Source organism: Mesoplodon bidens, assembly GCF_964165515.1.
Source record: "Mesoplodon bidens genome assembly, chromosome: 13".
Classification (NCBI taxonomy): Eukaryota; Metazoa; Chordata; class Mammalia; order Artiodactyla; family Ziphiidae; genus Mesoplodon; species Mesoplodon bidens.
The window spans coordinates 5,773,613-5,844,588 of NC_138169.1; the positions used below are offsets into that span (position 1 = coordinate 5,773,613).

The following is a 70,976-nucleotide window of genomic DNA, read 5'->3' on the forward strand; positions in this document are numbered from 1 at the left end:
GGAAGATCCCACATGCCACGGAGCAACTACTACTGAGCCTGCACTCTAGAGCCACAACTACTGAGTGCCACAACTACTGAGCCTGCACTCTAGAGCCCATGAGCTACAACTACTAAGCCCGCGAGCCGCAACTACTGAAGCCCATGCTAGAGCCCGTGCTCTGCAACAAGAGAAGCCACCGCAATGAGAAGCCCGCGCACCACAACGAAGAGCAGCCCCTGCTCGCCACAACTAGAGAAAGCCCGTGCGCAGCAACGAAGACCCAACGCAGCCAAAAATAAATAAATAAAATGAATAAATTTATTCACACACACACACACACACACACACACACCCATATTATCTTACCATTTTCATTGGCCAGAAGTCCAGGCACTGCTTAGCTGGTTCACAGCTCATGGTCTCACAATGCTCCATCAAGGTCCAGGAGGTCCAGGGGAAGTCCCTGGTGGTCCAGTGGTTAGGACTGAGCTTCCAGTGCAGGGGGCACAGGTTCAATCCCTGGTCAGGAAACTAAGATCCCGCATGCCACGTGGCGCAGCAAAAAAAAAAGGTGGAGGTCCAGCTGTGTTCTATCTGGAGGCCTGATTCGAGAAGGCTCTCCTTCCCAGCTCTCTCAGATTGCTGGCAGAATTCACTTCCTGTGGCCATAGAATACATGGTAGCTTGCTTTTTTAAAGCCAGAAATTTCTGCTACTTGGAGTCTCTGACTTCAGGGAAGGCCTGGAACTTCTTTTAAAGGACTCACGTCATTATTTCAGGCCCACCTGGATAGACTTCCTTTTGATTAATGCAAAGTCAACTGATTATGGACCTTAACCGCATCTGCAAAATCTCTTCACCTTTGCCATATCCTATTGGTTAGACTGAGGTCACAGGTCCCACTCACATCAAGAGGAGTGGGTGCTAAGGGTGGGAATTATGGGGCCATTGTAGGGTGTGTCCACTACAGGCGGGACACGTCAGCCCAGACTGGCACAGCAGGACAGGTTTCCCGGGGACAGGGGATGTGAGTCCGTTTCAGGCGTGGTGGTTTGAGGAGTGAAGAACTTCAGGCAGGTGAGACAGGGTTTGACCTGAGCGATTCCGGTGCCCTTGTTTATAGTGATTTCTGTCTCTGGCCTCACTGCAGCCTCTCCCAGCCATAGCAGGTGGTTGTTTCTTATCATCCCACGTCTTGAGTGAGGAAACTGAGGCACAGAGAGGGAAAGTGATTGGTCTAAAGTCAAGAGATGGGAGGGGTGGGGAGAGAAGGGGGAAGACGGGAAGAGGGGGAGGGGAAAGGGGGAGGGGAGGAGGAGAGAGGAGGAAGGAGAGGGGAGGGGAGGGGAGCAGGGGCCCCAGGTGTGGGCAGGAGGAAGAGTGGCAGTGCGTCAGCCCCCCAGGAGGGCTGAGCCCACCTGCCCACACTAGAGGCCTCCGAGGGGGGCAGCTAAATGTTAATCCAGAGTCTCACAGACTTTTAAAGGCAAACATAAGATTTCAGAGCTTTACTTTGCAGAGTTTAGGTTATGGAAAAACAGAGCACATTTCTCCCCAGCCCACCCCTATTTTCTTAACCTGGAAATCCATTCTAAGTCACCAGGACCCAGCTTGTTTCCCAAGCAACCTGAGATTCTGTCGAGCTGGGGAGGGGCCCAGGAGCAGGGAGCGAGACACAGGTGAGAGGGAGTCTCTCCTAGAGAAGGAAGGAACCCGGGAGGAAAGAAGAGAAGGGCTGACACCTAAGAAAAGATGAAAAGAAACGGAGGGGCTGGCTGCTACCTCTGCTTCTCCTCTTTTTTTTTTGGCCGTGCCCACCCGGCTTGGGAGATTTTCGTTCCCCGGCCAGGGATCCAACCCGCTCCCCCGGCAGTGGAAGCGCTGAGTCTTCCTCGGAGTCTTAACCACTGGACCACCAGGGGAGTCCCTGCCTCTGCTTCTTTTTTTTTTATTTTATTTTATTTTTTATTTTTTATTTTTTTGCTTTATAACAAATTTAATCAGTTATACATATACATATGCTCCCATATCCCCTCCCTTTTGCGTCTCCCTCCCGCCCTCCCTATCCCACCCCTCCAGGCGGTCACAAAGCACCGAGCTGATCTCCCTGTGCTATGCGCTTGCCTCTGCTTCTTAAATCAAAGCCACAGGTTCCTCCAGGACCCACCTCCCTCACCCTCAGTCCCGCTTACTGGAAGGAGCCAGCTCCACGCCTGCCGGGGAGTCATGTGACCCAGGCTTAGCCAATCAGCATAGTCTCTCCTCCTGGCCACAGTGATTGGCTCAGGTTTGGGCACATGATCCAAAGAGTCCAATGAGCTTCAACATGGGAACTCATGTTGGAACTGCTAGGGGAAAAAAATGTTTCTCCCCTCGCAGCCCTGTGAGGACGTATCCTGGAGCCGTAAGTATTCACCTTGCTCTCCTGAGAGGAGAAGCCATCTGAGAATGTGATCAACACAGAGGAGGGCAGAGCTGATATGGGGGCAGAGAACATGGGTGACATCACTGAGCCCCTGGATCCTGCCACACTTGAAGCTAGTCGTAGCACTTGAGTTTTCAGAATAAAACTGAGCCAATAATACCCTTTTTTCACCTGAGCCAGTTGGGGTCGGGGTTTCTGTTACATGTAGCCAGGAAAATCCTGAGTCATGATTGAAAAATGCAAGCGGACACCAAAAGGAATGAGACCATGCTCAGCAGGTAAATGGTGAGCAGGAATGATGAGACCAGCAAGCTCGAAGCCCAGAAAATGAAAACTGGGTCCAAGCTGTCCCTTCTCCTCTCCCCAAAACCTAGCCTGACTCGTGATTTACAGTTCGAGCCGGGGAAAGAAAGAGTAGGAGGAAGCACAGGGAGGGCGTCCCAAGATGAAAAAGTTTGGAAATCGTTCCAGAGCATAATGAATTGACTTAACAACGGTTTCTCCCCTGGAAGTCACCTAATGAAATTATGAGACCATCCACTTACTGCCGTGATGGCCAAGGGCACGCTCCAAGATGATCAGCCGTGACAAGGAGCCAGCACTTAGCCCACAGTGCATTTTAAACATCATCTAAACGGGCCTTTTCTTTTCCATTTATGACAGCCTTCAAGGCTTGGGGACATGATGGCAGCAGGCTTTTAGAATGAGTTTGTGCTGATGTAAACGGCAACTCGGCTCATCAACGCCAGCTTGGGCTTCCCGGCGGAATCCGACAGGCTCCCCATCACCTTGGCTGTGTGTTCAACACCTATTTGCTTAATGAACCGGAACCGTTCTTGTGTTCTGTGCACGAGTGGTGCTCGGGGTGACAGGGTGGCGCTGGGGGAGGGCGGGGGCGGCAGGGAGGGTCTGGATCGGGCGCCGGGTGGATGGAAGACTTTTCCAGAAGTCAGCTTGCCCGTTTTCTCCTTCCCTACTCTCTTCTGTCACCCGTGGGAGGCGACCAGGGGCACAGAACCTCGCAGCCCCGGCCAGGCCGCGCTGCAGGTCCTAAGGCTCCCTGGAGCTGCTGCTGGGACACGGGTGGTGGGAACGGGAAGGACAGGAGCAGGGAGCAAGGCTCAGTGCAGCTGGCCGGCAGGGGCCGGGGTTTTGAAGAGCGATGCTGGGGCCAAGGCACTCCACGGGAGAGCTGGCTCCGCGGGCGATGGAGTGGGCTGTTGTTCCAGCCCATCTGTCTCTCGCTAATGAAGTTGTCCAGCGCGGCTTATTAATAACGACGTGTGGGCTCAGCCGGCCTGGGACGTCTTGCCAGAACTAAAGCGCATGGCGAGTAAGCCTTAACGACTCCTCAGGCACAGTCAATATGAAGTGGCTTCCAAGCACCCGGCCGAAGGAGAGGGCCGGGGGTCCCGGGCCTGACCTGAGCCCTGGGAAGGAGGCTGGCAGGCCGGTCACACGGGGAGGATGAGCCCCGCCTGGGGGCAGTCAGCAACCAGGGGTCCCTACTGTTCACTCTCCCGGCTCGCGGCTCACGCCTTCCTGACCACCACTCTTGCCTCTTCCTGCCCTACAGCACCTGGCGGAGTTTGCAAAGCCAGGTAGGCAGAATAATCCCATTCCCACACCCAGAAGGATGCCCACATCCCAATTCCTGGAACCTGTGAAAATGTTAGGTTATGTGGCCAGGGGCATTTAAGGCTGCAGACGGAATTAAGCTTGCTAATCAGTAGATGTTAAAATAGGGGATTATCCTGGATTCTTTGAGTGAGGCCTTTGATTGAGGGTAATCACAGAGGTCCTTGTACGTGGAAGAGGGAGGCAGGGGTGTCAGATGCTGCAGCCTTTGAGGATGAGGGATGAGCCACCAGCCGAGGGAGGCGCCTCCAGAAGCTGGAAAGCAAGGAACGGGCGTCCCCTAGAGCCCTCAGAAGGAACACCACTGCTGGCGCTCTGATTTTAGCCCAGCGAGACCTGCGTCACACTTCCGACCCTCAGAACTATAATAAATTCATGCTGGTTTAAGTTTGTGGTAATTTGTTACAGCAGCAGCAGGAAACTAATACAGGCATACTTGGGAGACATGGCCGGTTCTGTCCCGACCACCGCAATAGAGTCACACGAAGTTTTTGGTTTCCCAGCGCGAATAAAGGTTTATACTATACTGTAGTCTATTAACTATGCGATGGCATTATATCTAAAACAAAAATGTACGTACCTTAACTAAAAAATACTTCATGGCTAAAAACTTCTGTCTGAGCCTTCAGTGAGTTGTCATCTTTTTGCAGGTGGAGGGTTTGAAATATTGCGAGAATTGCCAAAATGTGACACAAGGACATGAAGTGAGCAAACAGCACCAACAGATTTGCACAGGGTTGTCACAAACCTTCAACTGGTAAAAAAAAAAAAAACCCAAAACACAATATCTGCGAAGCACAATAAAGCAAAGTGCAATAAAATGAGGTCTGCCTGTACACAAAGGTAACAGGCCCGGTTTAAAAACACTCAGCTGTCCAGCCTCCCCCGCAGGGAGAGGTGGCCTGCGGCCAGTTCTGGCCTCTGAGGCATAAGCAGGTGTGCACTGGGTGGGCTTTCCAGAAAAGCCATTGTTTTGCTGATACAAACGGGGCATGCTGAGGAGGGACAGGCTCTTTGCTTCTCACCCGGCCCTGGTCACGTCCTCCTTCCTGCCTGGGACGCGGGCAGGGCGCTGGAGGTGAGCAGCCCCACGCGAGCACGGTGGAGCCCAGGGCACAGGAGCCAGGCACCTATCGCCCCTACACCCGCCCTACAGCGGCCTCTAACCTGCCATGATGCGAGAAAAATGAGCCCTGCCGGGGGGGAGCCCAGATGCTGCAACACAGAGCCAGGCACAACCCAAGGGGCACCCAGCTCCTGCAATGATGAGAAAGTGCTGTCCAGAACCCCGGTGGCCCTGAGCCCTGGGGGAGCCCAGGGTGAGGAAAGTCCTCATCCTCTGGGGGGTGGCTTCACACTGAGAAGCGCTCTGGGGCCATTCGGTCACCAGGCACGGCCGCTAACTAGCAGGGACCCAGGACATGCCCCCACCACCTGGGCCAAACATCTCCCAGTGGGTTGCAGCTCCTGGCTGGCCCATCAGCACCAGCTTTAGGCCCTCAGATCCAGCCCCGGCTTCAGAGAAAACACGCAGCACGCCACTCGCACGGGTGTGTGCACATATACGTATATGTTTACTGTATTAAATGCCTCATAGCACCTGCCCCGTTTTTTTTATGAAGTTTGAAATAGTTTATTAAACATTGTGTGTCTGCCTTTAAGTTGGCAGAGACCTATCCAATCTCTTACAATACCCAGTTTATACTTGACATTCACACTTGACAAGAAACAATCCATCGTTTAGGCATGACAGACATTGCTGGCCAATCCTGATGCATTTTTTTTCAGCTGAGATTTGGCTTCAGAGTCCTCCTGAATGGGACACTCTGCCTATCACCAGTTTATCAGAGCTGCCACCTGAGGGGAAACCTCTTTACTATCCCGGGATAGAATCACTGTTCCGGACTTTACTCTGCATTTAAAATGTGGTCATAAATTAACTCCAGTAAACTCAGTGCTACCCCTTTTCTATAATCCACGAGAAAAAGGGTTCAAGAAAGCTGTTCACTGTACTCGGTTTCAAAAAATACAAAAATGAACATTACGATGACAGGAGTGTGTTAAGAGGCTGAACTGAACAGTACATTCAAAAGTACATACAGCTGCTGGCAACGTGCAGGTCCCGGCGCCCTGTGCAGTGAGGCCACGTCCTCTGAGGCCCAGCGGCGCTGCCTCAGCAGGACCCGGGGCCTGGGGGCTCGTCCGCATCCCTGAGCGACACTCCCCACGGCGTGGACATCACCCACGCCTTCAAACACCCACACCATACACTTAGTTAACATTAAAAAAATTTCAAACCACTCAAAGCCCGTGAAATTAAGAGATCCTATTAAAACGTGAAACCCACTCGTTCTCCAAAGGGAACTGGAACTCTATCTGCTGGGGAGCACCGGTGGCTGGGTGTGACACACGGGTCCCCCAGGAGCTGCCCAGATTCCGCCCGTGACAGACAGACAGCAGGAGAGCAGTCGGCCCGGGGTCCTGAGAATCTGCCGTGAGATGCTGTGAAGTCACCCTGGGACGGGCCCCGTGACAGGTAATGTGCCACAGCAGACAGGTGGGCCCTGAAGGGTGGCGGCCAGAGCCAGGAGACCAAAACAAAGGGAAGAAAGAGATCTGGGCCTTAAGAGAGGGAAATGGGACCACAGTACAAGGCTGCAGGCCAGTCACTGCCCTGGGGTGAGCCGTCACCAGGATGCCTGCGGGCCCTGGATGGGGACCAGGCATCGGCCATGCCGGTGCACGCACAGGAGACCCCAGCTCCTCCCTGCGAGTGTGCAAAGACATACACTCTCCAGACCGCCACACACACAGCCCCTGAAGGTCAGGGTCCCCCTGCGGCGGGTGGAAGACTCAGGGACCCACCAGATGGAACTGCAGAACACAGCATCGCTCTTCCCCAGGCCTACGGACTTGGTGCAAACTCCTTCTCGAAGAGCCGTAGGTTTCTAAGTCATTTCTTTCTTTTTTTTTTAATTAATTAATTAATTTATTCATTTATTTATTTTTGGCTGCGTTGGGTCTTCGTTGCTGCACCCGGGCTTTCCCTAGTTGCGGCGAGCGGGCTTCTCATTGCGGTGGCTTCTCTCGTCGCAGGGCACGGGGTCTAGAGCGCAGGCTTCAGTAGTTGTGGTGCACGGGCTTCGTTGCTCCGCGGCATGTGGGATCCTCCCGGACCGGGGCACGAACCCGTGTCCCCTGCGCTGGCAGGCGGATCGCTAACCACTGCGCCACCAGGGAAGCCCCTCTGAGTAACTTCTTGAACGCAAAGAAGTGACAATACAGACGTGTGTGGCTCAGGGACGTGCCAGCTGGCCTGGCTCAGAAGTCCTGCAGCTCGGGGACGTCCCGGTACAAATCCAGGGTCTCAGGGTTCGAGAAGGTTCTGCAGTGCTCCACGGTTTTCCCAGCGATGATCTGCTTCACGGCCATTTCCACTTTCTTGCCGTTGCGGGTGTACTGCCGGGGGAGGGGAGGAAGCAGACAGAAAGAGCGTTTAGACCCGAAGGGGAAAGAAGTCCCTCAGCTCTGACATCTGGGCACATCCAAGCCGAAACGACCACTGTGACCCGGGGCGACGAGAGCGAGCGATGCTCGGTGGGTGACCGTGAGCAAGTTCCTTAACCTGGGTTTGTCCCCTGGAACATCAACTGGGGCCCAGAGCACCACCCCGAGGCTGTGGGCGAGCTGGTGACTTAAGGCGCACACAGCTCTCGGACGTGCCTCGCTGTTACACTGCCTCTTCCTTGCTTACATTTACTTTCTTACACTGTATTCTATTAGAAAGGCTAGCTTATTTCAGGAGTGGGCTGGCTTCCTGTGACTGTCCCTGACCACCGGAAAGTGAGCTTCGTCCAAGAGCCTCGCCAAACTTCCGGCAAATCTTCCCCCAGAACCGTCATCTGAATGAGATGGGGCACTGCTTTTCCCATAGTCGGACTCTGTCCAAATGCTCAAAGGCCCCTCTAGAATTCGTAGCACGCGTTTCATCTTTAACCCCAATGGTCCTTTGGCGGCTGTGCTGGCGTGTTTAGGGACCAGGAAAATTCTGGAACAAACAGAGAGCCCTTTAATAAAGCCGCCGGTGCCCTGATCTCTCCTCGCACTGGCACTTTTTTTTTTTATCCTGAGATGTAATTAAAATTCATTCATTGAAAACCTCAGTCTACGTGTGAACTAATTAAGGATCTGAGCACCGGCTTCTGAGGGACCACCTGTCACTGGGGTGTCTCAGCCCCTCGCCCTGAAATGCAAGCGTCTCGCGTGCTTTCTGTGCTTTAAAGCCCCAAGAACAGCCTGCATCCGCTGACAAAACAGACAAGGCGTCGTTTTAGAAGAAATCCTTCTCCTGCTTCCTGGTGAGAAGGGCTGGGGGTGGAGCAGAAGGTCCCTGGACTCCTGCTCGGCCCCCTCCCTAGCCCCCGACCCAAGAGATAAGGCACAGCCTCCCGTCAGGATGGGCCAGCACGTCAGCTGTGACGGGTGACAAAGACCTGCTGAGATCAGGGCACTCGTGGCCGCCGGGCCCTCCAGCCTGGCAGGGCCTCAGATGCCCGTTCGTGTTCCCCTTGGTGTGACCAGACCCCCGGCCCTGACCTTGGCCGTGTCCAGCCCCGAGTCCCCGTGGCTGGGACGGACCCACCCCACCCCCAGCCTGGTGGCACAGGGCGAATCCTCTCCGAAGCGCTCCATTAGTTCGGACCACAGGGATCTGAGAACACGAGGGTGCTTGAAAAAGCCCCAGGGACCCTTGAAACGACTTCACAGGCCAAGCGGACGGAGGAGGAGAGAGCTGAACTGTGTGCCTGGAAGTCAGGGGACGAGAGCCAGGCTGAGGGCGGAAAGAAAGACAGGCTGGGATGTTCCTCACCTTCCAGCAAACCGCTCCACTCTTCTTTTGAGCAGATACAGTTTGCGAATCACCATTTCGGCAGCAAAGGACACAGATTCGTTCTATCAAAGGACTATCACATTCTAGTTCCCCAAACTGTTCCACATCCAGACAGAACTGATCCACTGAAGGGAAGCCTAAGAACCTCACCAGGGAAAAGGCAGTGAGTGTCACTGACTCAAGAAGTCCCTTCTCTCCCTGAGAGCCACTGAAGAGAACTTCAAGAGAACTCCCAGGCCACGAGGCCCTTCCTACGCATAACCAAAGTGGAAAGGAAACGTGTGGACGGTATAAAAAGCCCTGGTTCTGACTGCACCTCATATGCCCGCCCCTGCTTGGGGAGCGACATCCAGACTCTCCTTCCCCTGGTGGCCCAGTTAATCCGTTCCCCTCCCCGCCTCTGTGAACGGCTACTCTGCAGGCTTGGCTCAGCTGTGCACTGACACTGTGTGCACACACACGTGTATACACAGAGGTCTTCTCGGCTGACAGAGGCCTTCGTTTTGTAAGCGACACAAGTTAAAGCCGTGATCCGATCTGAGTGCACCTCCTCCCCCACTGAGAACCTAAACAAAGTATTGTTGGGGGGGCAGCTTTCTGGAGCTGTGCCTCTAAATAGATTCAAATCTTCTTTCTGCAGGCAGAACTTAAAGTTAAAAGGCAACAGCAACGGCAACCCAGCGACTCTTTAAAAAGTTAAAATTAATTTTTGCATTAATAATTTGAGCACACGCTAAAACCACACAGGGGAAAAGCCAGTTGGACATGCCAGGCTGGGCCTGCTTGCCCTCTGAAGACTGGTATTTAGCAGAAGTTGCTTTACATGCAATTTAGGAAGAGTTAAAAAAAAAAAAGAAAAAGAGAGAGGGAGATGGCAGAAAAGAAAACAGGATGGGGTTGCCAGGCAACGGGGACCAACTATATATAAAGCATGAGCAAGCGTCTAGATGAGAGCTCCGGAAGCATGCGGGCTCTTGCGGGGCCGTACCGGGATGCCCTGGGTCTCCAGGATGAGGCTGGGCACGTGCCGGGCAGACAGGCCCAGGCGGATGGCGCTGCAGATCCTCTTCACCAGGTCGGGCTGGAAGGTGTGGCCGGAAGCCATCTTCAGGAAGAGGATCACCCTCTCCTGCCCGTCCTTGTTGTACTGGGGGACACACAGGCTGTCCAGGACCTCCTTGAAGGCCTCCACTGCGGAGACAGGGCCAGGGCCTCGCTCTCACACCACCCCACCTTGATGGGGACTGCCGTGGCTCCCCGGCCCCCCTGGCCAGAGCCCCGGGGAACAGGCAGGACACACATCACCAGCAGAGTCAGAGAGCTGTAGCTTGCGCTGGAAGGGCTGACGTCTCACAAGGAGCCGGGAACCCACCTTACTTACTCAATTACAAATTTAAAAATAAGAAAAGGAATCAAGTGCCGTGACGAGGGTACTCCACTGGTGGAAGAAAGGCTGGAATCACATGGATCAAGATTCCACCCCGATTACACAACCCGGACATGACTTTGGGACTCTGTCATCCGCATGAGCCCGCCTCCCTGGGAGGCTGACTTCGTGGCCCCAGTGGGACATTTTGAAGGCTCACAGGTGACTCTACTGTGCATCCATAAGGCCCACTGTCTTATCTGGTGTCCTGGATGGTGCTGTGTGCCTGTCAGCAATCACACAACCTCTCTGTGTGTCTTTCTTCACCCATAAAGAGTAGACACAGCTGACCAACCTGACGGAGCTCACCGTGAGGATGAGATGGAATGGAATGGGGACGGGCCACGGGACCTTAAGAATCCTGTCCTGAGGTTTTCTGAGCTACAAGCAGTGTGGACGAGGCATGTTCTAGAAAGAAGGACACCCTCATACATGTCTATTCTCATGCCCGGAGGCAAAGGGGCAAGAGTTATGCCAAAAGGTGGGATCTTTGGGAAGCAGGTCCCCGCTGAGACACTCCTTGTGTCGCTCCTGGATGACCTGAGAATAACGCCGGGACAGAGAGGAATGCTCACCGATGTTATAGATTTCTGAGCTGCCGAATCGCACTCCGTTGGGGTTGAGTGTACTGTCGCTGGAGAGAGAGACGAGGTCGTGGACACGTGGCGGCTCCGGAGTGAGGCCCGCCACAGGGGCCCCAGGGACAGTCACCCCCTTTCCACGACAACGTGCCGTCAGCACTGGCGCCTCCCCAGGTCCTAATCCCAACCACCCCCTTTCTCCCTCTAAACTCAAAGCTAGCTATCAAGGGGGTCCCTTGTGTGGGGACATCGGCCACCTCCCTGCCCCTCCCCCCAACAGGTGCCCCCTCCCGAGTGCGGGCACCCCTCCCCCCTTCACTCCGGGAAGGGCCATAGCGACGGCAGACAAGACATGGGGGGCACGTCGGCCACAGGCCTCCCACCCCAAAGCCCCCCGACCCACCACTGCAGGGCACAGAAATGTGGGTCAGGCCCAGACCCACCCCTGGGAAGCTGAGACAGGAAGAAGCCAGGAAGGGCCCCAAATGGGGCAGCCAACCCACCCCGCAGGCCGAGCAGATGGAAGGGTCCAGGACACGGGAAGCGCCCCCTTCTCCCCGCCCAGATGCCTCGGGAAGCGGGGTCCCAGGGAAGAGAAGCCAAGTCCGCAGCCCTCACCTTCGGCCCAGCATGACGACGCCCCTGGTCTTGGGGTTGATTCTGCAGTAGTCGCCGTGCACCCAGACACCTGCCGGGGGGGCGCAGAGGGACTCGGTCACCCCAAGGGGACAGGATCCTGATCGGCTGCCTGGACAGACGCCCTCGGAAGGCATGACACCAAGGTAACTCTCGTCAACAGACACACCCGAGACCCAGAAGCAGGTGTGACGTGGGGCTGGGGGCGGAAGTGAAGCGGACAGCTCCCACCCCCAAGGGCACGCCCTCTAGTGGGGTCCGCCCCACACCCAGGTCTGAGACGCGGCAGCGCGCAAGAAACGCCTCTCCCGCAGGTACCAACGAGGGCTGCGGGAATTCACGGGGCCTGAGAGCAACCCCAGCAGTGAAGATGGGAACGGGGGACTGGGGAGATCAATGGAGCTTGGAGGGGGGCCTCTGAATGGAGGGTGGGAAAGTACAAGCCCCGCCCTGGGAAGAGAGGGTGGTCTGGGGTGGCTGAGGGAGCAGGTCTGGAGGGGTTGGGGTCTACCTTGTAACAGAATAAACAGAAGGAGCATGTCCAGGTGGGAGGCTACTGCAACAGTCCCAGTAGCCTAAGCCTGAACTAAGGCACCAGCCATGGGGACAGAGGCTTAACGAGCAGGTAAAACCCAGGGCACGTGGAGGGCAGAGAAAGAGGGAAGAATCAGGTGACACTGACACCACGCGCCCTGAGCCACCCCGACGTGGCCTGCAGCATGCAGCTGGGCCCTTGGGCTGGTGACATTCATGGGGAGGCCCCCATCCTGGATGCAGCAGCAGCAGATCCAAGGGATCAGGCCCCAGCTTTGGACACATCCTCCACCCGACACGGAGCAGCAGAGAGAAGCCACGCCTCACAGGGGAACTGCCGGGAGGCCTCCTCCCTTGGCGGGTCCCACAAATAGAGGAGGCGCCCGGTGGGGAGGGAGCAGTCAAGAGCACAGCTCTGCCGGCTCTGCGCAACTCGGAACTCATTTGCCTGGCCTCCTGGAATAAGCCCCAGAGCCCCTGCGAGCCAGCGAGGGGAAAATGGCAGACCAAGCCAGCGCAGGGTCCTCACGGACGCCATCTCTTCCTCCCCAGTTCTTGACACACGTTCCAACTGTGAGAGCTAATAACCCAGTCGGCCTGTGACTCTGAGCGGCTACTCCTCCAATGACTACATACTCCGTTGAGGCCCTCATCCCAACAAGTGGCTACAAGCCACGACCAAGGCTTCTCCGGAGATGAAGCCCAGGTCCCCCGCCTGCAGAAAGCGTGCAGTGCTTGGGAGGCCATGGAAGAGAAGGAAAGGCCTCATGAGCTCATTTATTCTGAGCAAAGAGGACGGGAGGCCTCGAGGGCCTTCCTCCCTCCTCCCCAAGCTAAAAAATAAAACCTTTTCTTTTTTTTCCCCACGAGGTATATTATTCTTTTTGATGCAGCTTTAAAGGAATTGTTTTCTTGCTTCCTCTTTCTGATGGTTCATTAGTGTACAGGAAAACAACACATTTCTGTATCTTAATCTTGTGTCCTACAACTTTACTAAATTCATGTATTAGTTCCAATAGCTTTCGGGTGGAGACTTTAGGGTTTTCTATGTATAGCATCACGTCACCTGCAAACAGTGACAGTTTTACTTCTTCCCTTCCAATATGGATGCATCTTATTTCTTTTTCTTGTCTGATTGCTGTGGCTGAAACCTCTCCTTTCTAATTGGATATTTAAAGGGTTCCCCTACACAAACGGGTAGAAAAGTCATTCCTAGGCTTGCAAATGACATGCCAAAGTTTTGCAGAAGCACATGTGTATGGCTACTCAGAAAACCAGGCTTATAAATGGTGGTCCCAGGAGACAGCAAGCTGCAGACAAAGCAGCAGGGCCTGTCCCACCCACCTCCTGGCAATCCTTTTTCATTTTGGAACTTGGGTGCCAAGATCGACACACAGTCTGGCTTATATGGAGTCAGACCTCCCATGAGTCTGATCCTTACTGAAGCCCTGGAAATGCAAAGAAAAAGGAAGATGCAAATCTCCTGGAAGAAGTTTTCATTTGTGAAAATGAAATGACATGCTTCAACCTCTTGCAAAACCAAAGCTGAGGGGATGAATCCACAAGTGGCTGGAGGCTCTGCTGCCCGGTTGCCACGTCAGAGAAATTAAGGGTTTCCTTCTAGGTTTCCATGCCCCTGGGCCTGCGGTTCAAACTCTCTTGTTTTCATGGCAGGTGATTTTGCTTCACTCTGATTCTCCTCCTGCTCTCCCATTTCAGTGATGGGACCCGTGAACAAATACACCAGGATGGATGGGCAAACCCAGCCTTTCTCCTGCTTTTAATTCCTGGAGGTCTACTGCCTAAAATCTTTTTAGAGTGAGCATGTATACCTGTACATTAAAAAAAAAAAAAAAGGCCCAGCTTTCCATGTACATAAATGTAAATATAAATAAGCAACACATTGCACATACACGCTTCTCTTGTTGAAGGACCTATGACCACTGGACCTGTTTTGCTAACGAGGGCCAATGGAAGCTTTGGCTGCTCCATCTCATCAAGCTCAAAATCTTGATGGCGCATGGGCAGGCCTGGTCTCCTATTTGGAATTTATCATCTTCAGTCACCTGTACCCATCATACTTCCATTTTTGCCTTGACTACCAGGAAACTCAGAGCTGAAATCACTGCTTTGAAGAATCAGAATGATTTAAATCTTTCTAAAGTCTGCTTTTAATTTCCTTTTAAATTTTTATTAGGTTTTTAAAAATAATTAAAAGTCACAAAGAAAATCAAAATGGCTCATATCATTCACACACATACATGCATACATTTCCTTTTAAAAACTCACAGAGAAGGGATACAATGCCCTCGGTTCTGAACTCCTAGTTGTCACTTAATAAATTCTTGGATACTTTTCCATATCGGCACCTTGTCAGTTTACATTTTCACCTGGCCTGATTTTTCAGGGTAGTGATGTCTGTAAGTCGGATGCCTGTTGCAGAAAGGAAGACCTTGCTTCCTATTGTTGTTTTATTTTATCATCGAGCCATGTCCTGTACAGTCCAAGAATCTCTCAGTGCTGGGCCTGGAGAATTTCAGCCTGTGTCCACCCTGACCATGACCAACAGCTTCAGATCCCATTATCTCATCTGCCCTTATTTCTCCGTATTTATTCGTATGTCACACCTACTTCCAGAAAGTACTTGAGGAAGCTACCTATAAAGCCAACTATATGATGGGATTATTGAAAGAATCAGAAACTCTGCACTGGGGTGAGAGGACTGCTACAACAAAGCAATGATGGCAGCTCTGAGTTTCCTGGCAGCCAAGGCAAAAATGGAAAATGTAACAGGTCACCAAGTATTTGTTTTCTCCAAGAAGGAATATCAGAGCTTTGGAAATAAAGACTTTTTCTGAAATTAATCCTGAAAGACATTTATCATGCGAACCCTTGCATATATAACAAAAGGTGACAGAAAAGAGTTTTCAAAGAGATGTCATTTCTTAGACGGATCTTCAAGCTGAGGTTCTAATCCGTTCCTAGGACAGGAGCCCTGACTCCTCTTCAAGGTCATTTGAGGAACCTCTCTCTCTCTCTAGTCCGCTTTAGTCTGTCTGAACAGCTACACACTGGCAGGACCCAAGGTGGGGCTTAAATGCAGCAGGCATCCAACGGAGGCCAGGCCACATGGCGGGGAGGGATGCTCCCGCTACCCTCATATGCGACGTGCTATGCCAGGTATGATGGCTTTTACGTGGGACATTACACGGGAACACACAAGGCCGAGTAGAGAAACGGGACGGACCCGTGGCATCTTCTACCCCTGATGGTCACCTGCCACTTTCTGATTCACCACATGTGGTTTATGCAAAACAGAATTACCTTTCTAGAGGTTGAAGAGAGCAAGTACTTAGGTGTACATAACTCTGGAGCAGAAGGCTTGCTACATTATGAAACACAGCTGCAGTCACTCGAGGCTGCTTATGAAATAAGGTAAGGAGGCAGGAATCAGAGCTTTAAATAAAGAGACTTTCCAGCTCTGGGGCAAGACACCACTCCGAAGATGAACGGAGGGTGGCAGCCTGAGTGAGGGATGGCCTGGAATCAATCATCCCGCTGCAAAAGCTCTCTTCTCCCATCACCTCCATGAGGACTGGATGATGGGGTGTGAGACAGAGGAAACCCCAGCCAGACACCTCTCGCACACGCATCTCTCCCCGACAGGCAGACGAGCCTGGGTAAGCGAGTGGGCCTCCTGCCCCCTCGAGGGCAAACCAGCGGGTCGTGCCGGCGGCCAGGAGCAGGGCTCCAGGCCAAGGGGCTCGGGGCACAGAGGGTGGTTAACAGTCATCTAAACCCAGATTAGGGTTTCGTAAGATGGCTTCAAGCTGACAGTGACAAGATACTGATCAAAAATTCATCATCGCCCCTCTGGCGGAATGAGCTGTGAGCAGCCTCACCGGGCTTTGGGGTGGAGGGGGGCGGCAGCGGGCAGGCGCATCCAGAATTAGACACCGAAGGCCCAGCCCGGGCGGGAGTCTGGGCAGCTCCACCTGCATCCCGACCCACCTGGGAATTTGGAGAAATACGCCTTCCGGTACTTGCTCCCGTTCTCGTCGTTCCAGAAGTGCGTGGGCTGACAGGGGAGCGGCTTGGTACACACCAGTTCACCGCTCTCCCCCCAGACTGCCTTTCCTGACCGGGGAGGAATGAAAGCTAAACTGAGCACACGCCACAGCCAAACGCCCCGGCTCTCTTTCTCTCCTTCTCTCTTTTTTTAAGCTATGAGCTATCCCAGAGTATTTCAGACATATCCAAAGCCATGCAGCCGGCCCCACCCACATGCCCATCAGCCCGGCATTACCGAAAGCCACGCTAACGTTCCCCACCACACTCCCCCCGCTCTCGCTCTTGACTTCAATCCTGTACCGTTCCCTTATGTGGATTAATAATTTTACCACATCTACGTGCACCTGAATAACACGTCATTTTGCGTGTTTCTAAACGCTGCACAAATGGTATCGCGCTGCCCCTCGGGTCCTGCACCTTGCTCTGGGTCCTCATCAGGGTCAGGGCACGAGGCTGCTGAGGCAGTGGGGTGGCCTCAGCAGCGTCCCCAAAGTTTGCATGCCTGCCTGGTGTTCCAAGCACGTGGCCCTCCGTCTGTGCTGCAGGCCAACACCTACTCCTCAGCCGGACGGGCTGCAGGAGGCCGGGGAGCCCGGCGGGTGTTCAGCCAGGCTCGGGGGCCATCAGTCTGTGAGCAGTGGCAGGGGCCAGCCCCTCAGACAGGGCGGTTTTGGAGAACTGGCCCCAAGCAAAGTTACACATCCAAGCGTATCTAAGTTACCACTCACACCTCGTCCCAGAGAGAGAAAGGGTTTGGAGCCGTCACCTTCCTCGTTCCACACCTCCACGGCCATGCCCAGGTTCCGGGCCTGAATCTCCCCTCTGTACACAGGAATGGAAGGATTCTGGCCCACGAAGCAAGATATGATGTCGGTGCCACCTGCAAACAAAAGGAGATTCAAGATTCGCAAGACCGGGACTTCCCCAGCGGTCCAGTGGTTAGGGCTCCGGGCTTTCACTGCCGAGGGCCTGGGTTCGATCTCTGGTTGGGGAAGTAGGATCCCACAAGCCACACAGCACAGCCAAAAAAAAAAAAAAATTTCAGAAGACCGAGACAAACTGTCCATGTTTTTTATTAATGAACAATAAAGGAGAAAGACCCCGGAGGACAAATATATACTACTCTTTCTCCAGATAAATACTGAAAAACTCCCAGAGAGCTGAGCTTCTCTTCAGGGAGGGAGCGGGGAGGTGACTTAGAAACTGGACTGAACCTCCCGTGTCTGGGTGATTTATCGTTTTGACCAGGGCTACGCGCTGAAGGAGAAACCAAATAAATGACCTCTTGTGGCCGCACGGAAATCCTAGACTCAGGTTCACGAAAGTGGAAGCTTCGCCCCATCAGACCCGTCTGCAGGAACTGCCGCAGCAGACGGGTCACGTGCAGAGTCTCTTTGCTGTGGTTTATGTTCACTTAATCATCGGAGAAGCAGAAACCCTGTGGTCCCTGGAGTGCGCGTCTCCCGCACGAGAGCACGTGCTGGATGCGAAACACTCCGTTTCAGGGAGGGGCTCGAAAGAGAGTCGGACCCCGGGTGCCATCAAGAGGGAGTGGCATTAACGCCTGGACCTGGGCCCAGCCGGTGACAACTGCCCCCTCACACGTGCCCGCGGTGCGGGATGCTCTGTGGGCACAGGGACATGCACGGGGCCCACTGGGGCACACAGCGGCTGGAGACGGCAGCCCAGGGAGGAAAGCGGGGGGAGGCCGTGGGCAGGGGGCATACACGGAGCCCCGACTTGGTCCCTTCCTAGACTCGGCGATCCGGACACTGGTGTCCGTGCTCCCCTTTACACCTGTTTGTCCACCTAAAAAGACAGCCTTGTGATTTAAGAAGTGTCTTCTCTCCGGTCACGCTCTGCGTATATGAACGGGGTGGGGCAGGGCGATCGAAACCCACATAAAGTGTTTCGATGCTTCAACACCTGGCAGGATTAATTCCGGGCGGAATCGAAGCGTGCAGACCTGCCCCCCTCCTCCAGACACCTCGAGGTGCCGGCTGGCGCGTCCCATGAAGATGGGAGAGTCGCGTTCACGGCCGTGACCAGCAAGCTCCGGGCAGTCTCGCGCCCCAAGGAAGCACAGCACTGGGAGCAGAAGTGCTGCTTCAGCTGCTTCTGGATTGGAGCTGGGGCGCTCGGGACAGCGGCAGGTGGACAGGCCGAGAGCCTAACACACGTGGCTGCCCCGAGATGGGCTGGGCCGGCCCGGCAGACAGCCCCACGCCCATCCGACCGCAGCACCCCTGCCCACCAGGCGGGCTCTGGGGAGGACCAGGGGATGCGCTGGGCGGGCGGGATGCTCTGCTCTGAGGCGGCAGGAGCAGGTTTGAACCCCACTCTGCACCCAGCTAGTGGGTGGCCTCAGGCCAGTCACTTGGCACGTGCGAACCTTGTTTTCTCTTTTGTAAAGAAAATAGAATCTACCAGGATGAGTTGTTTAGGATCTAAGGTTATGATCAGAGTGCGGTGTGTATGTATGTTCTCCACGCCCGGCAAAGGTTCAGGAATGGCTGAGTCAGTGTTTGTAGCCTCTCCCTAGAACATAACTACCGAGAATAAGGAACATCGACCGTGCAAACGTGCATGCCCTGCTGACTGTTCACGCAGATAAATTCAAGCCGGTGGACTTGCTGGGTCACAGGGGAAGCACGCTTAAGGGCCAAGCCTGGTCCCCGAGTCCTCTGGTTCTTCCAGAACCTTCTCCACGGCACAGGCACATGGCGGGGGTCATACCTGAGATGGAGCCCAGGAGGACGCTGCTCTTGATGCATCTGTAGACATAGTCGTAGCTCTGGGCTTTCAGTGGTGAGCCGGTGGACAGGATCGTGTGCAGCGTCTGGAGACTGTGAGTTTCCACTAGAGCCAGAATCACTGAGAGATTAGAGCCAAACCCGACACCCTCTGCCTGGCTTGCAGGAACCAGGTAACAGAGTGGATGTGATTTCCGCGACTGGTGAGACAGGGAACGGACGCCCTGGGAGGCACACTTACCTGGCTTCACGTCTTTCTCTTCCAGCACTGACAGCCACTTCGCACCCGTTCCAAGGATGGTGATGCTGAAGTTAAGAAGACACCAGAAACTCGTCAAGGCTCCTGCATAGTCCAAGCACCAAAGCTTTCTCAAAGGAGTGACCCATTTCGGACAAGATGGCAAAATCCAAGACATGTCATTTTTCTGGGTTGAATGAATGCTTAATATGTAGTTGAAAGCCAGTTCCAACACCTGCGCTACTCTGAGGCCAGCACTGACACGTCTGCAGGGCACCCGGGCTCCCTTTAACCTTTGACTCTACTTAAAACAACTGTCTGCACATAAACCCACCATCTTCCCAACTGCAGGATGTTTTCTCTCGGGGGGACCAAAGGAGGCCACAGAATCGAGACCCCGCAAATTCTGAGCGCTCGCGATCGTTTTCCAGGGGAGTGGAGAGGGCCGTGGGAGCTTCTGTCAGGACAGGGGCCATGCCTGGAATTCCTGACCCATCCCCCCTTTTAAATAAGCTCACATTTTTATGAAACTTAGGAAACCACTCTTCTTCTCTTTTTGAACGTTTAAAATCTAGTCCTTTGTCCCCGAGTTTGCACTGAGAACAACACGTTATGCTGAGTAGAAATCATTGTGTTTTCAAGGGGAGAGTGTTACTTCATGTTCTGTTTCCTTCCAGGAAAGCTCTACCTTCCTAACTAATGGCTGTTTTCCCCTGGGGGCTGAAGGAGGCCATAAAATCCAGGTCCCTCCTCCCCGCTCTGGGCGGCAAAACCCATCCCTTCACACCTGGCTGGCGAGATTCATTCCCGGGAGACAGCCATGTGCTGTCTGATGCTTGACGGAGCTCAGAGGCACAGACACACAGAACCAGGGCCGGCTGGGCTGGGAGGGGCAGGATCCACGGCTCAGAACTACTGTCTTTCCTGCCTCCTGTCCCTTTCTTCTCTTCACTTCTCTGGGACACCCTGCCACCACTAAAACCGCAGACGCCTCCTGGGTCGCTGTGTCCTGGTGAAGGCTGTTTTGGGAGCTGGGAGGTCGTGGGGATCAGGAAACGTACACAATCCCCACCCCCTCCTCACTTATTCCATAAACTCAGGTAGTCTGATTAGCTAATTCCAGATAACCTCTGAGAATTAAGGCGTCACCCGTATTTCAACAGGAGACCAGGGACCCATCACACGCTGACAGACAGCAGTGATGGCCTCAGCCACAGGTACAGAGACCTCCAGCCACCAACCACACAGAGCAGCATGCGGATTTCTGCTCATCCCCCATCCGCCCCCTCTCCCCAAGTAGCAGGTGTCTGTCTGCAAACCGTGCCCTCAGCGATGTGTAAAGACTGCCACGGCGTCCCCGGGGCTGGGCCCCAGGCCTGCTTGTGTGAAGGAACGGCCAGGCCTCCCCGTCTGTCTCCAGGGCTTGGGTAAGGCGGTTTAAAAAACACAGAGTTCATGAAGCGCGGGCGCCCGTGCCTGTGTGCTCGGCGCTGTGTGTTTTTCGCGAGTGCTGCTGGGAAGCACCCCACAAAGAATGAGGCAGCTCCCTGGCTTGCCCCAGCCCGGAGCCCTGCAAGGAGCCGCCTGCAGACGCAGCTCCTCCAAGGCTCCGCCAGCCTGAGCCCCGGTCTCCCCGGTCTGCCCTCGACCCCACAGTTCACGGGGGGATCATGTAGCGCCACCAAGTTCAACGCCCCAAAGGGGTGTCACGTCACGCGGAAGACACCCGTCCTGCGGCACAGCCCCGAAATCCCTGGGGGACCCTGCCCTCCCCCCTCATCCAGCTCCACCGCCCGAATCGACTGCCCACATCCGGCCGCGAGGGCCTCCTCCCAGCCTCCGCACCACCCCCATCTCGGTCCCCTTGGGGCCTCGGCACGCGCCGCTCCCCTGGCCTGGAACATGCGTCCCGCAGTCCTAAACGTGAACTGCCTGCCCAGTTGCAAACCTGGACGAAGACCCCAGAGCTCTGCCCCGACCCCAACCAGAATGTTCCCCGGCCCAGCCCTGGAGAGCCCAGCAACACACCCCAAACAAAGGGACAATCCGTCCTTTAACCTTGTTCACGTCTGCAAAAGAACTGCCCAGTTATGAAACGTGTTAGTAAGCCTGTGGGCTGACACGATGACAGTCAACGAAGATTTCGTCCCTAAGTGCATCAACGTTACTCTAAACATGAGAGGCCCTTAAATCGCACTGCGAGGCCCCTGCCCGCCCCGCCAGCGCTGAAGCGTCGCTCCTCCTGCCACGAACCCACAGGATTTTAGGTGAAAGCACGTCTGACTTGGTGTCACTTCAGCGTCGGGAGGTGGCAAAGCTGGAGTGAAGGCGTCCCGCCCCGTCTAACCCGCCCCCTCTCCTGTCACCCGCGTGGGCGCCCCTCACAGGCCAGCGAGTGGCACCTGCCTCGCTGACCTCAGCAGATGAGCCCCCCCAGCCGGGTGAAGGGCCAGGCCCGAGGGGCCCTGAGGACGGCCAAGGCCACGGCTCAGCTGGCGTCCGGGGCACAGGCCAAACCGGGATGTAAGGCGGAGACCCAGCACGTGCGCTCTACACAGACCCAGACCACAGGGCTGCGAACGCAGTCACACACGCACGCTTGCACACACACCTGCACACAGTCACATGCATGCATACACACACTCATCCACAGGCATGGGTGTTCTCACACCCACGTGTGCACATCCTCTCACACACCCACTTTCCTGTGCACATGTGTATGTGCACATGCATATACACATGTGCACACACGCACACCTGCACACATTCACAGACATGCTGCTCACAGTCTCGTGCACCTGTGCACATGCACACACACACTCACACGTTCACACTCAGGTGCATATACACTCACACTTGTGCACGTACACACACTCAAAGCTGGGTCTGCCTGGGCCCTCCATCCTTCAACTCCATTAGCGCTAAGCCCCGGGGATGTACCTTTCTCCCTCCATCCCTCCTCCCATGGCACAGGCATACACGTCCAGAGTGTCTCCTCCTGAGCGCGGCTCACAGGTACTCAGGGCAGAGATCTTCCCAGGGATTTGGTTAACCTTTCACTGGCAACAAGCTCATTAGGAAATAAATTTCTTCGCTAATATTGCGAGACAAATGTCAGGATTTAAATATCACCTGGGCCAAAGTTACACTTAAAATATTAATGCCCAAGGATTTAAGAACATTAGCGGTTCCTCCTGTTTCCCCAATGTAAATGGACTCAAAGGTAAAGTAATTAGAACATTTCAGAGCGAGGCTGACTTCTGGGCCACAGGAGCTCTGCCAGCTTCCGTGTTCTCGTTCCTGGAAGCACGATCATTAGGCCAACGGTGACCACCAGCCGCAGTGGCGAGAATGCATCAGCTGGCTATGATTAATTCCTCAGCAAAGAAAGTGCCAGTGGAACAGGGTCTTCTGACACTTTCTGGCAATGACGAGGAGGAGGGACTGGGGGAGACGAGGGGCCACTTCCCCCTTCCCCTGACACTGCCCCTTAGCTGGCCGCTGCCTCTGTCATCAGGATGCCCGCTTGTCATCTATGAACAGGACTGCGGGGAGGCGGGGATGCCCATCTGCAGCACTGGCAGCGGGGCATCTGGAAGCACGCTGCTGAGTCTGGGGAGACCCTGGAGGCGCTGGCCAGCCCTGAGGGCTCGCAGAAAGGCGGGTGGGAAGGCCAAACGCTGGGAACGCCCCAGAAGCAGACCTGCCCTCCCCTGGCTGAGCATCTCCACACCATCCCCCGAACAGGTATGTACGTTCAGCCTGGGTCATTCTCTATCACCCTTGCGGCCGTGGGCCCCGTGTGAAACAATGCTCTCATCAGCCCGCAGTCTGCCTCTCTTCTGGGTCGCTGCTCTGCAAGTTCTTAGAATCCAGAGTTACAAAAAAAAAGACCACGTTCCCTCTCCCGGTGCCCGAGGTTTCAGAGCTCACCCCTGGGCCTCGGGGGGCGGGGCAGCCCCCTCCTCACTACATGGATCTCTGTGGTCGGTTCCTGTCAGGGGCGCCCGCCCCTTCCCACCCTCCTTGACAGCTTCACCTACTCCTGGCACCTCCACACCCTCACACAGCCACCCCCGCCAAGAGGGGGACATCGAGGGTGGCAAAGCATTCCAGAGACAGCAGCCAGGTCCTCAGAGCGGCCGCCCTGTGTCTGAGCATCCCGGGTACCTACCCGATCCTGTCGACCAGGTCCCAGAGCACATTGGGGGTGGGCACCAGCGGGGAGCCGTCATATAGGACCACGGCCGCCCCCGTGGCGAGAGCAGACACCATCCAGTTCCACATCATCCAGCCGACCTGGAGCGGACGGAAGGGAACACGTGTCAACCCAGCGCCGGGCTGGCTCCCCTCAGCCCCGTCACGCAGCCTCTCACATCCCTAGAAAACCACCCGATGCTGAGCCAAAGTAGCCAAGAACTGCCCGGCCCAAATGCACGACGCTCTGCCCAGCAATTCCCCAGTCAACAGTTTACAGTAAGGGACTTCCCTGGTGGCGCAGAGGTTAAGAATCCGCCTGCCAATGCAGGGGACCCGGGTTCAATCTCTGGTCTGAGAAGATTCCACGTGCCACGGAGCAACTAAGCCCGTGCATCACAACTACTGAGCCCGTGTGCCACAACTACTGAGCCCGCATGCCACAACTACTGAAGCCCACGCAGCTAGAGCCCAGGCTTTGCAACAAGAGAAGCCACCGTAATGAGAAGCCCACGCACCGCAGCAAAGAGTAGACCCCGCTCGCCGCAACTAGAGAAAGCCCGCGCGCAGCAACGAAGACCCAAGGAAGCCAAAATAAAAATTAAAATTAAAAGAGTTTATGGCAGGGATCAACGCACACGTGTGCACTAAGACATGTCGGAGAATGTTTCCCGCAGCCTCACTGGTGACAACAAGGGACCGAAGGCAACAGAGGTGCCCGCTGCGCGGTCACGTGGTGCACACATGCAGGGAACCCTGGGCGCTGGAGCAGGCCACCCAGGTCGGACGTGGGAAACAGCGCCTGGCACCCAGCAAGCACTCAGGAGTCGGCCACTGTGCAGCCATCTAAAAGAACGAGGCCTGGCTTTGTGCAGAACAGTCTCGAAGACAGACCGTAAAGTGGCAGAGCCAGCCCGGCAGAGGGTGTGCAGCGCCCCATTCGTATACAGAACCCCCAGCCCCACCCCTGGGCCTGCAAAGGGGCCCGAGGGGCAGGGGAGTGAGCAGGGTGGACGTGGCGGCCACTGGGCCCTGGAAGACGCCAACCTCTCACCAAGTTCCCATGTGCTGCATGAAATGCTTACCACGTGCAAGTAGAGCATTTTTTTTCTTTTAATTAAAAAAAATTTCACAGCCAAAGAGTGTGCTCATAGCCTCACTGACAAGGGCACTCCCATCCACGCTGGGAGAATTTGTAGGCGATTCCAGCCTAAAGCAATATAGCAACAGAACAAGGAAGCAGGAATCTCTGTCCAGAGGGCAAAACAACCCAATTCCACCCCGTAAGCAAGGACGGCAGGAGGATGCCCATCCATGAGCCTGGAGCAGATGCGGCCCAGTGTCCCGGGTCACCCGGTGTCCCCAGGTCAGAATCCTGCCATCGGGGACCAGGCGGCCACGTGAGGTGGCACCCAAGTGGCAGTTAAGAATCCCCAGACAGGTCACAACAGTGTGAGTGACGCGGGTAAGAGCGCGATGACCAACCTATGCTCCCCCTTTGGCACCATGGAAACGGCAAAGGGAACCAGGGGTCACACAAAAACCTCCATTTAGTTGAGTTGCCTTTTTTTTTTTTTTTAAGGGTTTTAACATCCTAAGTTGAGTTTCTTCTAATAAGGAATCTTTTTTACTTTTCTTTTTTTTTTGGCCTCACAGCACGTCTTGTGGGATCTTAGTTCCCCAACCAGGGATTGAACCCGGGCCCTCGGCTGTGAAGGTGTTGAGTCCTAACCACTGGACCACCAGGGAGTTCCCAAGGAATTATTGTACTAGGCAGCAGTGGCCACCTCTCCTGGCCACCTCTCTGTCCAGCTGTTAAAGTGAGTCAGCAAGTGACAGCATAGGCCTGGCTGGGGCCGGCTGGGGGCACCCGAGGCTGCTGCTGGCACCTGGCGGCCTCCACCGAAAAATGCAACAGCCCCATCCTTCGTGGGCAGGATGTTTCCCAGAAAAGTGAGCTGCTTCTGAGAGAACTGCTCTGGATCCTGGAGTCCTTCCCTTGTCCGCTTGGTGCAAACCCTGTGTTTCTGAATCACCGTGTCCCAGGGAGGCAGCTGAGTTGGAGGTCAGCGTAGCTGTAGCGGCCCCGGGGGTGGGGTTGTGCAATTCAAAACGCTGCTCCTAACGCCCCAGGGCTGGGCTTCCTGTGTGAAAAGGCCGGAGCCTGGCGGGGACCCAGCACCACTCACTGTTCCACGATGGGGGAGGGGGATGGAAGGAAAGCCTGCAGCTGAAAGAAACCCAAATCATTTGGCCCAAAGCCCTGGATTTACAGCTGGGCACCCGGGGAGATGAGGCGACCTGCCCCTGGTCGCACGTCAACCCTCCCTCCTGTGTCTGTGTCGGGTCCTGGGGCTCTGGCACAGGGACGCAGCAGGGCCTGGGCCTCGACCTCCCAGGTTAGGAAGATGCCTCAGCATTCTGCTTCCTTGAAAACTCAGAATGGAATTGTCATCCAGGAAAGGGAGCTAAATCACTCTGGAGCCTCTGGATATTTGCGGTCTTGGAAAAAGCTGATTTTGAGTTTTCTTCCCTTGGGACAAAGAGCACTTCCTTCGGCTTGATGACCTTTCACCTTCCAGGCTTCAGCAGCGTTGGGAACAGCTCCAGCGCCTTGAGCTCAAGCTCTGGTTTGGTGACACCCACTCCACGCTAAGCCACGGGAAGGGCTGGAAGCGGGACCACCTCCGTCCTGGGGGCAGGACCGCGGGCCTCCCGTAGGCGCTGCAGTACAGCAGCAGCTCTCGGCTGCGTGCGCAGCCACCCGCAGGCCCCGCCTGGTCTCACGCCTGGATCCCCAGCCATGGAAGTAACTGCTCAAGCCGCCCTGCGCGCCCTTCCTCTGGCTGCTGTAAACAACGGCCACAAACCCAGTGGCCTAAATGCACTGTCTGAGAGTTCTGAAGGTCGGGTGTCCAAAATCAGGTGTCAGCGGGGCTGGGAGTTCCTTCTGGAGGCTCCAGGGGAGGGTCTTTCGTTGCCTTTTCCAGCTTCCAGGGGCCCCCGCGCTCCTGGGCTCGTGGTCCCACCGCGCTCTGGCCTCTGCTCTGTCGTCCGCCCCCTCTGGCTCCACCGCTCCTGCCTCCCTCTTGTAAGGGCCCTGGTGATCACCCTGGGCCCTGGATAACGCAGGACACTCTCCTGGTCTCCGGAGCCGCAGCCGAATCACATCTGCAGAGCCCCTTCGCCGCATCAGGTGACATGCACAGGCTCCGGGAGTGAGGACATGGGCGCCTTTGGGGCCGTTATTCTGCCTCTCAGCACGCCACCCCACGGCCTTCCAGTAAATTCCTTTTCCGCCTCAACTGGTCAGAGTCCCTTTACTATTGCACACGACTAAGAACTGACCATCCTCGTGGCATCTCTGGTAAGTTCCTGTCCCCCTGGCTGAGCCACAGATTTCCATCATGTGACACTCCTCCCCACCGCTACAGGCTCAAGAGACTGAATTAACAGTCTCCTCGGGGGCTTCCCTGATGGTGCAGTGGTTGAGAGTCCACCTGCCGAGGCAGAGGACACGGGTTCGTGCCCCGGTCCGGGAAGATCCCACATGCCGCGGAGCGGCTGGGCCCGTGAGCCATGGCCGCTGGACCTGCGCGTCCGGAGCCTGTGCTCTGCAATGGGAGAGGCCACAATGGTGAGAGGCCCGCATACCGCAAAAAAACCCGAAAACAAACAAGCAAAAAAACAGTCTCCTCGGTTTCTCTAGATTTCCCCAGGGCTCCCAGCAGCAACCGTGGTCAACACAGGGGGACGGGCCAAGCTGGTGCTCAACCTTGGTGCCAAGATTCAAGTGGGCAGCTGCCAGGAGGGAGAGAAAGAGTGAGAGTGAAGGATCCCGCAGAAGGGGCTGCTCGTGCACGCGGCCAGGGGTCTGGCGCATGCAGCCCGGGGTCTGGTGCACACTGCCTGCGGCTCGAGCTGCGCTTCTGGCTACTGACATGTGCAGAGGTGGAGAGGCAAAAAGAAGAGTAACGATAAAGGCCTCCCTACCTGAAGGAACCAAAGCCCGTCGTGGGAGGGTGCGGAGCAGGGGGAGGGCGCCCGTCTCAGCACAGCACCGCACTCACCGTGGTGTAGTACAGGATGATGTCACTGCTGCTCATGTTGCCGTGAAGAATGTGCTCCTTCAGGTGCTGGATGAGGGTTCCCTGGGGAGAAGCGGGGGAATGCCGTGTGAACCGGGCTGCTTCCTCCGAGGGCACAGAGGCACGCGCAGCCCAGACGCTCGGCCCTGGGGCAGGAGGGGTCAAGGAACAGGCAGAGCTCTGAGCACCCTCACCGTGACGAGCAATGCTCTGGTCCCTCTGCCACCTGACCCCTAAGGCTCGCCGGGGACACGAGAGGAAACCCTGACCCGACCCTGCCGGCCTGCAGGCTCCGGGCGCCAGGTGATCAGGAGCACAGGGGACCCACCAACCTCAGGCAGAGGGGAATGAAGACCACGGAGTGGAGAGCCACAAAGATGAGGGTAAAAGGCTGGGTGCAGGGACACCTGCCCCTCCAGACCAGGGCACTACAGGCCAGCCCTGCTCCCTCGTGGTGGACGGGGAAGACTGGATGCCTGAGCAAGACTGTCCCCGGGGTGCACAGCCGTTGCTGGGTCTGCAGCTCTGAGAGCCTCGGATCAGAGCTCAGGGACTCCTTGGCCGAGGGGTAGCTCGAGACCCTGCTTTCAGCTCAAACGCCCCGTCAGACCCCTCTCTCCCAACCCCGACATGTGATCTATTATTTTTTATTTTAATGTTCACTGGGCAGTATATTCACTTGGACCGAAACTCGAAAGCATACACCATGACAAGCCCCCCACCCACTTCTGCAACCAGTAACCATAGACGTTTCCCGTGTACATTTCCAGGTATGTTTCTTGCCTATCTGCATGTATTTATTTATGCTGGTTTTTTATTTGGATGCACTGTCCTGCAGTTTGCTTTTTCCATTTATCAATAGAGGGAGCTTCCCTCACGGTTTTTTGTACAGCTGTATAGTATTCCACTGCCCAGACCCCACTTGTTCCAAATGACTCTGTGTCGTCTGTGGCTCGCAGGGAGGACAGGAGGCTTCCCAGCCCCAAGGACAATGCAGACAGCAGAGCAGGGGACCCTGAACCAGCTGTTTCATCGCTCGGTTTTCCCATCCTTTCAATGGATCTCACACAAGATCCTGAGGCTAGATGAGGGACGCGGCCCCTCCGAAGCCCCTGAAAAGGCCAACCACTGCACTCAGTCTGGCCACAGATGGGAGCCGCCAGCTGACGGCAACGGTGGCCCTGGTTGTTTAAGAACTATCGGGACCCACATATTAAAACCAGCCTTGATGACCCTCATTGTACCCAAGGGAAACAAAAAACAAGCCAGGGCTTCCCTGGTGGCGCAGTGGTTGAGAGTCCGTCTGCCGATGTGGGGGACGCGGGTTCGTGCCCCGGTCCGGGAAGATCCCACATGCCGCGGGGCGGCTGGGCCTGTGAGCCATGGCCGCTGAGCCTGCGCGTCCGGAGCCTGTGCTCCGCAACGGGAGAGGCCACAACAGTGAGAGGCATGTGTACCGCAGGAAAAAAAAAAAAAAACACAAGCCAGTAGGAGGAGAAGATCGCTTTCAAAGCTCAACAGAAACAATCCTACCCAACAAATTCTCTAACTCAAGAGCCAGCGCTCCTATTCCCGAATCTGTCCTGATGGCACCCCGTCACCAGGCCCGCAGCGGGGACGCCTGCCCTGGGGATGGACCACACGGGGGTCGGAGAGACAGTGGTAGACAGGCTGCCGGGAGGGAGAGCCCGTTCTGAGGGCTCCCCGAGGCCACCCTGGGTCTGCACGCGGGAGCCCAGAGCCCGGTGGCGTCACCGTGTGTGCACTGTAGGGTCAGGGACAGCACACCCGCGCCCACCCAGGACAGTCACAGCCTTCCTCGGAAAGTCCCTCAACACACACTGCTCGCACTCAGAGCAGGCGGGTGACCACGTGGGGACAACAAACATTTCAGGAACCCTTTCGATGAACGCTAAGTGTTCACGTGGCAAATCCACAGAAAGGACTGGGAGCTCCTGGATTATGGGAACCCGTGGCAGATCCCCCTCGATTTCCCTTTTCACTTAGATTGGCCTCTAAACTGCATCTTCGCCAGTACGGTCTGCCTCCATAAGCCTGGCCCGTTCATAACCCGCCACGTACTCACCCGCTCAGCACCCTCACCCTCTTGATGGCACAAAACTCTCCTTGGCTTCCCTCTGTATGAACCTTAATGAGTCGCGTCAATAGCTCGTCCCTTAATTTCTAAATATTTATGGCAAGTCTGAATGCTTTCCCCGAGCGTCAGGAAGTATAAGCAGCATGGTTTCTGGATCTCAAGCAAGAAGAGTAATATAAAAGAAGGAAGAGGGAGGCTGTTTTCTGGGCTCTTCTGTGGGCTTAGAAACCACAAAACAGCAAACGAGGATCCCAACCTCCCAACCCAGCCCTGACCCTGCTGCCATGCCAGCCCCAGGGGCACTGTCGGCAGTCCCCCGGCGCTGCTTTCAAGTTTCCTCTTGAGATAACTCTTGAAAACAGGCAAGATGCTTAGTCACTTCTCTGGAGATGCAAGAGCCCAGCGAAGCCAGAATTAATATAATTTTTCCTGACTTTTCCATATTCTAAATATACCAAGCACAATGATTTTATGAGCAAACTACATTTTATCTAATACATTTTTATGTTCCACTCCTAAAAAAGGGACATTCGCTAGGCAAAGAGCACTAAAAATAAAAGTACAGTCGGGCATTTCAGTTTTTCCTAAAATGTGCTGTCTTCCCACACACACACCCCCAACGCCCTCGCCCGCAAGGCCTCTAAAAACACTCATCTCTGTGGCCGGATATCGGGCCTCCGACCAGGCACACCAGGGGTCCCCCTCCAGGCAAAACACGATGCCAGCAGCTACACCTTAGGCTCTGAACATGCCCGACTCAGCGCGATAAAACAGGATGGTGAGCAACAAGAACTCCCTCCTACAAAGAGGCCACTGGGCTCGGTCAGCGCTGCTTCCAGAAATCAAGCCTTTGGCCCCCGATGTCCCCTCCCTCCCGCTCCGTGGTTCCGGAGTCGCCCACCGTCTGTGAACAGGCTCATGTGTATCTGGCGGTTATAATTCCTAACCTGCCATCGGATCTTCCTTGGATCCAAATGCAGGTAATGACAAAATTGTATTAACCTCTTTCCACGTTCTGATGAAAACACTGTGTCAAGAGCTGTATTAAGGCGTTAGAGTGATTCTACGGCAGGGGTTCAAACAGCTTCTAGATGTTCTAGCAGAGAACAGCTGTACAAGCTAAATGAGCTGGGATAAGAGAAATTTTATATTTCACGTTCAAATACCGCCATCTGGCCGAGCGATAGCTAGAAGGCTGTTAGACAACGTGAGGTTTCTCCACTCAGATAATCCTCGGGCCTCCAAGAGGGGAGGAGGTTAAAACGAGGCCGATAGGGTGGGCGCTCGTCCACCGCGATGGATGTCCTTAGGAAGAGAGGAAAATTAGACCCCAAAGAGACGCTGGGAACGTGCGTGTAGAGAGGAAAGAGCATGTGAGGACACAGCGAGAAGGCAGCCGCCTGCGAGCCGATGACAGAGGCTCAGAGGGAACCAACCCTGCCCACACCCCGGCCTTGGACACCCAGCCTCCAGAGCCACAAGGAAGTAAATCTTCGTTGTTTAAGACCCCCCAGCCCGTGCTATTTTGCTACGGCAGCGTGAGCTGACTCACAGCACAGTAAGTCTTCCCTCGGTTAACCACACTTTATAACATAACCCGGAGGCTTTCAAACTTTTTGACCCCAGCCCACGGTCAGACAGAAGTTTGGCGACGCCGCCCAGCACGTGCACCGTCCGTACCCGCGCTTACATGACAGCTTTGAGAAAACACACCAACACCTCTTAGGACCCTTGATGCGCTGGTATTTTCTCTTCTCACCTAACCTGTTTCCTTCTGTTTAAAATGCCGGCAGATGGCCAAAAAACACATGAAAAGATGTTCACCATCACTAATCAGAGAAATGCAAATCAAAGCTACAACGAGGTATCACCTCACATGGTCATAATGGCCATCACCACAAAATCTACAAACAATAAATGCTGGAGAGGGCGTGGAGAAAAGGGAACCCTCCTGCACTGTTGGTGGGAATGTAAATTGATACAGCCACTATGGAGAACAGTATGGAGGTTCCTTAAAAAACTACAAACAGAACTACCATATGACCCAGCAATCCCACTCCTGGGCATATACCGTGAGAAAACCATAATTCAAAAAGAGTCATGGACCACAATGTTCATTGCAGCTCTATTTACAATAGCCAGGACATGGAAGCAGCCTAAATGCCATCGATAGACGAATGGATAAAGAAGATGTGGTACATATATACAATAGAATATTACTAGGCCATAAAAAGGAATGAATTGGGTCATTTGTGGAGATGCGGATGGACCTAGAGACTGTCCTACAGAGTGAAGTAAGGCAGAAAGAGAAAAACAAACATCGTATATTAACATATGTGGAATCTAGAAAAATAGTATAGATGACCTTGTTCGCAAAGCAGAAACAGAGAGACAGACATAGAGAACAAATGTATGGACACCAAAGGGGAAAGGGGGGCAGCGGGTGGGAGGAATTGGGAGATTGGGACTGACACACATACACTATTGATACTATGTATAAAATACATAACTGATGAGAATCTACTGTAGAGCACAGGGAACTCTACTCAGTGCACTGTGGTGACCTAAACGGGAAGGAAATCCAAAAGAGAGGGGATATGCGTATAACGGATTCACTTTGCTGTACAGCAGAAACTAACACAACATTGTAAAGCAACTCTACTCCAAGAAAATTAATTTAAAAATAAATAAGTAAAATAAAATGCGGGCAGGGCCCATCTGTCAGACTCACAATACCCTAAGGGGTCATGACGTGCAGCGTGACTGTCACCGGCTCGCCCGGCGCAGGCCCTGCCCTGGTGGCGCTGTGGCGTCCCGGTACCCCATGGCGACGGGGCCACAGCAGCTGGGGCAGCAGCCCCCCACCGCCCGGCTCGAGGCCGGATCTCGGCGCAGCACCCCACCTGGAGAGCGGGGGCGGGGTGCGCCCTAGCCAGCAGGAAGCCCCCAGGCAGGGACGGCGTGCAGACCTACCCCGGCCGAGTGCACCATGCACTTGGGCGCTCCGGTCGTGCCCGACGAGAACATGATGAAGAGCGGGTGGCTGGAGGGCAGCTGCTCGAACTCCATCTGCGGGGCCTGTGCGCCTCGCCCGGTGGCCAGGAAGTCCTCCAGGAACACGCTGCGGGCAAAGAGGCGCGGGAGACAAACGGTGAAGGTTCTAGAACGCCGGGCGGGGCAGGGGTGCGGAAATCGGTCGCATCCTCCCGTTCACCCCCCTCCACGTCTACCTGGGGGGCGACCTAGATTCCAGGAACCTGCCTTGTCTGGAAGCTTCCCAAGAGAGAAGGGAGAAGTCGGGGCTCACGGATTCATGCTAATTGAATAAAAAGTGACTGAGTGAAAATTTCCGGTTGCTTTTTCTTAATATTTATTTATTTATTTCGGCTGCTCTGGGTCTTAGTTGCGGCAGGCATGCGGGATTTAGTTCCCCGACCAGGAATCAAACCCGGGCCCCCTGCATTAGGAGCTCGGAGTCTTACCCACTGGACCACCAGGGAAGTCCCGAAAATTTCCGCTTGCTGTATTAGCACCGTTGATGGGACCAAGGGCTGTCTCTCCAGAGAATCTAAGCGCTTTAATAAACACTGTGGAGAAGGATCCCTTGCAATTAACACATTGGCTGTTTGTATGCAAACTCTGCGGAGGAGGGGGTCTGAAGTGATGCTCAAGTCCCCGGAGCCCAGGCGCTACTAACTGTTTGCTACTAGCTGTCTGATCAGCAGATGCCTGGTTTCCCCAGGTTCCCCAAAGGCAAGCTAGAGTCCAGGGTGTCTGAATCCTTCCCTTTCCCCCCAGGAGAAGGGAGGGGAGGAGGTGCCAGGTTGTGTAAGCTCTTCTGACACCTGAAGGGCACAGCCAGAAAGTGGTGCCAAGGTCCCAACTCGAGAGTTTCTGTGACAGAAAACCTGCAGGGCAATTGTTCTCACTATTTTCCTGTATCCTGAGGTTTACAATGGCCAGATGCAAATATCTGTCCAGGAACAAATAAAATTAAGCCCAGCTATCGCCTCCAGCCTGAACAGCCTGCCCCTACCCTGCCCCCAAAGCGGCCGTAAAGCGCCACTGCATGTCACCAAGAACCGCCGAAGGGGCTGTTTTCTGAGCAGAAACAGGGTAGCGGAAGCCACAAAGCCACCTTGGGAGAGAGGCGGTTTCTCTATTTTGAGATCGGCGGAAACATCGAATCCAAAACCCCGGCCCTGTTCCTCCACTGGTTTAGAAGGGAGAAGAAAGGGGAAAAATCGAAACTACTGTTTTGTCAAATGGAACTTTCTTTCAAGGAAAGGGGAGAAGTCAGTTAAACTTGGCCTGCGGCAAACTGCCAAGGAGAATTACTCTGAAATACAAACGGATGCACATGAAAAAGTGAAGAAGTGTGCTGTCTTGCATGGAAAGGCACCCTGAAAGATGAGGATGTGGGACTTCCCTGGTGGTCCAGTGGGTAAGACTCCGCACTCCCAATGCAGGGGGCCTGCGTTCGATCCCTGGTCGGGGAACTAGATCCTGCATGCGTGCCGCAACTAAAAGATCCCAAATGCCTCAACGAAGATCCCACACGCTGCATCTAAGACCCAGCGCAGCCAAAATAAATAAATAAATACATAAAAATAAATCTTTAAACAAAAAAGATGAGGATGTCTCCTGGGGGAGGTGCGGCCATTTGAAATGGGCACCCCAAATAATTCTGAGCGGTAAACAAGCAGACCCTTCCTCTCCAGAGTGTCAGGAAGATTATTCACTGTGGAACCTTCCAGCGAATGAAAACCCCATTCCGCCTCCACCTCCCATCCAAATCCCATTTACACAAAGGGCCCAATCGAATCGGATGCTCCACATGGAGAAAAACGTTTTCTTCCCATCGGTCTATAAATCACAGTAAATAGCGATTACTTTTGTTGCTTCCTCTAAAAAGGAAAAACCCAAAGGGCAGTCCCCCCACAGAGGCGCAGAGGCGCTTTCGGTTTATCTGCGGCACCCAGCAATCAAAGGCTGGAGAGCGCCGGGGGCCTGCTTCCCGGGGGGACCGGGGCTGCGGAGCTCTCCGCACAGCCTGAAGCTAAACGAGGTGGTTCATGTTGCTTCTGGATGCGCTCACTTTCTATCAATCATCAATAAACACATCGAGAAAAATAAAAGCCGGGCCACCGCGGGGCCAGCAAACCGTCCTGTTTTCCTCCTGGCCTTTGTGCACACGGCCCCGTCAGTCAAACCAGGGGAGCTATATTCACGGCAGGGGTGTAATTTATCAAGGTCGGCAGGGTTCCCACAGTCTAGGGGACAGTCCAAGCGCCCAGGCCTGCCTGAAAGGACCTGCACATCCCGACCCGGATGCTCCAGAGGACACAGCCCACTCTGGCCTGCAGCTCTCACCTGCTCATAATGACAGACGACGTTACTGAGAGCTAACTTCATGCACACTGCTAAGCCTGCGAGGAAGGTACTGTTACCCCCATTTTACAGATGGGGAAAACAAGGGACAGAGAGGTTGATCACTGGCCCGGAGCCACACAGCTGAGATCTGACCCAAGCAGTGTGGCTCGAGACCATGGCCTTAAAGGAACAGTCACTTTGCTGCAGCTCCCTTCAGCCTCTGGAAGCCTGGTACTGCAGCTGTCCCCAGACCCTGCTCACCTCTCAAGGTCCCTCAGGTGTCACCCCCCCCCCAGGCCCCACAGAGAAGCAACCACGCCCTTCTCTCACCTCCTGGGCACTTCCTGTCCCCAGCTCAGTGAGCACGGCTGTGTCTACTGGGCCCAGCGGTCACAGCTCCCCCTTCCTGCAGGCGTGTCTTGTCCCCCCAGCTCGACTGTAAACGTGGGGGACAGCACATGAGCTCTAGCCCCCTCCATGCCCCCCGGAGGGCGCCTGCACAGCGCCGCTCAGCCACGCGTCCACCCCGTCTGTCTGAGTAGCAAGGCCTCCTCGCCGCCTCCCTCCCACCACGGCACACACAGGATCCCCACCTGCGGCTCTGCCGCTGCTTCTCATGAGGCCTGAGGCCACTCAGAGACTCCTGCCTGCAGCCCAGATGCGAGGCTAAAGGGACAGGTTTACCTGCACAGGTAAACACACCTGATCTCAGAACTTGCTCCTCTATGATGGCTTACAAAGAGATGAAAGGTGTATAACAAGAACTTTGGGAAGAATATCAACTTGGACCAAACCATAATCCATTTTCTTAACTGTTCAGAATTAAGGTGCTCACCATTCTATTCCACGTCAAGGCCTGTGGTCTATTAGCTTATAAATGTCAGAAAAGCAAAGGAAGATGCCATTAGCAATGGCAACAAAAAATAGGTTGTAAAATGAAAAAAAAATACATACATATTATGTATGTGTATACCTTTGTGTGGATGCATGTGTGTATATACACATGCATACAAATAAACATACATATGAACCACATACACAGAGGTGTATGTGTGTCTGCACATATGCACATCCTCACACATATGCACCTGTGGATACACATTAGTCACCGTTCAGAACTGCTGTGGCCAATCCGGGGAGCCAGCCAGGCCCCATCCAATCCCACCACTTCCAAGGGACACAAGACAGGAAGAGTTAGGATGCCTGGGACAGTCTCTGTTCTGACACTAAGTTACCACATGGCCCCAAGGGATTCCTCCTGGGGCCCTCGGGTCCCCATCTACAGAATGACGATTTTTAACTAAGACATCTTGCACCTCTAAAACACTCCAACCCCAAGTGCAAAGATCCACAGAACCTGCAGCCCGGTGGGACTTTGAGTGGGTTTCACATGCAACCAGTGATCAGCATGCGGCTGGCTTACCTGTTTGGAATCTTGGAAATGTCTATCTTCTCTCTGGAGGAAACGTAAGGAATCACCACCACTTTTTTCAGGTCTGCTAGTCCTGAAAACAGCGGGGAGGAGAAAACACAAGCTTACAGGACACAACATACCTAGTTGCTAATCTTTTTCTTTTTTTGCTAAAATGGAACACAACCTAGGACTGAGACTACTCCATTTTTGCAGGGCTCTTGGGACGCCTGGGGGGCTCTCACCCCTGCACCGTGCCCCCCACGCCAGCCCACGCACCTTTAACGACCTGCTGCAGCTTGTCCATGTGGTCGTGCTCTTTGCCATTGTACACGACGGCCTCCACAGAAAAGATGAGCTTTGGCTGAATCTGAGAAAACCGGTCCAGAACGCCCTAGAGTGGAAGGAAAGCGTCGTCATTGTTCATCCAGAAGGCAAAATCCTCCAGCAGCCAACGGGACGGCTGCATCTCCAGGGAAAGAAAAAGCAGCGTGCCCAGTGCACTAGCCACATCCCTGCATCCCCGTCATCCAGAGGCCAAGAAAGACAGCCAAGCAAACGGGACATGCACCTGAGACAGGATCATCACTTCAAAGAAAGCATCGGTACAAAGAAACACCGGACGGACTTACAGACATACACTGAGTCTATCAAATGGGAAAACACAGGGTGAGTATCTGCACGACCACAGAGATCCCCCATTTTACAGCAAGAGCCTCCCAACACAGCTCCTCTGGCACATGTAAGTGAAGACTCACCTTCCCAGAAGGCAGCTCTGTATGCAAAGTGGTGCCACATTTAGGCCCTCCTTTAATCTTCAATCAAAGAGGTACCTGAATCCTCCGAATGATATTTCTTGCCAAGCAAATGTATGAACTCACAAATGTGTACACTCGTAAACAAGCCCCATGAGAAAAAGCAGGCTCTCCACACCCAGCTGTCTGTCTCTCCACACACGGAATCACCGTCCCGCCAAGCACCCACCTCTCCCTGAGAGAAGGCACACCCCCCGTGCACACGCGGAACTTGTTTTGGGAACTGCTGTGAACTGCCGCACGCAACCTCATGATGCATTGATACAACCTGCGTGTGACACCGAGGGTGACGGGTACAGGCCCTCTCGGATGGACTCCCCTCCCGCTCCCCTCTCAGCCTGCCAAGTGCAGACCGTGGTGGAGCCATTTCCATCCACAGGAACAGCATCTGGAAGGCATCACCCAGATGGCACTCCTAATCCCTCAGTCCAATGCAGCGGCTCAAGGTCAATGCCTGGGCTACTCCAAGGGTACCAGCAGTGATGCCAGAGCCTCCGTGTGAGGACCTGATGGGCAGGGTCTCCACCCTGGCTGCAGGTTAGAGCCACCTGTGGCGTGACGATTAATTAAACTCATTAGGTAACTAATGAGCTGGCCTGGAGTGGGCCCGGCACTGCTTCTCAGAGCTCCCAGGAGTCAGCAAAGCACATGCCTAAGACAAGGGGAGGCCAGGGCCCCTCAGAGGGGTCCTGGCGACAACAGCATCACTCGGGGCCCCAGACCTACTGAACTGGAAGGTCTGGAGTTGGCCCAGCAATCTGTGTTTTCACAAGTGCTTCGGGTGATTCTAATGCACAATAAAATTTGACTCTCTGGGCTAAAGATTCAAGGACTGATTCTATTTTCAATGCCTTCAGATTTTCAAGACCAGAAGCTGAATTAACAGAGAAGAGCTGCGGGCTGAGAAGAGGAAGAAGCATTTGTTTATTCCATCTACTGTGCCAGGCAAGCAAACAGAGTTCTTTCTCCTTGGAACATATAATCTATTGGGGTGGGGGAGTAGCAAAGCAATTATAAATGTCTTTGTTTCCAGTTTCTAATTGTTTTCAGTGAACTATACCCATGGTTTAGGTAGCCAGGAAAATGAAAAGAAGGAAGGCAAGAAGGGAGGGAGGGAGGGGGGAAAGGGAGGAATTAAAGCCATAAGGGAAGTGGGGAGCAGCCACATAGCACAGGGAGATCAGCTCGGTGCTTTGTGACCACCTGGAGGGGTGGGATAGGGAGGGTGGGAGGGAGACGCAAAAGGGAGGGGATATGGGAACATATGTATATGTATAACTGATTAAATTTGTTATAAAGCAAAAAATTTAAAAAAATTAAAAAAAAATTTAAAAAAAGCCATAAGGGAAAATTAATGATGGACTTGATCAATAAAACCAAAATCTTTTTTCCAAAAAGATCAATAAAATAAGCCTCTTGACAAATCTGACCAAGAAGACAGGTATTTCTAGCTAACACTTACATAGTATTTACTACGTATCAGGCACTGTCCTAGGCACTTTACTAATATTCACTCACTTAATGCTCTGACATAGAATTATTATTCCCATATTCCAGATGGATAAACTGAGGCATACAACCATACAAAATCGGAAACCACACTTTACTACAGAAAGAGGGAATAATAAGTGACAAAGCACTATGTTCAATTTTGTTAATAAATTCATGAAAGCCAGATGAAGTGGATGATTCCCCAAGAAGACGTAAATTTATCAAAAATGATTCAAGGGGCTTCCCTGGTGGCGCAGTGGTTGAGAGTCTGCCTGCCGATGCAGGGGACACGGGTTTGTGCCCCGGTCCGGGAGGATCCCACATGCCGCGGAGCGGCTGGGCCCGTGAGCCACGGCCACTGGGCCTGCGCGTCCGGAGCCTGTGCTCCGCAACGGGAGAGGCCACAACGGTGAGAGGCCCGCGTACCGCAAAAAAAAAAAAAAAAAAAAAAAAAAAAACAGGACCTGGAGGTCTTGGTGAGACTGGCAGGTTGGGGACCCAAAGAACAAGCAGACCCCGCACGTGGAGATGCCCACGAGCCCAATGGGCGTGGGAAATCCAAGCAGATGGGGGGGGAGACGTGGGAGAGTTGGAGGATGGGGCACGCGGTGAGCAGAGGGGCAGGGGCAGGGCACACGCAGAGCCACGGGGCTTCAAGAGAAGTGAGCGATGCTCCCCAGCATCCTCGAGCACAGGCCGTGTCCCCACCCCTCCCTGGAGCAGCCTGCGCAGACAGGCATACGGCCTGCCAACAGACGGCGTCCTTTCATCACCAGCCTGGCAAGGCGAGGGGAGGTCACCACCGCGTTTCTGGGCAGGTGAATGAATCCACGTGTATGGAGACCCCGCCCCCATACCTGTAAACTGCCTGGTAACCATCGCACACGTGTGTGCCACGGGGCTAGAACTTACTTCGTAGTCAGTAAAGATGTGGCCCCATTGTAAAAGAACCAAATAATTAAAATCAGGATTTGCAAGAGAGTGGCAATTCTCCCTTTATTATAGAGAAAATTCTTCAGTGATTTGCAGCAAACAATTGAAAGTAGGAAAAACATTTGTGTTTCACTGCAAATTTCAGAAACATACCCTTTACTGAAACTGGGAGACCATCTGAAGTGCAAAACGGTGACGTCGGAAATTAAGAACAGGAGCCTCCTTTTTTTTTTCTTTTTGGCTGCGTGGCATGCAGGGTCTTAGTTCCCCGACCTGGCGTCGAATCCCTGCCCCCTGCAGTGGAAGCTCAGAGTCCCAACCACTGGGCCACCAGGGAAGTCCCAGGAGCCTCTTTTTAAAGCAGAGATTTGCAAACCACTGAAGAGGACCATCCTGGGCCCCCGTGACCCCTCTGTCCCGCCCCAGGCCGCACCTCGTCATTAACTCTAGATGCTTCGCTGCAGGTTTTAGCTACTGGAAAAGAACAGAGAAGACATCTGAGGCTCTGGAGTCATTGCTTTGTCCCAGGTCCTCAGCACACAGGTACCGGTGCCCACATGAGCAAGCGCTGTGTCTCGTGACCCGGACCAGGGCTTCCCGGCCAGGAGGGCTCACCCTTGGGAGCTGGCAGGTGGTGCCAGCAGCCGGGGGCCCTGAAGTCACCAGGTTGATACATTAACTGTCATTCACTGCTCAACAATCACTCCAAAGGATCGTGCACATGGCTACCTGCCTCTGGCTCTACACCAGGGTCCCAGCAAAATGACGACCGCTTTCCAGAGCTCAGGGCAGAGCGAAGCATCTTAGTAGAACGGCGTTTGGCCCTGTCACTTTCTGACCGAATAGAGGGCTCTCCTGAGGCTCAGGCCATCACGCCCACAACTCCCACAAGCAACTGTGCTGAAGGCCGTGGCCAGGGCGGAGCCAGGCTGCCACCTAGTGCGCGTGCGCTTCCAACGAGAGCCGCCACCCCGGAAAACCCGAACCAGCCTCAAACCAGGGAAGGAACGCCAGGGATGCCGCTCCAGAGCCACTGGCTGCATCCTCTGCACAACAGGACCTGGGACCAGAGTCAGCCAGAGTGGTCTGCAGTGGTGACATTTTGCACAAGACAGACCCCACGAGGATGGGCGCAGGGTCAAGGCCAGCTGCTGATGCTACAGGCAAGCAGGAGGTGGCTGGGCCCCAGCCCGTCCCCTAAGCCTCCAGCCCTGCACCAGGTGGCTCAGACCCGCCACCCGAGGCCAACCCAGGAGCTCTGCTCTCTGGGAAGCCCTCAGGCAGAGGCTTCGTTCGGGCCCTAGAAGGCCCCGCCCCCGCCCCCACGCTGCACGATGCTTCTCCAGCATCACAACTGCTTACAAGTTCCTATTCACTCAGAAACACCCACTCTCTACTCATCGGGAACAGCTGACATTCACCAAGCTGTGGGGTGGGGGGGCGGGTAGGTCTGAGCGCTGTCCCAACCCCAGATGGGTGTCAATGGTGTTGTCCTCACAAGCCCTCCTACGGTGTGTCCCCGAGGACACAGAGACAGGAAGCGGCAGAGGCGGATTCAAACCCAGGCAAGAGCCTGCCTGCTGGTAACCTCCACGCCACATGCCTTCTCCAGCCCCGAGGCTCCTTCACCGCTTCCCAGCAGCACAGCTCAAGGCCTGCTGAGGGATCCAAGGACGACAGTGCCCAGGGACAGGGTCCCAACCCTCCAGGACTCCCCAAGAGGATGGCCTGATCCCAAGCAGCTCACACGGCCTCACAGAGGGCCTTGGGGACCAAGTGGCCCCCTGGAGCTCCGGGCTCAGGTCAGTCCTGGCTGCCCTGCCTGGGTGGTCCGGGGCGGAGGCGATCTGGGAGAGGCCCAGCAAAGCCCCAGGAGGCACAACCACGGCCACCAGCAGTGAGGTCTGGGGTGACCACCCCCTCCCCGAACTCAGCAGGGCCCAGTCCTCATCCCATGGGGCCAGGGCCGGCCTCAGCCAATCGCCTCACCGCTCCAGGCCTGTGTGTCGCGGAAGCACGTCTGTCCCTCCTCTGCACGGTGTGGGGGGAGATAAGAAATACCTTGAGAGACCTCCCCGGTAGTCCAGCAGTTAAGACTTCGCGTTCCCGATGCAGGGGGCCCAGGTTCGATCCCTGGTCAGGGAACTAGATCCCGGCTGCCGCAACTAAAAAGATCCCGCGTGCCGCAACTAAAAAGATCCCGCGTGCCGTAACTAAGACCCGGTGCAGCCAAATAAATAAATAAATATTTTTAAAAAGCAAAGAAATACCTTGAAAACCTTTTCCAGAAGAGCAAGTCTCAGGGCAGAGGTTGAGTATCAAGCTCACACCCACAATGCCCAGCCTGTGGACAAGGCACATGGACTGCAGAGCACGGAGCTGGAACAGCGCCGTCCCTGCACCTGTATCCTAAGTGTATCAATCCTCCCGCGTCAATCACAGGCCCACGCAGTCTACGCTCGTATCATGAGACTCTCTCTTCCTGATGCCCCTGCTTTGCACGTGAGGATAAATAACTCACCCAGGAATGCATGGCCAGCAAAGCCAGGCCAGCCCTTAGCCCCTGGGCCGCACTGACCGGCGCCCAGCACAGGGGCCACGCCCAGAGCAGAGGAGGAACGGTCAGGGACGTGGATGCCCGGCATGTCCTCTAACGGGCCCAGCCTCGTGGCTCCTGAGGGTCCCTCATTCCCGAGGTTCTGCAACCAGTAAAGGTTCCTGATCAGGAGGTAGGGGTCCCAGGAAGTCCTGCTCTGCCGCTTCTTCCTTCCCCACGGAGGGGCTCAGTGCGTGCTTCCTGCCCCTGCCTGGGCCACTCCGCCGCTGGTGCACCCTGGTCCCTGGTGCCCTTGGGGTTTACGGGGATGAAGAGGCCTGCCACACTCCCGCACAGAGCGCAAAGCTCAGCCCCGAAGTAAGACATCAGGAATGGCAATTATGGAGCAAACTTTCCGTAAGCAAATCTTCCATGAGCAAATCTGCAGAGGAAACACGTCAGAAGCCCTCACGTGGCCATGAGGTCACAGGAGCCGCGACCGGGCGTCTCCTGCTGGATGCTCACAACACCGCCTGTCACACATAACATGCACTGACGCAGCCAATGCGCACGGCTGGGCATGGGCAATATTGGAAAGGAAGGATCGTTCACTTTTAGACTTAAAGAGAGATTTGCTACTTCTGGCTCCTTCTCTCCTGCTGATTGCGAGTCACCCGCCGGGGAGACGGGAGGCCATCGTGACACTGTTTCCTCCCAGCCTGGCCGGCCCTGCCTGGCGGCTGCCCACACCCCAACCCAAGATGTCATGGGGAAATCACAAGGACTGTTCCCCTGCGGGGGCCGCAAACCCGGGGCACTTGAGGGGACCCCGACTCACATTCACGCCGAAGTCTGGGGACGTGGAGCTCCAGATGGCGCCGATGCTCGTGGCCGCCAGCATGGCCTCCACAGCGTGCGCGCTGTTGGGTAAATAACCTGTGGAGGGGATACAGGGAGAAAGCTTGGTTCAGGGTGTGAGGATGCCGCGGACTTCCAGAAGCACCTCCCAGAGTCACGGTGGGAGTGGGGAGAGGGGCTGGCTGTGAGCGGCTCACAGAGCAGGGCCAGGCCCAACCCCACCACCTTGACATTTGCTCGGATGACCCAATCACTGCCGCCAGCCTGACCACTTCCCGTCATCACCCCCTCCGACACATTCCGATCAGGGATCCCTGCACGATCCCGGCCTCTTCTCGCTCCGCTCCGCCTCCCACTCTGGGCTCAGTCACAACAGCCTCCCTTCAGTTCTAAACTCCCCCTGCCTCAGGGCCTTTGCACAAGCTGCCTGCGTTGCCTGGACACGTCCACCCACACCAGCCTTCGCTACTCATCCTTCAGCTCCGAAGGCAGATGGAACTCCCGCAGGGAAGCCTTCTCCAAGGCCACCCCAAGAACTCAGGTCCCCTGGCCAGTCGCCCACAAAGCACACAGTGTTTCTCCCTCACCAGATCTAGCATGATAACCACCTAAGTATAATCATCATAACTGGCAACTTCATATCTGGTTCTCTCGTGAGGGCAGGGACGTTGCCTGTCTCGCTCCCTGCTTTACCCAATGCCTTCTGGTACGCCCTGCAGATCAAGGTCCGCAGATATGGGTCTACTGGCCGGCTGGTGGGAGGATGCTTGGATGCAGGGAGGGAAGGAGAGGCTACAGGGGAATGAAGACTCAGCAGAGCAGTCAAGACATATGAAGTCCTGCAAGGGACTCAGCCCTCCATCTAGTAGGAAGCTGAGTTTTGTTTTGGTTTTTTTTTTGGCCGCACCACGTGGCCTGCGGGATCCTAGTTCCCCGACCAGGGATCGAACCCGGGCCCCCTGCAGTGGAAGAGCGGAGTCTTAACCACTGGACCGCCAGGGAAGTCCTCTGGGCTTTTATGATAATAGAGGCAGAGACTCTTTATGGACGAAAAGACTATGATCAATTAAACAGATCGTCCTAAATGCTCCAGAGAAAAGGATTTGTGCACAAGGCACCAGGGAGCAGAAGGTCCCGGGCCTCCCCTGAGCACAGCTCCCTCCCTGGGTGACACAAAAGCCCTCTGGGCTCCAACACCCCGTGGTGCCCTGAACAGCTCTCCTGCTGTCCCTCCTCCCATGGCTCTGAACTGCCTACTTGACCACAGCAGTGGGTACTTCGTTTCTTTGGGTTCACTGCATCTCCCCTGCTGGGTGTCCCATGGCGCAGGGGTCGTGCATTGCTCACACGGCCCCCGGGCTCCGCCCAGCCGTGGCACACAGCAGGCCCGCTGACGGATGTCGGCTGCCGAGAAGACACTTGGCTGTGAGCGTACTGAGGTGTCTCCACGGTGCCATCGCCCCAGGCAGGGCGGGACTCACCACCCAGGGAGGCTGGGTGACCTGCTGGCTGTGGGGACTGACACGCAGCCAGGAGACGCCCGCTTCACAGACGAGAAACAGTGCCGTGAGCAGTGAGCAGCTGTGACTACATCTTTGAAGGCCTCCAAGCATCTCCCCATTCAATCCCCCTCTGTGCTCTTCCCTAGCGCTCTCTTCTGGGAAACACAGTCCCCTGTCCTAGTAACTGCGATCAGGTCAAATTAGAATCCAAGATGTGACACTCAAGAAGGGGGTGTCACCAAGCACCAGCCTGACTCTGAGGAGTGAACGGCAACGGAGCAGGCGTCCCCCACGTGACACGGCCAAGCGGCAGCCCCGGGACGTCCTGCTCTCCGTTTCTCCTTCTCAAGAAACGTTTGCTTCAAAGGGAGATTTTTAAAAATGAAAATTGGGGCTTCCCTGGTGGCGCAGTGGTTGAGAGTCCGCCTGCCGATGCAGGGGACACGGGTTCGTGCCCCGGTCTGGGAAGATCCCACACGCCACGGAGCGGCTGGACCCGTGAGCCATGGCCGCTGAGCCTGCGCATCCGGAGCCTGTGCTCCGCAACAGGAGAGGCCACAACGGTGAGAGGCCCGCATACCGGAAAAAAAAAAAAAAAATGAAAATTGGGGGGAAGAAAAATTACTGGAAGGGAGAAGAACCTTTTGAATTCCTTTTCTAGACAAATTAAATTGGACCACGAAGAACCCAAGGTATTGAGGTTTCAACCACAAAAATGCCTGCTCTGACCCAGCACTCTCAGGCATTCATCCAATACACGCTCGTTATACACCTACTATGCGCCAGGTACCCGCAGACTGAGATGCAGCAGTGAACAGAAGACAAAGCCCCATCCTCTGGTACTGGAGGACAGACAGACGTGCACACACACACACACGCACACACACACATAATCCTGTGATTTCAAGAAGGCAGTAAGGCAACAAAGGAAAATAAAGCGGGGTGCTGAGAAAGCGGTGATGGATTTTTCCACAGGACAGCACGGACGGCTTCTGAGCAGAGACCTCAATGAACCAGGGTAAACCTTTGGATCTGTAGGAGAACATTCCATCCCTGGCTGAGACAGGCGATAACGCGGCACATCCCTTACACATCCTTTACTATTCATTCCTCTCCAGTCAAGTAACACAGCGCGGGGTCGCTCCATGCCCAGCTCCATCATCTGAGAAGGAGACTCGGGGCCTGGCCCCTTCACATGGTTCACACAGGGTAAGGCTGCCCTCTTTGCAAACACAGGCCAAGCGCCCACTTGCAGTGAGTCCCACGGGAGAGGCACGGTCAGGCCAAGATGCCCGGTGGCTTCTCCTGCTGACGGCCCGGCCTGCAGCCCTGGTCCCATGGCCCCCGGAGGTGGGGAGGGCAGCCCAGCAGCCAGACCCCCAGGCCTCGTGGGTTTTAGAGCCAAACAAAGGAGACCGATGCCCAAATAATCAGAAAACCAAACAGATAACTACCAACGACGCATCCTTTGAAGAATGAAAACAAGATGCCGACAGAGGGTCCAACAGGAGGGCCTGGCTCAGGGGCAACCAGGGGGCTTCCCTGAGTGAGGCCATCTGGGGACAGAGCTGGGGGCAGGCGGGGCGGAGGCCGGCTTCCCAGCAAAGGCTCTGCCGGACACTCTTAGGAGGACAGGGGCCGGGAGGGGAGTGCGGAGGCAGGAAGGAAGCGAGTGCACGGGGCTGCCGACCGGGCCCCAGGTTCTCGTCCCACCTTGGAGGCAGCGGGGGTCAGCGAGCCTCCGAGCAGGGGACGGACACCATCGATGCCACTGGGGTTGGTGCCACGAGAGAAGTCGTGTGGCCAGAGGACAGATAAGCCCTCTTCTTTGGTTTAAGAATAAGATCTGATGCCTGATCCCGGAAGGAGCAATGTAAACTCTGACCCCAGCACTGCAGCAAAAAGCACACAGAACCCCAGGCAGACCCAGACTGGGAACCGCCCCTGGACACATCCGTCATGGTCACCAGCCCCTCCCGGGGTGCGTGTGGATGGGCAGGGCCAAGAAAGCCCACCTAACTTCTCTGCCCACGGGAGACTCTGCATAAAAAGCCTCTCAGCCTCTCTGCTGCCCTGTTTAAAGACGCAGAAACTCGAGGTCCAGGGAAGAGAAGTCCTCATCCAAACCCACAGGCCCAAAGGCAGCGCCAGGCACCGAGGGAAGGTCTCCTGACTCCAGGGAGTGGATGCTGCTAAACAAGTCCTCACCAGGAAGAACTAAGTGGGAGAAGCCGCACTGAGTGAGGAGGCCCAGGTGGGGATCCCAAGGAACAGTGTGGCCTCGGGCCAGCAGCCAGGCACCAGGAAACTCGGGCCCAGGCGCACGCTGCTCTATCGCGGCACCAGATAATTACAATCCATCGTTCAACAGATGTGTGATGAAGGGTCCTGGCTATCAGATTTCATGCCTCACTAACTCTCAGGGAATTTCCTGGCAGTCGAGTGGTTAGGACTCTGCACTTTCACTGCCAAGGGCCCAAGTTCAATCCCTGGTCGGGGCCTGAGACCCCACAAGTGGCTCGGCCAAAAAAAAGTAACTGTCTATGTATTACCTCCAGAGGCTGAGTATATCCACATACTTCCAGTTAACGACCTTATGAACTGAAATTGTCTATACTGTTTAAATCAGCGCCCATTTTTTAAATAAAATCCTTTCCAAGTTTAAAAAAAAAAATGGTTAGTTTACTTTTCTCTTCTGGGCCTCGGTTTTTCATCTGGGAAACAAGCAGGCTGGTGGCACCTGCCCTGGCGTCTGTGGGTCAGAGGAAATCAGTCTAGTGAGTCTCTCCACTGATAAAACTCCCTCTGCTGGGTTTTGGGGATTAGGAATCAGTCTACAATCGTGTCAGCACAGACGGTGAACATCACAGAATGGAAACCAGCCCTCAGGAATTCCTCAGGAAAGCATCGAGTTGGAGGTGGGCAGACCCAGAAAATGCAGCAGCTTTTCCCAACCCTGGAAGGAGTCCTGGCTTTGTCATCAAGGACCTGATGAACTTTCTGGTTTGTGTTTAGTTTAAGGACCACATTTCATTAAAAAAAATAATAACAAATTCATTTTTTAAATTATTATTAATAATAATAGTAGACGTCTGTGAGCACTGGCTCAGGAGGACATGCCCACATGGAGGCCGGGAGCCGGGGACCCTCACAGCCCAGCTCACTCTGGCTGGGCCGCACTTGCAACGATCGTCCCTCTTGGTCTGGTTTGTGCCGCACGTGTACACACGCGAAGCCGTGTGCGTGCAAGCTGACCCAACGCCACCTCATTCCTTCCGAGCCACGCCCCTGCCCCCACTGTGACAGGCACCAGGAGTACCCACCGACGACCCGGTCTCCGCTCCTCACGCCCATCTTCCTCATCGCCGCGGCGTACAAAGCCACCTGTTTCCGCAGCTCTGCAAAACTCACCTTCACGATCTCCTCCCTGCCTTCCCCTGGGAAGAGAAAAAGGACAGGTCATCCTTGGACCATCCTAAAAAGAGAGGTTCTGAGTCACAGACACAGATGAAAACTCACACCTGTTCAAACACAGGTTAGAGATACGCACCCAGGAGACGCGACAGGTGCAGGGGACGCAAACCAGATGCAGGTTTACCCGACGTTCCGGAAAAGAAAGGTTTGGAAAAGGGCATCCTTGAGACGCACGTCCAGAATTTGCCATTTAAAGATTCTTTTTTTACTACTGGGAATGTTTTTATTAAGTGAAGAATCCTTTGATTTGGTTGTGATTTTTTTTTTTTTTTTTTTTGCGGTACGCAGGCCTCTCACTGTTGTGGCCTCTCCCGTTGCGGAGCACAGGCTCCGGACGCGCAGGCTCAGCGGCCATGGCTCACGGGCCCAGCCGCTCCGCAGCATGTGGGATCCTCCTGGACCGGGGCACGAACTCGTGTCCCCTGCACCGGCAGGCAGACTCTCAACCACTGCGCCACCAGGGAAGCCCTGGTTGTGATTTTTTTAATATAATTTTCCAAGGGCTGGGCTGGGGGAGGAGGAGGGGAAATCAGTGTTTAGTGGGGACAGAGTTTCAGTGAAAAAGTTCCAGGGATCTACCGCACAACAATGTGAATATACTTAACACCACTGAATTGTACATTTAAATTGTACATTAAAAAAAAAGTGATAGTAAAGTTAGTATTTTGTGTTTTTCACCACAAAAAAAAAAAAGGTGCCGAGCTATTGTTTGGAATCATACACTGCAGGTTCTGAGTGCTTCGGAGCCTCTCTGAACACGTGGCCCCATCACACTGCGAGAGGAAAATCCGAGTAGCTGTCAGGACTCACGTGCTACGTAAAGGGCCACTCCGTCATTTTCCCCATGTTGCAGGAGGTTTTCCGCGTAGTTGAGGCGACTGCCTTTGAACCACTCAGGGACGTCCGCAATCTCTTTGGACGTGTCCACGACCTACAGAGGATAACAGCAAACCGAGACACACACGTGCGTGAGAGCAACACCAGATGCACAGAAGGGATTCCGCGTCACAGGAGTCCAGCTAACTCGCTGGCCCAGGCATCACTAGATCGCTGTACAGACTGAACGCAGACCTGGCCCAAAGGCTTGAAACTGAAAATAGAAATGAATGTGATATTGTGTACCTGACAGTTGCTGAGAGTAGACCTTCAGCATTCTCACCACAAAAAAAAAAAAAAAAAGAAAAAGGTAACTGTGTGAGGTGACGGATGTGTCAGTTATCTTGGTACTCATTCCGCAAGGCATATGTATATCAAATCATTCACATGTACACTTGAAATATATACAATTATATGTATCAGGACTTCCCTGGTGGGGCAGTGGTTAACACTCCGTGCTCCCTATGCAGGGGCCCCGGGTTCAATCCCTGGTCAGGGAACTAGATCCCACACGCATGCCGCAACTAAGAGTTCGCATGCCACAACTAAGGAGCACGCGTGCCGTTACTAAGACCCAGTGCAACCAAATAAAAAAAACAAATTATATGTATCAATTATTCCTCACTAAAGTTAAAAAAAAATTAATGCTAAGGGAAAACACCGCCCCACTAATTTAGTCTGTTAATTATTAAGCACCTACTTTATGAGCAATGCTGATGAAAGAAGGACAGACAGACAGACACGGCAGCTGCCGCATGTTCCAGGGCTGACCAGAGCATGGAAACCAGGAGATCAAAGTGCAAGGCCCACCGGACACCCCGCCACAGTTTTTAGGAATTTGGATCCGTGCCTCCTCCCTCAGGGCTGGAACCTTGGTTTCTTCTCCAGGTGAACCTTTCAGAATGGCTCAGCCCATAATCAAACCAAACACACAACAGACTTCTTATTCCCTGGATATTTATTGAGGGAATAAATAAAAATCTCTAAAATCCAGGTAAGGGCTTCCCTGGTGGCGCAGTGGTTGAGAGTCCACCTGCCGATGCAGGGGACGCGGGTTCGTGCCCCGGTGCAGGAGGATCCCACATGCCGCGGAGCGGCTAGGCCTGTGAGCCGTGGCCACTGAGCCTACATGTCCAGAGCCTGTGCTCCGCAACAGGAGAGGCCAAAACAGTGAGAGGCTCACGTACCGCAAAAAAATAAAATAAAATAAAATCCAGGTAAATAACAAAACTACTGATAGTTTAAAAAACAATTACAGGGGGCTTCCCTGGTGGTGTAGTGGTTGAGAATCTGCCTGCCAATGCAGGGGACACAGGTTCGAGCCCTGGTCTGGTTAAGATACCACATGCCGCAGAGCAACTAAGCCCATGCGCCACAACTACTGAGCCTGTGCTCTAGAGCCTGTGAGCCACAACTACTGAAGCCCACATGCCTAGAGCCCGTGCTCTGCAACAAGAGAAGCCATGAGAAGCCCACGCACCGCAACAAAGAGTAGCCCCCACTCACCACAACTAGAGAAAGCCCGCGCGCAGCAATGAAGACCCAACGCAGCCAAAAATAAATAACTAAATAAATTTTAAAAAGAAAAAACAATTATAGTATGGGGACTTCCCTGGTGGTCCGGTGGTTTAGACGCCACACTTCCATGGTGGGGGGCCCAGGTTCCATCCCTGATTGGGGAACTAAGATCCCGCAGGCCGCACAGTGCGGCCAAAAATAAATAAATAAAACAAATAAATTTTAAAAATGTGAATGTATGGAACATCACTGAACTGTACACTTTAAAATGGATAAAATGGTAAATTTTGTGCTATGTGTATTTTACCGCAATTCTAAAAAATTTTAATAAAATAAAAATATAGCGATGCCCTACTCTTCGGATCACTCAGATTCCCAGGACAAGGCCTGGGTCCACACGCATCGGGGGGCCCGGAGCCTGCAGAGTCCCCATGAGGTCCGTGACCCCAACACAATTTCCTGCCAACTCTCTAGGGCAATGACTTTTTCCCGCTGATGTGGGGATTTAAAAGAAGATATGATTTAGTCTTCCTCAAAATTAACACTTCATTTTGGATCAGAACCATGAAAAGATAATGTGTAAGCACAATCTCTACTTACCTCATCATACATGCGTGAGAAGACAATTCCACTGAATTTCCAGAACTCTGCCCAGAAGTCCGAATATGACTCAACTGACCAATGATATAAGTCATCATAATTTTCTGAAACAAAAAAGAAAGAAAAAAAAGGCACATAACTCCGACAGATCTTAGGAGGAAAGTCTTGGTTCAGTGATGAGATGGATACACCTGAGGAGTTATGTGTGTCTGAGGGGTTCAAAGGCACCTGATGAGAGAGGGTCTTGGGAGCGCAGGGCATCTTACCCACCACCGCTAGTCCCCAAATGAACAAAAGTCACGAGGCGGTGATTTTATATCTTAACCAGCATGCCTAAAAACCATGGACTCTGGACCCAGAAGGCCTGGGTTCAAATCCTGGCTTGGCCATTTATTAGCTGTGAGGCCTCAGGCAATCTATGTAAGTGCTTTTTAAGTCACCTTGGTCCTCACAAACTGCAAAGAGCTCCAGCACCAAAAACTCCTCTGGGCTGACACAAGAGATGGAGCAGGGCCTCCCCTGAAGACCTGGAAAGCCCATCATCACAAAGGGCGCCACCACAGCATCCGGGAGGGCGGAGGATGTAACTAGCCTGCCGACCCGGGGAGCGAGCAGTCACAGCAGCATCTCAGCATCGCGAGGACCCCAGCGGACGGCAGAAGAGTGGGTGGGCTTTGAGCGGAAACTTTCCCACCATCCACGACTCAGCCAAGGGATCGACACGATTCTCCAGTCGAGCAGGGGCTCCTGGGGCTTCTGCCCACACGTGTCCCCCACTTCCCCCCCACCCCAGCTCAGAGGCTGCTATCTAGAAGCCCGGGGGACGGACCACCGGCACGTTTAGTTCAGTCTGCGCGATGCTCAGGAACTGAACGGGCTGATGTTAAATTCGGTTTCCAAATGAAGTGCAGGATTTCTGGCTTCTCCTGAGAAGACAGGACATCTGGCCATGGAAGCCGGCCAACGAGTGTCGCCTCCTGGTATTTATGTCCTTGTGTCGTCCCCTCCCCCCGCTGAGCCGGACTGTTAAGGAAATGACCGAGTGCACCTTGTGAGGCCGGGTCATAAGGTCCTAAGGACACTGCAGCTTCCGCCTTGATCACTTGCTCTGCAGGAAGCCAGTGGCCATGTTGTGAGGACACTCAAGCAGTCCTAGGCAGCGTGAAACGGAGGCCTCCCGCCCACGACCAGCACTGACTCACTGCCACGTGAGACGGCCCCTGGGAAGTGGGCCTCCAGCCCCAGCCCACGGGTGGATGCAGCTACGGGAGACCCAGAGCCAGAACCACCAGCTAAGCCACTCCCAGAAGCCTGGCCCGCGGAAACTGAGAAATACTAAACATTTACCATTGTTTTATGTCACTAAGTCTTGGGGTGATTTGCAATGCAGCAATAGGTAGCTGATGCCCTGTCACTCCACACGGTGACAATCAGCTCAAGCAGGTAACAGCTGCCCCACCTGGCCCTTCACACACATGCGAGAGGCAACCTAACACAGCAGTGACGAGCAGCTCCACGGCTCACAGCTCCACGGCTCACAGCTGCGAGATCTCAACCAAGACTTTGAGCTTCCACTTTCTCAGCTGGGAAATGAGATCAAAGCCGCAGCTACTTAGCCAGGTTATTGAGAATTAAGTTAGTTAATCTGTGTAAAGTTCCCGAATGGGGCCTGGCGTGCAGGAAGTGCTCACTAAATATTAGCTGTTATTAATACCCCTGTCACCTGCCTGGTCCCTGCAGGCATCCGAGTTTGTAAGCCTCGCTTGCCACTTCACCTGCTTCTTCCTCTCCATCTGTGAGAATTCTGACCAGCCTACACCTTCAAGTCTCAGCTCAAGATCCTGCCAGCCCTCTTCAACAGCATCCTGATAGACCCAGAGCTCAGAAGGCGGACAGCACGCACCCCTACGCCCACCGCTCAGCGCTGCTACCTTTGCACGAGCCTTCTCCCCACAAGTACACCTGAGCTGCTGGAGAACAGAGACCAAGCCTTCTATTTGTTGGCCAGCTCTGTCCCAGAGGCTGGCACGCAGAGGCGAGTTGCAGTTTGTGGTATAAAGACACTTGAGGACTTCCCTGGCGGTCCAGTGGTTAAGACTCCACGATTCCACTGCAGGGGGCACAGGCTCGATCCCCGGTCAGGGAACTAAGATCCCGCATACTGCTCAGCCAAAAAAAAAAAAATGCTCACAAATAAATGAACAGGCAAGACAGGCTGAAAGCCCAAATTACATGCACTTGGAGAGTAGAGGAAAGGAGAAAACGGTCAGAGAGAATAATCAGAGAGAAGGCAGCGTTTGAGTTGGTTCTTAAAGCAAAGACCAAAACGTCCAGGGCCAGGCCCACGGAAAGGAGAGAAGCAAGGTGGGTTAACCGTCAGTCATGGGAGAGGAGGAAAAGCAAAACACCAAGGTCTAAGCCACCCCCAGACCGAGAGAGGAGCCCCGCTCAGCTCAGCTGACGCCATCACGTGAGGACACAGACCCAGCAGCACGCGCCTTTGGGTTTTCAAAAGAAGTTGCAAACCTTACTTTTCCTATGCGGTCTTTCGGTGTGTGAGCCGCCCGAACTAAGTCTGCAGGCCCGACATGGCCCGCAGGCCACCAGTCCCAGCCTTGAAGGGCAGAGAGGAGCTGGGCAGGCAGACTGGGAGCTACTGGTGCCTCTGCCAGTGTCTACTCAGCAAACCCCACAGGCCAGGTGCGGGCGGGAGCTCGGCCCGATCATCTGTCACCCAGTGATACGGGTCCTCTCATTATGCCCATTTTACAGGTGTGGAAACCAAGGCTCAGGAGATCGGGTGACTTCCTTCTGATCACACAGCTAGGAAGTGGGGGAGCCACTTCAAAATCCCAGCAGTCAGATTACAGCTCAGTCTCACGCACCTCACAGGACGGCCCTTCTGTGAACTCATTCTGTAAAGCAGCAGGGGGAACAGCTGGCACCAAGGCACCGTAACACAGAGAACGCAGGTCCGCTCCTGGCTCTTCTTAGGAATCAAGTCGGTCCCCCAGGGAATTCCCTGGCGGTCCAGTGGTTAGGACTCCGCGCTTTCACCGCCAAGGGCCTGGGTTCAATCCCTGGTCGGGGAACTAAGATGCCACAAGCCGCACAGCGCGGCAAAAAAAAAAAAAAGTCTATCTCCCAATCCAACACACATTACCAACTACTACCTGAAAGAAGGCCCGGCGTGTAATAAGCCACACCTATCTACAGGGGCTCCCTGTCCAGGGAGCGGGAGGGCGGGAGAGGGATGCAGCTGGGCTAGCCAAGGGACGGGGCTCCGTGGAAGCTATGACATCCACCGTGCTGTGGAGGACTTGGAAGCCGCCAGGCGGCAGGGTTTGCAAACCCTCAGTCAACAAGGAGCCACTGTAAGCCCTGGAGCCCAGGCGTGACAAAGTCAGACCTGTGCATCAAGACTGCTCTGGCAAAGCCCGCACGCAGGCGGCACTGAACGGCAGAGGGAGGAAAAGCAGGAAGCAGGAAAACCAACCAGTTCAGGGAAGAGGAAAGGAGGTTCCCAGGGGGAATGCTGACACTGGGCTGGAAAGGGCACGACGTAAGAAGTCAGACGACCCACGTCTCCATTTCTGTGAGGCTCCCTGAGAACTGTGATGCCACCAACAGAAACACAGGAGTCCCTGCAGCCAGCGGAGGGGGCCAGAAGAGGAGGGAAAGGGCCCTAATGAGTTAAAAACCCCTGAGGAGGGGAGGGTGCAGGAGGTAGGTGGACCAGCCAGGTAGATGCGGGGGAAAGCGTCTCATCCGGAAAAGGGCCTCCTGGTCCAGGTCCACACCCAGCCAGGTGGCTCCTGAGGCCAGGGCGGCAGCTGGAAGGGAGGCCCTTGACTAGGTTCGGTTTGCAGCTGGGAGTGTAAACACGTGAGGGGATGGAGTCCGGCCCCAGTCGCAGAGGCAGACTCCTACCTGACCCCCCTTCTCCCCAGTGCCCAGAATCCATGCTGGCCTCTAGCAGGGTCAGCCTGGGCGGGGGCGATGAGGGAGCAGCACGAGGTGCTGTTGGCTGACAAGTGACTCCCCACCAACAGAAGGGAAGAGCTAAAAGTCAGAAAGGCCCTGGGTCTGGGAGGAAGCCCCCAAGGCTGGAGGGCAAGGCCCCAGGGAGCACACCTCACAGGAAGGAACGCCTAGCAAGGGACCTCTCGGTCCACAGGGGTTCCAAGACCAGATGGGGAACCCTCTCAGGGAGATGGATGCTGCAGTGAAGAGGAGACTGGCTCCCTGAAAGCAGAGGAGGTGACAACCCGCACAGACAAGGGGGCAAAACCGCAGTCAGAAGATGTCCCACCCCTGGGGAGGGGCCCCCCCGTCCAGCGGCTCGTCCAACCCCCAGAGGAGGGAAACTGGAAATCAGGAGACCATTCCAACAACTAGAAGGGACCCTGACACCAACGCCCAGGAAAAGGGGGCGCCCGGGACCCCAGGAGGAGGGTCCCTCTGTCAGGTGGTCCCTCGGACCCCCAAGGGGGGCGCCCGATTTCTGGAAGCTCCTGGCCCCGGGAGGTGGCCGGGGAGCCCCCAGAACGCGCGCCCCGCACTCACCCAGCGCCAGGCCGTAGGCGGCGCCCACGACCGCCCGGAAGCGGTCCATCTGCGTGTTCTTCTTGCTGTCAGGCTCCCACATCACCTGGCATTCCACGATCTCCTCCCGCCCAGTCCGCGGCTCCTTGGACATGGCTGCGACGGGCACGATCGGCGGGAAGGCCGGGGCTGCGCGGGATGGAGACCGGGCCGCGGGCGGCGGCGGAGGCCGGGGCGCGGGACACGAGGCTGAGCGGAGCGGCCGACGTGGAGCAACGGCAAGAGGAGATGCAGCCCTAACTGGACTCTCAGCAAGCCCCGCCCCCGAAGGCCCCGCCCCCGAAGGCCCCGCCCCCGAAGGCTTCCGGTCGGAAGCGCTGACACGCCCCGAGTGTAACCTTCCGCGGGCGCCGCGCCTCTCAAAGGAGTGCTGCCGCCGCCGGGACTAGAGCCTGAGCCCGCCGACCCGGTGGGGCTGCGCAGGCGCGTTGGGCCCGGGCTCCCCGACCTCACCTGGAGAGCGAAGGGGTTAAAGCAGCGCCGGAGGGCAAGAGCCAGAGGCCGCAGGCTCGTTCATGTGTTCATTCATTCACGATTGATTTATTCTTCCTGCCTTTATTTACCGAGCGCCTGCTGGGTACCGGACACTGCGGGCTTTGCAGATACAAAATTTTGCAGAAGCAAAATTCCTGCCCTTTGTCAACAAGAGATAAGGGGTGGGGGACAGGTGTGGGGAGAAGCGGAGTCAATCAACAAATATTATACATTATATATGTCATACATAGTATAATATATACAATAAAAACAGTGTACCAATGAGTATCATAATATACATAATAGAGTAATATGTAGATTATCACTCATATAATAAAAGTAATAAGTGCTATGAAAAATCAGGGGAGGGTAGAAAACATGGGAGGAGTGTTTCTATTTAAAAAAGCTTGTCAGGGAAGGTCCATTAAAAAGGGTACTTCCATCAATAACTTGAAGAAGGAGTGAGCTATTTAGTATCTGGGAGAAAAGTTTCCAGGCAGAGGGAACAGCACGTGCTAGGGTCCTGAGGCAGGAGAGTGTTGGACATGGTTAGTGAACTAGCAGGGAGGCCAATGTCTTTCACTAGAGAGACCTAGAGTAGAAAACAAGGTCAATAACGGAAGAGGTGGAAGCTCAGGTGGGTCCTGGAGACCGCTGAAGACTTTGGTTTTACCCTGGGTGACATGAGAACATTGGAAGGGGGTGAACAGAAGGACATGCTCTGACTATAGCTGTCATAGGAATCCCTCTGGCTGCTGTGTTGAGAATAGCCTTCAGGAAGTAAGGATATAAGCAGGGGGCTGGTTACGATGATGTTGCAAGAGATGATGGTGGCTGTGGAGATGGAGGGAAAAATGGGATGGGATGTATTTTGAAGTTTTATTTACTGGAATCTTACTGCACGCTGGCACTGTGCTAGGGATCTTCCCATATTCCTCGTCGTTCTTTATTCTAACAGCAACCCAATCAGCTTCCCCCAATACAGTTTTTTGCAGTGTTGGAGCTTTAGGAAGCAACCCCCTACCTCCACCACTTAATCCTAAAGAGTGTCCATCTCCCAGTCACGACAAAGAAACATAGATTCTAACTTAAGACAGGGTGCTTCCAGAGTATCCCCCTCCCCTGACCTCCAAGTTCTGGACCAATTCTAGCTCCGTCTGCAAGTCATCTCCTTTGTGAAAGCATGAGTCCATCTCAACCAGAAGAAGACTCATCTGCGAGGGATTCATGTATGTATGTTCATCCCTTTAACACTGGAATGCACATTCCACGGGAGCAAAAACCCTGTCTAACTGGTCACCACAAGGTGCCCAGAGCCCGATCCATAGTAGGAACTCAAGAAACATTCATTCATTCAGAAATGCCCAGTGAGTAAACCCTGTGGGCTAGCAAGGGCGGGGGGCAGGGGGTGTGAGGAGTTCCACGGTGTAAAGCATAGACCCAGCCCTCATGGGGCATGGGATTCCAGAGTCTCACCAGTGGGCTGACAATTTCTCATGGAACAGGAGGGCTGGACTTATACACCTGACAGCCGCTTGGTTCATTCTTAATTCCTTCACCTCGGCGCCCCCCAACCAGGCACAGAACCTATAGGAGAACCTGAGGAGAAGTAAGCTACAGTCAAAATAACTGGCTAAGCCGAGGTCTCCTGGGGTCCCGGGCTCGGCCGGTGTTCTTTCTGCTCGCCCCACGTTGGCCACCAATGTTTCCATTGAACTCAATGGTCTTGAAATGGGTTTGTCCACATACGCCTCTAAAAATAATTTTGAAAAATTGTGTTCTCTCTTGCATAATTTCTAGTGGACATTTAACATTTTTCATCATAAATACAAATATTACATTTTGAAAACTTAAAAAAAAATTAACAGGCTATTTGTCGTCACCCCTTGACACTCTCACCCTTTTCAGGCCCCTCCTCACTACCCCATATCCTTCTTAACAAGCTCAGAGAGGAGGAAAAGGAAGCGATTCAAGAAAGTTCTTCCCGTTTAAAATGAAAACAGAGTGGGGGAGGGATAAATTAGGAGTTTGGGATTAACATATACAGACTACTATATTTAAAATAGATAACGAACAAGGACGTACTGTAGAGCACAAGGAGCTCTACTCAGTATTTGATAATAACTTATATGGGAAAAGAATCTGAAAAAGAATGGATATGTGTATATGTACAACAATCATGTTGCTGAACACCTGAAAGTGACACAACACTGTAAATCAACTAGACTCCAATAGAAAATAAAAATGAAATTAAAAATGAATAAATAAAATGGGAACAGAGCTGGAAGGACTTTCCTTTACCGAGAACCTTAAACTGTCTGTGGGTAACCTCCGGGGGTCTCTACAGTTCCCATCTTCCCCATGTACCAGTAGCTTATTTATTTATTTCTGTTAATTCTTCGCTCTGCTTTTTTTAAAAATATTTATTTATTTTTATTTATTTATTTGTTTGTGCCGGGTCTTAGTTGCGGCACATGGGATCGTCGTTGCAGCAGGGGGCTCTTAGTTGCGGCTTGTGGGATCTAGTTCCCCAACTGGGGATTGAACCCGGGACCCCTGCATGGGGAGCACGGAGTCTTAACCACTGCCCCACCAGGGACGTCCCCACATCTTTAAATGTCTATATATAGAGAGAGAGAGTTTGGAAGGTAAAACACGCAATCCTTGGAGCCCAGACAAGATGAAAGTAAGTTGTAGCAGAAAACTGATTTCCCCCAAGTCCTAACTAAAGGAGTCATGGAGTGGGACTCAAGGAAGAAGAGAGAAGACCTGCTGAGGCAAGACGCTGGCATATTTTCATTTCCAGCAGCTAGTGCCCAAGAGGTTCTCCCGGGCTGCTCCAGAAGAAAGGCGAAAGGGTTCTTCCAATCAGGGACTCAGCCAAGTTCCCTGAGTTTACCAGGTCAAAGGGTTGTTTGAAAATTTGTTTTTCTCGCCTCCATGGTGTGGTTGCCTCAACTCGCCCCGCCCACCCATGGGGCTGTGGAAACCGGGAGGATGGTACCCAGGCCAGATGTGCCTGAACTGATGGCCCAGAGTTCAACCTCTCCACCTCCTCTCAAGCCCCAAGGGGAGAGCGGAGGAGAAGACGCGGCCACAACCCAAGGTCCTCACCAGGAATCGGGGTAAATAAATAGCGGGAGAGTCACCCGATGGAATCCATGGAGCAGATGTCGAAAGACGCTGTAATCTTGTCTGCTGTGTTCGTTTTTTATTTGGCCGCGCTGTGTGGCATGCTAGATCTTAGCTCCCCGACCAGGGATCAAACCTGTGCCCCCTGCAAGGGAAGGGCGGAGTCTTAACCACTCAACCACCAGGGAAGTCCCTGTGTTCCTATTTTTTATAAGGGGAATGTATTCGGTTATTCCTTGCAGTGTTAAAACTTATTATCTTGGTTCACCCGTCCATGCTCTGGCTCCCCCTTAGAATGTCAGCTCCATGAGATCTGGGTCTCTGTCAGTTTTGTACCATAGCCAAGAGAACAGCCTGGCGCTCCAAGGATGCTCCGTAAAGATAGGCAGAATCAATAAATAAAGGATCACGGTGTATGTAAGTACTTCCAAATGTCCATCCATGCTCAGAGCCCCCCCACTTCAAGGCTTCTCTTTCCTGGAGCCTAGAAAGAACGATTTCCATGGGCATGGTTTGGACATGGAACTCAATCACTCAACAAATTGTTTTTGATCGATACAAAAGCCTAGAATGCCTCAGAGGCTACAGGAGGGAGCAAGACAATCACAGCACGGCCCTTCCCCACATACACAAGGGCTTATGAATCAGGGACAGACAGAACAAGATAGAACCCTCAAGGTTAACACTCAAGGTCCTCTGGCTGGATGCTCCTCAGTAGACTGAATAAGGGCTTCCCTGGTGGCGCAGTGGTTAAGAATCCACCTGCCGATGCAGGAAACACGGGTTCGAGCCCTGGTCCGGGAAGATCCCACATGCCTGCGGAGCAACTAAGCCCCTGTGCCACAACTACTGAGCCTGGGCTCTAGAACCCGCGAGCCACAACTACTGAGCCCGCGAGCCTAGAGCCCATGCTCCGCAACAAGAGAAGCCACCACAATGAGAAGCCTGCGCACTGCAGCGAACAGTAGCCCCTGCTTGCCACAACTAGAGAAAGCCCACGCACAGCAAGGAAGACCCAACGCAGCCAAAAATAAATAAATTAAATAAGTAAAATTTTTTTTTAAAGACTGAATAAGAATAGATTCATGGGTTTCCCCGGTGGTGCAGTGGTTGAGAGTCCACCTGCCGATGCAGGGGACACGGGTTCATGTCCCGGTCCAGGAGGATCCCACATGCCGTGGAGCGGCTGGGCCCATGAGCCATGTCCACTGAGCCTGCGCGTCCGGAGCCTGTGCTTCGCAACGGGAGAGGCCACAACAGTGAGAGGCCCGCGTACCGCAAAAAAAAAAAAAAAAAAGAATAGATTCATGAAGCATATTTTCTATATTCAAGGAAAAATCAGAAGACTATATTCTGACTCACCAAATCTAATTCAAGAAGATGAAGCCATAAAACCTTGTGTTTTCTGTTTCTTTCTTTAAGGCTCTTGATTGCTTTAAATTATTTACGAATTTTCATGACAATTTTACATTCGCAGAATATTAAGTCTGCATGTAAAGAATGATTATTTGCTTTGATTAATGATTTTTAAAACAATACATTGGTATTTATTAAGAACTTTCATACCTGTTCCAAAATATTTTTTATTAACTGCATTATAGCTGGATTAAGTCACCGTTTTGAAAGTGACCACAGCGATTGTGAATGAGGTCAGATGAAGCACACATCTTTTAAAAACCAGGAGCAAACTTTCACAGTGATGATCTCGGAGAGGCAGCAGTGAGTGGTGGCGAGAAGCGAGATCTTAACTCCCTGCCCGGGACTTGAAGGTGGGGAGCCTGGATGAAAACCAGGAATCCCAGCCAGCACACCCCCTGGCTCTTGCCCCCAGGGAAAAACGCATTTCTCACCGAGGCAAAACTGTAAAAACAGGTGCAAGTTTATTATTAGAGACACAGCACAACAACAAGTGGGAGAGCACACAGAGAAACAGTTTGCTTAGTTAAGACAGAAATAGGGCTTCCCTGGTGGCGCAGTGGTTGAGAATCTGCCTGCCAGTGCAGGGGACACGGCTTCGAGCCCTGGTCTGGGAAGATCCCACATGCCGCGGAGTAACTAGACCCATGAGCCACAACTACTGAGCCTGCGTGTCTGGAGCCTGTGCTCCGCAACAAAAGAGGCCGTGACAGTGAGAGGCCCGCGCGCCACGATGAGGAGTGGCCCCCACTCGCCGCAACTAGAGAAAGCTCTCGCACAGAAACAAAGACCCAACACAGCCAAAAATAAATAAATAAATTTATAAAATAATAAAAAAAAAGAAACAAGGCAGAGATGCACACCCAGAGAGCAAGTGTGTGGGCATCCCACTAATGAGGAGGACCCCAGTAAAGAGGCGGTTAAGTCATGCATATAGGACAGTTCTTCCGGGTCTCTGTTCACCTCTGGCCAATTATCTGGTTTCTTTCTCCACACCTGCCCTGCCCTAGGACCCTCCAAAACACGCGTGTGCAACTTCTTTCCAACATGGATTACAGCCCGGACGCCTATGCGATGACCTTAGCATCACCTATTATGGGATGGTGTCCCCTCCTTTTTGACCCCCAAGGAGCTTTTCTGCGCATGTGCAATGTCTCCCTTGCCCCAAGGATCAGAGATGTATGACCTCTTGATCTTTTAACAGGATTTAGTCCCACTCTGTTCCTGCCATAAAAATGTCCAATGTCTGGTTATTTACCCTATTTCTATTGCTGGTTTTTATATTGAGGTGCAGGTCTCTAAATATAGACAGGAGTCTGGTCATAAATATGTAGTCCTGGAGCCTGTTGGCCTCTTGCTTCAGCAAATGTAAACAGGGGGCTGGGAATGAATGTCTGGCCTGGAGCCCATCTTCTTCTCCCCCCAGAAGTGTGAACAGGAGGCCAGTTGTAAACGTCTATAGCCTGGAGCCCATCTACCTCCTGCCTCAGTGTGATCTCCTATGAAAGTGCCAAATAAGTACTTTTCTCATGATTTCATTCAGAACTGAAGCTTTCACGGATATGTTGAATTTGACATAGACTTTGATGAAGGGCAAATACATATAAAAGAAATGAAAGGTGGGTGAATATTTTCGGTGGTATACAGAGGCATGAGCTGAGGCAGGGGAAATGCAAGGCTCATTTGGTTACAAAAATCGTGAGTAGGAGAATGGGATGAAATTTTATCAGTGGCTTTCACATAAAACCTGTTTTTTGATAAATTGGTAAATCTGGCCAATTCTGCTAACCCAGTGAATTGCTTATTTGGCACATTGGCATTTGGCAAATTGGTTTTGGATGAATTGGACCACTTCTGGTATGACCGGACATAGACATTTGTTATTAGTTCCACTGTCATCCCCTCCCTTAGGCCCTCCCCAGCCAGCCAACAATTAGATACACCTTCCTTCCCCTTCCCCAAGCTACAAGTATTTCACTCTGCTTCCTTCAAAGTCTAAGTCTAAATCATTCTGATTATTAATTTCTTTACTTTTTTCTATTCTGTCTTCTCCCACTGCCATGAAATTCCATGAAAGCAGGGTCCCTTCTCCTTGTGGTGGCACGTGGCAGGCAAGAAATATGTGTCACATGAATGCAAATGTCCCCTACAGCTCACTGATCTCTACCACTTGATAAATGGAATATTTGTAAATGGAATATTTCCTGCCACATCAATAAACAAAGGATGTCACAGTCATCAAAGATTGCAACCCTCTAACGTGAGCCCGTGAGCCCTGAGGAAACTCAGGATGTGAAAATACAGGATACTGGCCCCAGGTAGTTGAGGTGCATCTCAAAGGAATGATTTCAGTGAGCCCAGACTCTTGCATCTTACCAGACAGAGAAAAGCGCTAAATCCCTTAACTTGAGATGTCTGGTTTTCTTTAATTAACAAGAATCTTTTGACATTCCCGGCTACCCGCCCTTTGTTGCAAAACTCCTATATATCCTGGCTCCCCCCTCGCCTCCTTGGAGCAGGTTCTCAGAGTTATCTGAAGCGCTGTCTCCCAGGCTGCAGTCCTCATTTTGCCCCAAATAAAACTTAACTTGCAACTCTTAACGTTGTCCATTTTTTTAAGGCAAACACCCAGAGGGCACAGGCCACTTTCTTGTGCTTTCTGTATGACACTCAGCCACTCAAGATCACCCACAACTCGGTGATACACTATGTACTGGGTTTTAAGACAGCCCTAATCCTTATTAGCCAAGTGCTTCTGGTGAAAGAGGTATTCCTGCAAGCAGAGGCCTCATTTAATCGTACAGATTTAAACCAGCCATACAAGTCCTCTAAGGCTTGCCATGGTTTCCTCTCTATACTTTTTTTTTTTTTTTTTGCACGCGGGCCTCTCACTGTTGTGGCCTCTCCCGTTGTGGAGCACAGGTTCCGGACGCGCAGGCTCAGCGGCCATGGCTCACGGGCCCAGCCGCTCCGCGGCATGTGGGATCTTCCCCAACCGGGGCACGAACCCGTGTCCCCTGCATCGGCAGGCGGACTGTCAACCACTGCGCCACCAGGGAAGCCCTCTATATTGGTTTTAACAGGGCAAGAAACCGTGACCAGATGAGGTGACTTGCCACCCTCTGGCTTGATTTGGCTTCTTATGTATTTACAAAGTTCATTCTTCAGGAGCCAGGCTCCCAGGAGGACTGTTATTTCCTGAAAACTTGTCTCTAGTGCAGTCAGGGGGCACAAATGGTGAAGGGGGGAGATAGATGGTGTAATAAGATGCAGAGAAATCTTATTTACACACACACGCTTCCCCCACCATTTCATTGTAGGTGGTTACAATTCAAAATACGGCCCAGACTCTCCACCCTAATGGCCTTTTCACCCACCGCGCTAATCACCATCTGAAACTAAGTCCTTGGTGTGCCTCCAGGGCAGCACTTGGTTCTTGCCCATCGGCTGCCGGGACAAAGTAGCAGTTCAATAAATACTTACGGGGAGATGAAAGATACTGAGGGTTCAGAATTTGGCTGTCTGTATTATAAGTCTCTATTGGGCATTTCTTTTGGAAATTTCGGGCAATTGAAATCTTTTATTTTTATTAGCGTTCTTTTACTTATTGTGTGCATTTGTACTCGAGATTCTTTTGTTTTTGTTTTTTAAACTTTTAGGATGCCACGAAAGAGTCTGAATTTGCTGGAGGGGGTCCTTAGAAGGAGGGAAAGCGCCCTCTGGACAAAGCCGCCGGCCTCCGTCCCTTTCTCCTCCAGCTGGCACGACGGCACTCTCTTCGGCCTCTCCCAAGATACCGGACCCCGCCCCGACCCTAACGGAAGCCTAACCGGGCGCTGCCAGCTCAGACAAGAGGCCGCGCCCGCGGCGGCGGCGGCGGAGGGATCCGAGTCGCACGGTCGAACCACACTCAGATCGCACATTGATTGGCTGGCAGCGAATTGGCCTCGCATCAGCCCAGGCCGCCGCACCTAGGAAGGCGGGCCAGAGCGCCACCAATCGCAAGGCGTTACGGTGCATCGAGGCCGCGCCTCTCAGCCAATCGAAAAGGGGATTCGGAAAAAGCCGTGCCCAATTGGCGCTGGGCCGCGGGGCGGGGTCATACTTCGACCTCTGGGGCGGAGTGCTGTCACCTTGATAACTCAGTCCTGCAGGAACTGTTTGTCTCCCCCAATCCCAGAATATTCACCGTTGACCTCACTGAGTCACAGCCCCGAACTCGACTCCTGTGGGGCTAAAGCGGGGATTTGCGTCTGAAGTGTCTGGGACATGCTTAGTCTTTCATGTAGATGTTCAGGCGTGTATAGTGGGCTCCTAGTATGTGCGAGGCTCAATGCACTGGGGGAATCAGAGGGAACCCGACAAAGTCCGGTGGGAAGAAAGTGAACAAATTCATCAGATCACTCAAGTTAGTGAGAGGTGCCCGAAGATAATAAAGTCACAGGTTAGAGAGTGGCGGGGGGTGGAGGTGAGGAGGGGGCTACTTTTGATGTGGGCATGGTCTGAGTTAACCTTTGGGCTCTTTAGAATTACAGATGTGATCCGTGCCGGAGGCAGTTTTCCACCATCCCCTCTGCTTGGCTTTGCGGCAAGCAGAGGTGTGGGACCCGCAGACTGGATGCCGCAAACGCAGGTGCCTCCAAGGGGATGTGAAGCTCTCCCTGCCCCAATTGGTCCGACCACACTCATTCCCCCTCCTGAAGACAAAATGGGCTTGAGAAGCTATCAGGTGGCCTCTTCAGGGCAGGACCGGGATACGTTTGTGTTTCGTACACGCACATATCGTAGGTTTCCGAGGTTGTGCTGCCTTGGGGTGAGGTCTGAGGAGCTGAGGGATCTTGCAAAGGTGACTGTGGTCGGATCCCATGACACGACTAAGCGATGCAGGCATTTCAAGGCAGCCCTGAGTCTTGTTGGAGACTTAGACCTTCACTTCCTTGCAGAATGCCCCACCGCCCCAAGGACAAAACCTTAGAAAAATGACTCTGCTTTTCCTTACAGGAACTCAGTCTTTCAACATTTATGGAGCATTTCTTCTCTAAATAGTAATACACTACCTACCCAAACTCAGAGGCTGAGAAAGAGGACCAAGCCACTTACATATTTTTGTGTATAGGATAAAAAAAAGTGAAGAAATGCTGGAACTGGGTTATGAGTTAAATGTCTCTCTTTTTTTCTTTTTGCCACCCAGCTTGTGGGATCTCAGTTCGCTGACCAGGGATTGAACCCATGCGAGGGCAGTGAAAGCACTGAATCTTAACCACTAGACCACAAGGGAACTCCCAGAAATGCCTATTTTAAATGTTTATATTTAATAAAATAATGCTTTCAGTTAATGCTAATTATTTTAATACAATGTTGGAATATATACACAACACAATGCTTTGTGCTATTCGGGGGAAATTTTTAGGATTTATTAAAGACTTTGATTATTATGTACTTACAACAGACAGTGTGTTTAAAGTCATGTGATGAAAATGGTATACTTGCAAAACAGTGAATCTGTGACTGTAGAAATAATCACTCTTAGAGATAAGTTCACAGGCTAACTTGAGACTTTTGTGAAGGTGGGAGCCAGAGCCAAATTAACATAAATATATACACGTGACTGAAAATACTAAAGTAGAAGAAGGAGGAAAGTGACACTCCAGTCATATAACTCTAGAAATAAAAAGATAATTTAACCTGAGTTCATAGCTTCTAGCTCTGATAAGGCTCCATAATGATCTGTTTCCTTTTCTGTTATTTTCTCCAGTTCTGTTGTCTTTTCTTTTTCTTTTTCTTTTTCTTTTTTTCATTTTTTGGCCATGCCTTGCCACTTGCAGGATCTCAGTTCCCCGACCAGGGACTGAACCCAGGCCCTTGGCAGTGAAAGCGCCCAGTCCTAACCGCTGGACCACCGAGGAATTCCCATCCAGTTCTGTTCTTTGAAACATTTTCTAAACATACAGATATGTATAGAATATGTATGTATAGCTAGCTTATATTTGCATTCTCAGATTTCTAAAATCAGCTCTTTTTAATGGTGGTATTATTTTCTGACCAGCCTTATAAATAAAGACTTGCAATCATTGAAATAAAACACTTCCAGAAGAATTTCGACACAGAAAAACAAATGTAAGAGAGGAAAGAATTCATTGTCATAACGCAGGGCAAACTGTAGGCACTCAATACGTATTTATTCACTGATATACATTTTTACCCATAATCTGATAGGGGCCTTTCTGACCATTGTCTAGACCTGAACAGCTTTCATCATTCATCCTTTCTTTAGATTCCTTTTCTTTCTCCAATTGGTTGACACTTAAATGCTGATTTCATTCTCTTTTATGAGATAACTTTTTTTAAAAAATAAATTTATTTATTATATATATTTATTTTTGGCTGTGTTGAGTCTTCGTTGCTGCACGGACTTTCTCTAGTTGCGGCAAGGGGGCCTACTCTTTGTTGAGGTGCGTGGGCTTCTCATTGCAGTGGCTTCTCCTGTTGCAGAGCATGGGCTCCAGGTGTGCGGGCTTCAGTAGTTGTGGCACATGGGCTCAGTAGTTGTGGCTCGTGGGCTCTAGAGCACAGGCTTAGTAGTTGTGGCGCACGGGCTTAGTTGCTCTGTGGCATGTGGGATCTTCCTGGATCAGGGCTGGAACCTCTGTCCCCTGCATTGACAGGCGGATTCTTAACCACTGCCCACCAGGGAAGCCCTATGAGATAACTTCTTTGCAAAAGTTTCTTTCACTAATTCTGTTAATTTTTTTTTTTTTTCCACACCATGTGGCATGTGGGATCTTCATTCCCAGATCAGGGATCAAACCCGTGCTCCCTGTAGTGGATGTGTGGAGTCTTAACCATTGGACTGCCAGGGAAGTCCCTAATTCTGTTAATTTTTGATTTCATGGCCTGTAATTTACATTTTCCCAATGCTTACATTTTATGATTTAATCAACATCCAATTCACAGTAGCCTGCCAATGTTGCAGTCAAGTATAGGTTTAAGAATGAGAAAAAAAATCTGAATTCAGCAGTAATTGGAAGTAATTGGCATTACCTCTTTAGTGACTATAAGGATAGAAGTCATAGCTGGCTATGGGTGAGTGTTTTGAATATGAAATCCAGTTGTTGAAACTTTTATATTATAAGATGCTGTTTCCCTCCTCTACCTGCTGCTAAATTATAAGACCTAATGCTAACATGATCAAGGTGTGTTCCAGACTTGTAAACTTGCCTGTTGTGAGAAAGTAATCTTTAAAAAGTGTTTGGAGGGCTTCCCTGGTGGCACAGTGGTTGAGAGTCCGCCTGCCGATGCAGGGGACATGGGTTCGTGCCCCAGTCCGGGAAGATCCCACATGCCGCGGAGCGGCTGGGCCCGTGGGCCATGGCCGCTGAGCCTGCACATCCGGAGCCTGTGCTCCGCAACGGGAGAGGCTACAGCAGTGAGAGGCCCACGTACCGCAAAAAAAATAAAAATAAAAATAAAAAATAAAAAGTGTTTGGAGCCTCTCGGTCATGGCAGAATGTCCAGTGGTTCCACAGGACAAGAAAATAGAGCGCTGAATACTTAACATACTCTTGAGACTCTGGAGGAGATGCTGAGCTGTGGGCATAGCTGCAGACACTCAGCCAGCGCCAGGACATGGGCCTGCACACCTTTGCCACAGAACACACAAAATCTTAGTGCACATACACCACTGAAGAATAATCCCAAATCCCTGGGCCCTGAATGAAATTGGCCTGCCTTAAGGAGCCCTGGGATTAAATACTACCACTTTTAATTTCACTCTGGTTAATAATGCTAAGCCTCATTGTGTTGCAACTGGAATAGATGGGACAAATGACATGTTTGGGGGAAAAAAAACAAGCAAGCTTATCCATTAGACCAGGGGTCCCCAACCCCTGGGCCGTGGACCAGTACTGGTCCTCGGCCTGTTAGGAACCGGGCCGCACAGCAGGAGGCGAGCGGAGAGCGAGTGAAGCTTCATCTGCCACTCCCCATCGCTCCCCATGGCTCACATTACCGCCTGAGCCATCTCTCCACCCCTTTGCCTTTTGTGGAAAAATTGTCTTCGATGAAACCGGTCCCTGGTGACAAAAAGGTTGGGGACCGCTGCATTAGACTAATGATGTAAATGCACCTTTTTGTTCGATCACCATAGATTGGTTTCTGATTTTCTGCACCAAGGGAAAGATGGGTAAAATGAAATTAACAGCCTAGTTCCTAGAAGACTATCGGCAAAACTAAACACTCAATAACAATATATTGTGTTATGTCATGTAACAGTGTTATATTGTGTTACATAATAATGTTAATAGTTTTATATTTGTACTAAGTGCAACCACTTGCATAAAAATCACAGAAACACAATGGGCACATAAGGTAAATAAGTCAATTTAGGAAGTGCAGCCATTGATCAGAACAAATTTACCAATGTCCTTAATAAAGGAATAAGGGAATGGTTAAATAAATTGTGGTATATCCATAAAATGGGGTACTATCAGCCAAAGAATGGTATAGCAAACTGAGGTGTATGTACAAAGAAACAAACAAAAAACAGGGTCCAGAAAAGTGTGTATAATATACTATTATTTGTTAAATAATGGTATATGCATACCTACTACTGCAGGCATTTGTCATCCCTAGCAGGAGTCATAAGAAACTGATGAAGGTGTCGCCTTGGGGAGGAGAATGTGGTGGTCGGGGGCAGGGCAGGAGCAAGACCTGGTGTTCACCCAACACCCTTTTGTTCCTCTGAACTGTGTACTATGGGATCGTTTAACTTTGACAGCAGGTCTTGTACTTTCTGGTTTCAGGACTGCTATAGATGGAATGTCTGTGTTCCCTCAAATTCACATATTGAAACCCAACCCCCAATGTGATTGTATTTGGCAATGAAGCCTTTGGGAGGTGAATTGGTCATGCACGTGGACCCCTCATTAATGGGATTAATGCCCTTATAAGAAAAACTAGCTCTTTTTCTGCCATATGAAGACACAGAGAGAGGACAGCTGTCTCTGAAGCAGGAAACGGGTCCTCACCAGACACCAAATCCGAGGCTGCCTTGATCTTGGACTTCCCAGCCTCCAGAACTGTGAGAAATAAATGTTTAAGCCACCGAACTGATGGTATTTTCATTATAGAAGCCCAAACAGACTAAGGTGAGGAACGTTATATATTCTTTGACTTACTGAAGACCCCAAAAGCTTTTGTTTCTGTGGCTTATCAATTAGAATTAGAATCTGTCAATTAGAATTAACAATCAAGTTAGAAATAATTACCAAATTAGAAATAGAAACTGAGAAACAAATATAGGTACGTATATATATATATATATATATATATATATATATATATATATATATTCATTTAAAAATAATAAAAAGTTCATTACATGGTACCATAAACAACATATTTTTGGAAAAATAACTATACTTTGCAAAACAAAAAAAAAATTAGTCAGAAGAGTGTCATCATTTCCCGTTTTTACAAATCTCTAATATCTCCCTTAAGGAAAACAGCTGAATCCTCATCTCGGATGCAGCAGTCTGTCTATTATGATATCACACGTCTTGTAGCCTCTGGAAAACTCCACTGTACATTTGTGAGAAAATGAGAGTGAAAAATGCAAATAACTTAACGACTAATAGTATTTTATGTAATTAGAACCCAGACCACACTCTGAGAACCGCAGGCCTAGGCCAATGAATGAATAAAGGAATAAATGAGTGAACACTTCATCCCCCTCCACACCCCACCCAGCCGCACCGCGCAGCTTGTGGGATTGACCCCGGGCCCCCTGCTTTGGGAGCATGGAGTCTTAACCACTGGACCACCAGGGAAGTCCCTTCTTTTTTTTTGTTTTTTGTTTTTTGTTTTTTTTGTTTTGAGTGAACATTTTTAAGCGTCCAAGTCTTCCTCCATGTGAGAAAAAATATATATGTGTGTCTATATATATACATATATTATGTATCTATACATACACACACACACATATGTATATACACATGCTTGTGGGATAACATTCAAATGATTTTATGTAATTCACACAGGGTGTTCTAAGCAATATAAGGAAAGGATTTTAAAACTAAGCCAAGGCAAGGGAAAAGCAACAAATAACATACAAGGGAATCCCCATAAGGTTAACAGCTGATTTTTCAGCAGAAATTCTGCAAGCCAGAAGGGAGTGGCAGGACATATTTAAAGTGATGAAAGGGAAAACCCTACAACCAACATTACTCTACCCAACAAGGATCTCATTCAGACTCAATGGAGAAATTAAAAGCTTTACAGGTAAGCAAAAGTTAAGACAATTCAGCACCAGCAAACCAGCTTTACAACAAATGCTAAAGGAACTTCTCTACGCAGGAAACACAAAAGAAGGAAAAGACCTACAAAAACAAACCCAAAACAATTAAG

The 70,976-nt window shown here is 52.7% G+C and overlaps 1 protein-coding gene across 3 annotated transcripts; it reads right to left on the reverse strand.

Moving 5' to 3' along the window:
* Positions 1-5,653: 5,653 nt before the first annotated feature.
* Positions 5,654-55,801, reverse strand: AACS (acetoacetyl-CoA synthetase). Of its 3 annotated transcripts, XM_081253307.1 has the most exons (18): positions 55,512-55,800; positions 50,946-51,049; positions 48,762-48,882; positions 47,801-47,914; positions 42,956-43,053; positions 36,622-36,736; positions 36,355-36,436; positions 32,532-32,679; positions 27,443-27,523; positions 23,350-23,474; positions 19,179-19,243; positions 18,921-19,043; positions 16,951-17,064; positions 16,125-16,250; positions 11,562-11,631; positions 10,938-10,996; positions 9,925-10,127; positions 5,654-7,504 (listed from the first exon to the last, which is right to left on the reverse strand). In XM_081253307.1, exons 1-18 carry the CDS (start codon positions 55,642-55,644, stop codon positions 7,367-7,369), a joined length of 2,019 nt encoding a protein of 672 aa, XP_081109433.1. In that variant the 5' UTR covers positions 55,645-55,800; the 3' UTR covers positions 5,654-7,366. The 3 variants fall into 3 exon arrangements, with proteins under 3 accessions (XP_081109433.1, XP_081109435.1, XP_081109434.1); XM_081253308.1 differs by lacking the exon at positions 5,654-7,504 and having other exon boundaries at positions 9,937-10,127; positions 16,913-17,064; XM_081253309.1 differs by lacking the exons at positions 9,925-10,127; positions 18,921-19,043; positions 19,179-19,243; positions 23,350-23,474 and having other exon boundaries at positions 55,512-55,801.
* Positions 55,802-70,976: the final 15,175 nt, after the last annotated feature.

What these genes read in the sequence shown, in the direction of transcription:
- AACS (XM_081253307.1), bottom strand. Translation starts at nt 55,644, where the DNA reads ATGTCCAAGGAGCCGCGGACTGGGCGGGAGGAGATCGTGGAATGCCAG. An exon ending in CCCCAGACTTCGGCGTGAAT is followed by an intron (nt 36,737 to 42,955) that starts GTGAGTCGGGGT and finishes CTTCCACTCTAG; the next exon opens with GGCGTTCTGGACCGGTTTTC. An exon ending in GTATTTCTCCAAATTCCCAG is followed by an intron (nt 11,632 to 16,124) that starts GTGGGTCGGGAT and finishes CCCCCCCGGCAG; the next exon opens with GTGTCTGGGTGCACGGCGAC.